Source organism: Vidua chalybeata, chromosome 1, assembly GCF_026979565.1.
Source record: "Vidua chalybeata isolate OUT-0048 chromosome 1, bVidCha1 merged haplotype, whole genome shotgun sequence".
Classification (NCBI taxonomy): Eukaryota; Metazoa; Chordata; class Aves; order Passeriformes; family Viduidae; genus Vidua; species Vidua chalybeata.
In genome coordinates this window covers 92,710,517-92,782,605 of record NC_071530.1, presented here as the reverse complement: position 1 = coordinate 92,782,605, position 72,089 = coordinate 92,710,517, and the positions used below count along the sequence as shown (strand labels likewise).

Below are 72,089 nucleotides of genomic sequence, written 5' to 3'. Positions count from 1 at the left end.
TCATTTTGGCCATGTACTTCTGAAATATGATAAGGACCATTTGCAGACCATACAATCATTTAATGAATACACAAAGTACCAGCTTTTTCCAATGTACCAAAGTAGCAAAGTTGTATGATAAGAATAAGATCATAATGGCAATAGTTCACCCATGGGTCTGGGTTTATACCAGTGTTACCTGCACAGACTGTTTAATGTATTTAGCTTCTATGAAGAATTTGATAACAGTAAATCAACACTGTCATTATTTAATAATATGGCTGCATTCTATCCTGCCAGGTGGAATACTTAGTTCTGACTTTCCAACATCTTAATTTCAGAGGTCACTTTATCAAATGGGCAGCATTAAATAAAAAACACCCAAATCAGAGCAAACCTAAAGGTCTAACATAATTTTGTTTGGTATGAGAAATACACAGTGACATATCTTTGCCATGCAAATTTATCCTGAACACTCAGGGTGAAGAAAGCTGTGTTGTATCATGTTTACCATGTACACAAGGACTCCTATCACAGGGCTATTACAGAGGCAGAGCCACAGTGTGAAAGACTAGTCTCCCAAAATGCGAGTGAGAGCTTCCCTGAGGAGGCATTCCAGTGGTGCAGGGACAACAGTGGCAAAAGCACAGCAGGGATCAGCCAGCACTCCAGGATAGAAGAAGGTCATAGCTAGGCTGAAGGATGCCCTTCTTGGGCAGGCAACACACTCTGTTACTGCAGTCTGGCTGGATCCTGACCCAAGCAAGGGGCATTTCTGAAATGCCTCATGCTTAAGATGCTGTAATTTGTCCCATTAACATACCAGAAAAAGTGTTAACTCCAAAAAATGCAAACAAGATGGTCCTGCATCCAAAACACTTAGGTTCTCAGAACGGTGTCAGACTTAAGACAACAGGAATTTGGATGCACCAAATATTTGGTTCTGCACATGACTACTTTTCACTACTTTTTACAACCTCACAAGCAGAAAAAGGGCCTGAGAAAACACAGATCTTTTGTAGATACCTTGCATTGGCAGCAGAGGCGTTGTTTCTTTTCCCGGCCTGACTGCAGAAATAAAATGAGTATTGTGTCTGTACCAAAACCTCTCTTGGGCTGGTCTAGATCTAGCTAATGCTTCCCTCTTCACTTCTAAGGAAAAGACCCTGTTGCCACCTCTACCTGCCAAGAAAAGGTGAAGAGGATGCTACTGCTTCAGACAGGGAACATGGTTTCCTGGGAGATGCTGGAGCACAAATACCTTCAGCACTCTCTTCTCACCTGAGCCACCTTCTGGGTCAGGGGTCACCTTCTGGGTTTCTATCTCACAATGCTCCCAGGCTTAACAGCATCTTGCAGTTTTGCTGGATAAGGCTCAGATGCTCAGCCCTTTGCAGGATCAAATCCATTACTTAAAAACTGAATCAGGGTTACCAAGAACTAAATGGAAATAGTGTTGTTTCCCAGGACACAGCAGATCTTTCACAATGTACTGGGGTGCATGTTTTTCGTCTCCACTCAGCTATGAACAATAGAAAACTCTCTGCTTTTATTAAAAACTTTGAGGGATTATTATTTTAGTTAAGCCTTTAAGAATTCATACCTATCTGGAAAGGGCAGATTGTGTAATGTACTTCCTGTTTTTATCATAGCTGGATACTGCTTTTTGCTGTTGCCTGTTATTACCCAGTTAATATGAACTGCTAGAAGTTTATTTTTAGCTCACTTGAGCCTATTGTAAGGTCTGTTCAAGAACTTCCAACCAGAAAATGTAGCTCCTGTATCTAATGCTGAGTTTAGGAATATATTCTTAAATCCTTTTAAATAGCCAAGACATAAAGTGAAAATAGATAATGAATAGCTGTTGAATATTAGCAATCTGTTCAACTCAAAGATTACATTTTATTTTCAAATTATACCCTTAATTTCTAAAGTAAGTATTTATTTGATAAAGAAGTCATGCTCCATTCATTTAATTGCCAATTAAAACAGGGGAGATGAATAAATATTTGCCAAAATGAGCAGAGGATTATTTTTATTTGAGGAAAAATATGTAATTATCTACATGTCTTGAGATTACAGAATTAAAAGCTCTGAAGTCTTCTGTGTCAGACACCATTTGTTTCATCTATATCAAATCACATTCAGCACAAATGAAAAGTACTTAAGAGTACTTTTGAAATGAGACTGAATATAAACTCTGGAAAGGACATTCTTTTACAACAGTCTTTCAACTTCTCACAAAAAATAATTTTAAAATATAATCATCATCATCATCATCATCAAAAGTATGTTAAGTAGGAAGAGAGCAATCAGGATCATCAAGTCCAAGTCCTGGCCCTGCACAGGACACCCCAAGAGTCACACCACGTGCCCAAGAGCACTGTCCAAACACTTCTTGAACTCTGTCAGGCTGGTGCTGTGACCATTCCCTGGGGAGCCTGTTCCAGTGTCCAACCCCCCTCTGGGTGAAGAACCTTTTCCTGATATGCAACCTAAACCTCCCCTGACACAACTTCATGCCATTTCATTGGATTCTGTCAATGGTCATCACAGAGAAGAGATCAGTGCCTGCCCCTCCTCTTCCCCTCATGAGGAAGCCATACACTGCAATGAGGTCTCCCCTCAGTCTCCTCTTCTCCTGAAGACCAGGCTGAACAGCCTTGACATCACCTGAAGTGACCTCAGGCACTCCTCATATGGCTTCTCCTCAAGGCCCTTCACCATCTTCATTGCCCTCCTTTGGACACTCTCTAATAGTTTAATATTTTATATTGTGGCACCCAAAACTGCCCCCAGCACTCGAGCTGAGGCTGCCCTGGTGCAGAACAGAGCAGGACAATCCCCTCCCTTGCCCAGTTAGTAATGCTGTGCCTGATGCACCCCAGGACAGGCTTGGCCCTCCTGGCTGCCAGGGCACAGCTCAGATTCAACTTGCCATCAACCAGGACCCCCAGGTCCCTTTCCCCAGTGCTACTTTCCAGCATCTCATTCCTGAATTTGTATATCCAGGTGCAGAATCTGGCACTTTCCCTTGCTGAACTTCATACAGTTGGTGATTGTCCAGCTCCCTAATTTGTCAAAGTCTCTCCTCCAATAATATTATCATCACATAGAGTCACAGGGTAATTCAAGTCAGAGGAGATCTCAAGTCCAATATATTGCTTAAAGCAGGACAAGCCTCATGGGTCCATTCAATCTGACTTCAAGATCCTCAAGAACAGGGAGTAGAAAATGTCCTCTGGAAAACATGTTCCAGTATCTTGAGTTCCTTTGATGTGAAAATGTTTCTCCTCAGCCATATTGTGAACCTCTCTTGTTTCAACTTCTGCTTGTTGACTGTCACTCACTCCCCCACACTGTGCCACTCAGATGTGCCAGGCTCTGTCTTTATGACCTTGTCCCAGGTAGGGGGATGCTGCTATTAGGGACCCCCAACACATTCCCCCCCTTCTTAGGCTAAACAAACCCTACACTTACAGACTCTCTCCCCTGGGCAAGTGCTCCAGCCCCTGATTGTGGTCCTCCACTAAACCCACACCAGTTTACCACTGTCCTTCTTGTTTGCAAGGGCCCCAAACTGAACACAAGATCCAAATGTGGTCTAACAAGTGCTGAGCACATGGGAATAATCACTTCCCTCCAGCTCCTCACTGCACTCCTATTGCTATAGCCTAGGATGCTGTTGGCTTCCCTGCTGCCAGGACACATTGCTGGATCCTGCTCAACCTGATGTCCATGAGCCTTCTAGGCACCTTCCACAGAGCTGCTCACTCTGTCACCAGCTTGTGGTCCTCATGGCAAACCCTGGCACAGGGTTTGGCATTTGTCCTTGATTAATTTCTATTAACTTCATTATGACAGATAATTCCATGAATGATTCTTAAACAGAAGCTCAACATTTTCCTCCATTCTGTTTTACTGTACTACTGCAGACTCATTTTACCACAATTTAGCTGAAAGAGAAGGATCACATAAGTCAGGATAAATGTAAAATCTGTTCAAAAAGGGAGATAAAGAAGTCTGTCCTGTTTTTCATGTAGAATACTTTACATTTGCTGTTGTAGCTACTTTGGCTTTGACAGACCCAGAAGAATGATTACAGAAGCATTATACTAAAAAAAGTCTCAATTTTTTGTTTCTTGAGCTAGTCTGATAAGCCACGAGTCACAGTACTTTCTATGTGAATACACTTTCAACAATTTCAATATTAAACCTTAGCTATGATAATCATTATGTTATTTACTTTAAGCAAATTTTATATTAATAGTAGTAAGTATTCTGCAGGAAAAGTGAACATTAGTTGCAACAGATACTTTGAAAAGGATGTATAGGTGAAGGATGCAAGTTTGACAAGTTAATTAACAGTAGTTTCTTTAAGTTTCAATTAATTGCATGTATCAGTGACACTAAAGGATTTTTTTGTTTTGTTGTAAGAATAATTTATTTCTGGCCATCTGCTGCCTGTGAAGTTTCACAAAGAATAGTGCACTTAAAAAAAAAGCTATAAATTACAAAACTGAATACAGGGTATAAGCCCTATAAGGATGCTTTTCTCCATCCTTTCAAGAAGACTATCAAGTGGCCATATCAATACTAAGTTTAAACTTTTTTAAAAGAAATGCAAAATCTTCAGGGCTGAATTATCAAAGCTAGCTATTACAGACTGTTGAACACAGGACACATTTTCATTTTTTAAACTTTGGGAGTTTGGTTGGGGTTTTTTGCTACATATCACTAGCACTGTGATTTCCTTTTCTTTTTTTTTTTTTTTTTTACTATTTATTGCCTTTTACTTAAGAAAATTCACCCTGGAGATAAAAATAGAATCAAGAAACATTGTCATTACAAATCTTACAAGAAAATTAAGACAATTTTCAGTGAAAGCTACCTGTGTTCGTTTTGCTCTTTGAGTATCTATTCAATATTAGGTCTGCTTCCCTGTTCACCTTTTCTTTACATCTCCCTCGAAAATAATTAAACATCAAAGCCTTCATCATTAGGAATTATACAGCAAGTATTTAGTTTTATTAGAATATTCACAGTCCTCACATATAAGAAAACACATTTATGCTGGGCTGAACTTGCTCTGCTGCTAGATGCCCACCCAGCAGCTCTTTTACTCCCCTTCCTCAGCAGGACAGGGGAAGAAAATTAGAAAGGATAAAGACAAAGAGGTCAGTCATCAATTACTGCCACGGAAAAACAGGCTGGAATAAGATGTCAAGAAACAAAGACTAAAGTAAAACCATCTACTCCTCACTTCTACCTTCTTCCCAGGCTTACTTTTACCCCTGACTCCTTTACCCTTGACTCTTTTACCCTCTCCTCACCAAGCAGTGTAAGGGATGGGGAATGGGGTCTGTGGTCAGTCTCTGCTCCTCTCTGCTGCTCCTTCCTCCTCATGCTGTCTTCTCCTCCAGCCTGGGTCCTCTTCATGGCCTCCAGATCTTCATGGACTGTTCTAGATTGGGCCCTTCACCTGTGCTGCAGTTCCTTCAGGATAAGACTGCTGCAGCATGGAGTCCTCCATGAACTGCAGTGAAGATTTCTGCTCCCCCGTGGGCTGCAGGGGGTCAAGCTCCATCACCATGGTTTTCTCTAAGAACTGAAGAGGAGTCTCTGCTGGGACAACTGGAGCACCTCCCCACCTCCTGCTGCTCTTGCCTCAGGGCTCTCAGGGCTGTTTCTCTCATATTTTTCCTCATCCCTCACTGCCAGGCATCATTTTGCCCTTTCTTACACACATTATTTCTGCAGCACCACCACCTTGGCTGCCAAGGGCTCAGCCAAGGGCTGTGGTGGGGCCATTGGATTCGTCTGGAATGAGCTGTGGCCAGCAAAGGGCAGCCTTGGCTGCTTGTCACAGAGATCACTGCAGCATCCCCTGCCAGCACCTGGGCACCCACACCTGGCACAGCAAGGCCCAGACAGAACCAAACTCTTTGGTCACCCTCTGGTGTCCTATGGTGCATAGGGTGGCTGATTCATCCTGGTCATTCAGAGGGGTCTCCTTTTCCATCTTTCCAGTGTAGCCCACCTCTAGGGGGAAATCTAGAACCATAAAGACATTACCAGTCTTGACATGTCTGTCCTCATGTGTTAGAGCCAGAAACATTCAACACCCTGTTCTTCCACTGTCTCAGGTTCAAACATTGATTCCCTCACTCCAGCAGATTGTGGGAACACACTTGCTCACCTGCAGAAGCTGTCTCCTGGGATTATTTTCCTCTACAGACAAGTTAGGCACATGGAAATTATATGGTTGAAGGCAGAATTTGTCTGTCATGCTGCTGGTAGCAAGCCTTCTTCACAGAAGTATACCTAAGGATAAGAGTTTTGTACAGGAACCATAACACTGATTTAATGTCCTTGAAGAACAACACACTGCAGGTCCATTTACTTATCACATAAAACATTTTTTTAATCTTACTGGGAAACACTTACAAGAAACACTTTAACTACAAGCAATTAACATAGGAAAAGGTAAATTTTGAATTGTCAGAACTCTGTCTATTTTAATTAATGAAATTAAAATGAGAAGTACGGAAATATTTTAACCTTCTAAAGCAGTCTAACCCAGTGAGATCATTTAGGGCAGAGGCTAACCTGCCATGAGAGGTCATATCACTGAAGCACTGTATTTGCAAGATGAGGAGACCAACAATTAAGGAAAACAGTGTGGTAGCCCAGGCAAGTTCTCTTCCAGCAGTGCAGAGGGAATCCCTGGTCATTAAAAGATAATTTTCTTTGATATTCTGATGTGTAATCTGTTATGCCCAAATATTACACCATGTTTCATTAGCCACAGAAAATACATCCCACACTGGAATCAAATGCGATAATGGAACAGCTTTAGATGCTCAGTAAATTGACAACTGTGCACCACAATTCTGGTACGTCAAAACCCAAACTACATAAAACTGCAATATTTATCCCCAAAACCATAACTGTCTAAACATTTACATCAAGTTTCTTCCATAAAACACACATTGAAAGTTTAGAAATGTTGACTGAATCATTTCCTGTGACTCAGTGATTTGCTATTGCATCTGTGCAGAACGCCAGGAGAGCTGGTTTTAGCTTGACAATTTTACAATTCAGTGGAATGTTAATGGCCTCTTAAATTTCATATGAAACAGCTACTTATCATGTCCTTAATGTCTTATCAGATATTATCTAGAGTAAAAAAGCTCAAGGTAGATTATAACCATGGAGAGAAGAAGCAAGAAAGTTCTCCCATGCAACCAAACTCAGATTAAAGATTAGCAAAACTGTGTGCCAGCTATTTCCTGTGATTGATTGGATATCTAGAGAACCCTTACACTGTTCCTCTGTCATATGTTACCCAGCATACATGACAAGAAGGGGGAGGATGCTGCTGCAGCTAAAAGTTGTAAACTTGCTCCTAGTAGCAGCCAAAAGTAGTTTACCATGCCCTGGGGTCACCCTTAGAGCAGTCCATAGACATACAGTCTGTGGCAACCAACTCTGCAAAGCAATTACACCACAGTGAAATCTAACCAATCTAAAGGTGGTTTGAAACAGGGCAAATCCTACATCTGTCCTTAAATTTCCTGGGATATTTTCTGTGGCTTTGTAGTATAGAACCTCTACTTTTTTTTTAACAGGTTTCACATCCCCCACATTCCATAACCATAGAAATTAAAAACTCAGTGCATTTCTGTATAAAACTCTTACAAAAGGAGTGAAACTGAATACCCACACTGTGCTGGCACAAAGACAGAGTAAACAAACTGGAAAGGGAGAAGGAAAGAAAAAAAAAAAAGAAAAGAAAAGAAAAGAAAAGAAAAGAAAAGAAAAGAAAAGAAAAGAAAAGAAAAGAAAAGAAAAGAAAAGAAAAGAAAAGAAAAGAAAAGAAAAGAAAAGAAAAGAAAAGAAAAGAAAAGAAAAGAAAAGAAAAGAAAAGAAAAGAAAAGAAAAGAAAAGAAAAGAAAAGAAAAGAAAAGAAAAGAAAAGAAAAGAAAAGAAAAGAAAAGAAAAGAAAAGAAAAGAAAAGAAAAGAAAAGAAAAGAAAAGAAAAGAAAAGAAAAGAAAAGAAAAGAAAAGAAAAGAAAAGAAAAGAAAAGAAAGAAAGAAAGAAAGAAAGAAGAAAGAAAGAAAGAAAGAAAGAAAGAAAGAAAGAAAGAAAGAAGAAAGAAAGAAAGAAAGAAAGAAAGAAAGAAAGAAAGAAAGAAAGAAAGAAAGAAAGAAAGAAAGAAAGAAGAAAGAAAGAAAGAAAGAAAGAAAGAAAGAAAGAAAGAAAGAAAGAAAGAAAGAAAGAAAGAAAGAAAGAAAAAGAAAAAGAAAAAGAAAGAAATCCTTTCCTGCCCCTCACTCCTTTCCAACCCTTCTACTTACACCAAGTTTAAGCTCAAAGTAAGCTTTAAAAGTAGGTTAAAAATATTGTCAGCTTGATTTCTTCTCATTTACACTTCTCCATCAACACCTTTTCAAAGATACTCAGGTTTCAGAATGCACTGTTTGTTTGTATTAGGAGAAGCTCTTGCTGCGGATTGCTTAAAGCAGATAGGATGGAGCAAACTGCGTGGCTTTTGTTGAGCCTGACTTTTAGAGCAAGTATCTTTGAGGCACAGCCTACTGAGAAGAACAGGTTTTCAGATGAAACAGAAGAAACTACTGTGTGCTCGTGATAAATGGGATTTTCCCCAGGCAAGACAGATGTAATAAACATCTCAATACTAAATTAGTAAAGAAAGATGAAAGTTTGTGGGTTGATCTTTGCTTTTACGAAGACAAAGGATAAAACCATCCATGGCAAAGGACCTACAAATTCCTCTGGAGCAGATTTCAGATATAAATAAAAAATCCAAATGAATTCTCTGATATATGCCTGCAAACCAGCCAATATGACAAGAATGTGTAAGGAACGGCAGAAATGTGGATCCCATTCATTCTGTCACACCACACTGACAGACTAAAGCAGCAGAACTGCTGTAACACATCACATTCACATTCCCCCATTTTTCTCATGCTCCTAACTTTCCATGTGCACCTTATACCCACTTTTCCCATTCTTCATCTTCAGTTAGTGTTCTGTGTGACCCCAAGTTTGTTCCCCTGTTCCTGATATGAGGGTCTTTGACTCTGCAGGGCACACATTCACTGCCTCCACGTCCAAGTATTCTAGACCCTTCCGTCCAGTGGGGCTGCCTGCTCCTCATCCCTTCTTGCTGACAGCTGCTGCAGAGTCCACTGGTAATTATTAGTAACCATTTAAAGACAAAAACTCCAGAGTCTAGTTCCATCCAAAGAGCAAGCACAGTTTTGAGTTGGCGAGTAGGGGGAAAAGGAACCCTGAAATACCTGCATCAAAGTTGTACATAAAACACTACCTAGGGCCAAGGTGAAGGTGCATGCCCAAAGGTCTGAGCTGGCTGCAAAGATATGTTATTCTGAACACTTTTTTATAAATTTCTCTTTTTTTACTTAATGTCATGATAAACAGAACCACTCCCTGACAGATATTCGAAAGTCTAAATGTAGGATCCTTGAACCACTAATGCTTGTACTACTACTGACACTGCCAAAAAAAAGGTCTAATTGTTTCTGCTTTTTATCTTTATTCAACTAACACAATTTTTAAAATAACAAAATACCTAGTGTAGTCTAATACTCCCAAATGTAAAATCTAGTTTTTCCCAAGTTTCTCTTACAGAGAGAAAGATCTTCCTTGGTAAAGAAAATTCTGCAGTCATCAGTGAAATGGACAGGTTTGTTCTGGCCAACTGAGTGTTGAAGTTGACAGTCATTCACGTCAGTTTGTTCACTGAAAATAAGAATTCAGACTTATGAAAATAAATTACTTGACTTTGTTCTTCCTAGTGGGCCTTGAACCACATCAAATTCTCTCCATCCTTAATTATTTTGTCTGAATTTAAGAGAATGATCCTATATTTAGCTGTTAGTGTATAATCCTCAGAAGTCTCAGGCTAAAATTGTTGGTTGATATTTGACCTGTCTTTCCCTATTAGTCCCTATTGCTTCTAAAGACCATTGTATTTATGCCCCATCTCTTCTTGCTCTAATCTGAATGTCCACAGGAACTAAGCACTGGGTAAAGCAGTGAAGCTTACTCCAAATTTTAAATCGGAGTTCCAGATGCTTGACATTCAATATTTTGTTGCTGTTTGACTTCTACTTATCTATTTTACCCCTAGCTGTAGATTTTATTAGATGTTAAGTAATGTGAAAAGAAACCTACAGAAGACAGGGAACATACCTCATGAAACAAGAGAAGACCAACATCTAGGTCATGGAATTCAGCAAGTTCAGAAAAATTCAGGCATGTGAAGAGCTAAAAATGCAGTTTATCTATCAGTTCCTCATGCAAGTGAAAAAAATGGAAAAATGGCATTTACAATTTTTAGTAAGGAAAACTTCAATTTTAATTGGAAAAAATTGTTTTAAGTGGCACAAAGCCACAGCATAAGTTCACTGGGTAGATAAAGCCAATAAATATCTCTTTGCAGCTAAAAATATGAAATCTGTCTGCCCATTTCTTCTTTTCCTCCTTCTCTCTTTCTGTGCCTCTCTCTTTCTTGTCCCCTTCTGAAAGCTGAAAGCCACCATAGTCCACTGTCACATTTTATGGCTGAAATTTCAGAAGATTGCCTACAACATAGATGACACAAATGGGTCTTTCATTTCAGTGAATTAAATAAACTCCTGGAGAAATACAAGTGTCAGAGAAAGCACTAAGCATATGATGGAAAAAGAAAGGGAGAGCAGGATAGAGGATCTAATTTTTTTTCAAAGCGGTGAGCTGGTGTGCCTGCTCATTCTGTCTCATCCCCTACACAGACCCTCTGTGTAGGGGATGTACAGCAGACGTATCTGTGTCTTTGTCCCACACATTCCACACCTGGTCTAGATCCATAATTTATCTCAGTGGTGCACTAGCTATCCTGGAATTCCATCAAAAGTAGTTTATTTACTCAGGAATCAAACTTCCTCCTATGGCTTCAGAGCACTCCATTTTGCTTTTCTAGGTGTTTTGGCATTTACTCCATAATTCAGTGGATCTGTTTTCAGTAACAAAGACAGAAGGTGTCTAGGGTTCAGGAGCTCTTTTTCTGATTTTAGAGTAACAAGAACCATCTGCACTTAGACAGTCCCAAAACATCACCCTCTAAAGAAGCTTCTGTCCAACATTCATCCTTCATGACTTCATGGTTGAGCAGATACACAAAATTCTTCAGCTACCTCTCAGCTCAGAAAGGGTTCTACACTCAGCTCCATGTTTGCAAGAGAGATCTGGAAAAAATGTTCTTTGTCTGAAAGTTATTGTTCCTTGGGGGTGGTAGAGCATGCTCCTTCTGCAAGACAGAATAGACTCCAAGGCCCCCCATGGCACATAGCAGCTTCCAGGGAATCTGTGATAGGCCAATACCCCCCAAAAGCCTCTAAACCATCCACAATCCCCAACAGCCACCATGTCAAATGACAATAGTGCAGAATCCCCAAAAGAGTTTCAGTCTTCTGACAATGAATTAAGAACTTTATTACAATAAATAGACTAGAATTTCCCTTAAGAAGGCATTCCCAAAGTATGGTGCAGCAGGCCAGGCTAAATAGTCTAAGGCTGGCCGGCAAAAGTCTATGAAAACACTGTTTTCAAGAGTGTCTCTTTTAAAGGTTTGATGAGACAGCCCAGTGGTGGTACCAGAGAAAGAATGAGGCCAACAAGCATCCATCCTTCAGAAACCTTGGCATCTACCAACCTAAACCACATTTCCACATAGGATGGCTCCTACTCCTGGCAGTTTTCTCAGACCCCTTCTGCCTGCTACACCTCTACAGATTTAAAGCTCCAGCATGTGCACATGCCTACCAGGATTCCCCTTCACCATCAAGGCTCTGGCTCTTCCGAGGAACAGCAGGTTCCAGAGCCACACCAATGCTCAGCTTGATGACCACCCTGCAGATGTGGGTGTCCCTGTCTAGAGAAAAATTCTGCCTTTTCAATACTTTGGGTATCAAAAGTCACCAAAGTGGGCTTCCTTCAAGAGACCTTTTGCTACGGCTCCAGCATGAGTAACGTTAGCCTTGGCAGCACACCACAGCTGAGTGAAGTTTACATACTTCAGCTGACGGCAGTCACATACAGGCTGTCTAGAGATACTGATGTAAACAGGTATTGCCCAACATTTTCCCTACTTAGTTTTATTGGCTGATTGCTAGATTGCCTGATTTCATCTTGTGTAAGATTTCTGTGGTTAAGAAAAAGAATGATGGATTTTTGACACCTACAAGTCTCCTGTCGTTTACAAGAGGGCACTTGAAATTAAAGTGGTGGTGTTCCCTGCTGCTGACTATGCAGCATGCTGGACCATGTTACTGTCCTCTAACCAAGAGGAGCTCACACCAAACAATGTTGCTACAGATGTCTGTCCTCCCCTCTCTTACCAGTCTGCTCCCTCATGGAAGGAGTGACCAGGATATTCTGTGCTTGAAACCACACTGTGGTTTCCACAATGCCTGGATCATTATCTAAGAAACTGCCCTAAATCACGGCTATTCCTTCCAAGTACCAAGAGAAAAGATGCCTTTCCAAGACACATTCATTGTGGTTTTAAGATAGAAGAAGTGTTTCTACAAATTTGAATCAGCCAGTAATTGTGACATAGGTAGGTCACAGAAATGCAGTATCACTCAGCAGATGGTGCTCAGGCTTGAGGGTACATCTCACAGTTGGTATTATTCTGACCTCTGCTCTCAACCCAGCCTTCACTTATGGACAAGCCCAAAAACTACTCCCAATAAAGGTTCTATTTCTTCCTACCACGTGCTGCTGTATTTTCTACCCATTTCTGTACTGCAACCAATATGGGGAATCTTTACATAGTTGATTCACTCATCAAAAGGAAAAATGTGATTATGGAATTACAAACACCATGTGAGTTGTCTGACAGGATATACAGAATCTTTGATGATCATTTTGGGTATTTTTTGAGATGGAGATACCATAGGTTATCTTTTTCATGCAACAGCTACCGTCAAATTTAGATGTAAGCCTGTCTCATGGCTTTACAAATTCCGTACTACATGGCAGTAACATCTCTAAAAGAAGTAACTTTCTAAAACTCCCTCCTGGATGTGCATATGGAGAACATACCACCTTCCAATATCTTCTTGGTCAATACAACACTTGAATTTGACCTTGACCATATCTCCAAGTATATGCTGTTTAGAAGCAGAACAAAGCAAATTTGCTCCTCAAGTTAGTATTAGAATTTGTTCTGCTACTTCTCTAAGAATTACCATCATACCCGAGATTAGACTTGCTGTCTACTACACTTCCTCACTTACTAGAAATTTTGCCCTGGTACTCTTAAATATGATCAGTGACATGTTGGAAACTTAACAAACTAGGAAAACTAGGGACAGATCATGCATTGAGAAGATAAATCATTGAATGGGGTTTGAAACACCAAAAGGTTTTCGCTTTTCTTAACAGTTAGAGTCTTCTTTTCCTGTGCTTGGCACTACTATATTCACCTTTCTGCCTTTTCCTGTACTCACCAGGACATTTCTTTGCAGACACAGGCAGGAAAACTGTCATCAAGAAGCAAGAACAATGTGAAGTACTTGCCCTATATTCTGTGAATTGTCAATAATTTCAAAGAATGTCACTGTTGAAAACTACTCCATTGGAGGTCCTGAACACCCTTTGAAACAGCTGCTTTCCCTAGCACAGCACAGGGAGTCCTGTCACTACTATTTTGGAGATATTAGTCACATTAGAAGTGTTCATCAGTGTAGAAAACAGTAGAGAGCAGAGAAGTAGAAGCAGTTGCATCTGTGATAAAACTGGGGAGAAATGTATACATAATTTTTTTTTATCTGGATGGTATGATAGCTGTAACCAAAAGTGCAGGACAATCTCTAGCTTCAAGCAAGCAGAGCATGGTCAATATCATCAATATATGCCATATGTGTATTTTTCTTCACTTAACCAGACCCATCATCACAAATCAAAACTACACCTGCTGGTAACTCCTCATTGCTTCAAAATCCCCTTCAACTTGCACAGCACATGATACTATAAACCCTATCCACTGATCTCCTCATCGGAGTATTTGTCCTTTTTCCTTACCTGATAAATATTAAAATACAGTTTCTTCTTTGTTTTGTTGTTTGCTACCTTAATAGCCTTTCACTTATGGCTGCGGAGTTAATTTAAATATGTGACACAAAGATAATGACAGTTTTTATTGTACTAATACATTTGTCTTTGAAGCAAGATGTTGTGATTCAAAATAGTCTCTTTATATTAAAATTATTCTGAAATCCCTTTCTATCCCCAATGAGGTATAATCTTTTCAGTATGTGTTATGTAATATATACATTTATATATATCTCATTATGATTTTGCAATGTATTTTGAAAAGAAAAAATATATAAATATTACTGAATCCAACAGTATGCAAAAGTAAGATAAATAGTCTGTAAACTACATTCATTCTGAAGTACACCATTTTCCTAGTCAAGAGCCTTGAAGTGCCAGGGCCACTCTATTTGCTGACGCTAAACAAGCAAATAAACAATTGTCTTTAAGTAGGTATAAAGCTTTCCTTTTCAGAATATTCATGCTCCCCATAGGCTCCTGCCACAGATGTTGCAAAAAGTCTGTTGGAAGTTACAATTAATTCAAGTTGTAAAATACTTCTCACTTCCTTCTCTGAGTCTTTACTAACTGCAAAACGAAACCAATACACTGTCAACCAAGGATTAAGACACCTTTTGAATATTTGTACTCATCAAGTAAAAACAAATACCTGTCATGTTTATTCTAATATATTTATTATGAGCAGTCCACACTATTAAAAATCCCTCTGACTTAACATTTTAAATTATTTACCTATCCAGAGCAACATTACTGAGAAACCACAAAAATACTCAACTATATAACTTTTTTTGTTGTTTTTGTAGACACCTGAAGATTTCAGTAAAGGGTGTGATGTCTTAAGCAAAACTGTTAGGAGGAACAGAGATACCATTCTGGCATTACACTGGCACAGCTTATAGCTAAAACACAACATTGTACTAGTAATAACTGCATTTGGAGAAGGGGAATTCTCCCTTCTTGGAGAAGTATTCATTCTCCTATATCAACATGAATTGAAGCTGTAGCACTCTGAGTAAGAACGAGCTCTTCTGCATGCATACATCCTCTTTCAGATCTAGTTGTGTGGTAGGAAATTGCCACCCCTCCTGGCTGCTCCTCATAGCCCATCAACTGCAGGTTACCATTTGCAAAGCCTCACTATCAAAAGAGCCCTACCTCACTCACATCAGTCCAGTCTGCAGATTATGAGCTGTTCTAATCAAATCTTCTAGATAGGCCTGTAGTGGATAACATAAGCATGCTTATTTCCATTACAGGATTTACCAGGGTGATACTCTTCAGCAGCAAGATGGGTATTGAATGAAGAGATGGTATTTTAACATCTCTAGCAAGTCCAGCTATTTGTAAAGTCAGCAGCTGCCTGACTTGAGAAGAACACGTTGAGAAGTGACTGTGACTCAGAAGAAAACAATGCCTGGCAGAATCCAGCATTTAGCCCTGTACAGCCTTCAAGGCTTCCCCCTAGGGTGAACCTTTAAGGTCTGAAGATAGTGACTGATAACCTCATACCTACATACTTTCTCAAGGACAGGTAATATCCCCTGCCATAAATATACAGATATATATATATATCACTGTTTGCATCACCAATGGAAATCTGGCTTCTGACTCCAACAGTGGTTCCATCTTAGAAGGACTGAAACACACCTTCATGTCCTCAGGTAATGGTCTGAAATATAAGAGGGTGCCAGTGAAAGCTTGACTATTCCATTATTGTGCAATTTGATTATGGCAACCCAGGAGGAAAGTGACGTCATTATGCCAACTGGTAAGAAATCATTCAGTTACATCAGTGATGTCTTAACCTAAAGGCAAAACTTCCATCATCTTCAGTTTTCAAGGTTTCCAAAAAATATAGTCAAACTTCTTCTCCAGTCCAATGTACAGCCCTGTTGTTTGGTTTGAAATGTTAGCAGCTTATGTCATGTCATTTAAATTCTCTGCTGTGTGTCTAGAGAAATAGAAAATCACTAACACTGAAGTGTCAGCTCCAGAAGTGGAAAAGTTCATTAAGTGAAATATTTTTTTCATAAGTTGTTCTGATACACTGATTTAACATCTTTGCCATTGTGTTTTAAAACTAATAACTCTCCCCCTAGGCACGTAATATCATGGCACTCATTACTATTGATAGCCAATCTTACTGAGTGCTTTTGAGAGTGTTTCAGAGTATAGTGAAACACTAAACCGCAAGGCCTCATACTTTGAGTTAAAAAGAAATACTTTTTACCAAGTTCTGTAGTAAAAAAGCAAGTGATTGAAACAAGGTAAATTTCGACAGGAAGTAAGGAAGAAATATTTTCATGATGAGGGTAGTGAGGCACTGGGACAAATTGCCCAGAGAAGCTGTGAATGCCACATCCCTGGTAGTGTTCATAGTCAGGTGGGAGATGGCTTAAAGCAACCTGATCTAGTGAAGGATATACTGCCCATGGGAGAGGCAGTTGGACTAGATGGTCTTTGAAAGTCCTTTCCAACTCATATTATTCTAGAGTTCTGTAATTCCATGATTCCATGAGAAGTAGAACACTTGCACTGACATATTCTAGTGACTCTGCCCAGAGCACGAAATCTTTTTCCACAGCTCTGCTTAAGAAGTCAATATTTTTTTTATTTTAAGTAATAATCCTGATATTGAATGAACTGCTCTAACCAAAACTTATGGTACTTACATAAATCCTTAGTTACTGATGCAAGTAATCTTTGAATGCTTGCCTTGAACCAACAGTCAATGAACATCAGGTCACTCCTTAGCTCAAAATGATGAGATGAAAGACTGCACTTAGGTTGCAGCAAAGATTGAATCTGTTCCTCGAAACCAAGGCCCCACACCCTCATCTTCCTCCAAAATTTAAATGTGCTCATAGCCACAAGACAAAGTCATCATTGCACAGCTTAGGTCTACACTGTGATGAAAAGGCACATAACGCACAGAATACATGACATCATTCCACACACTATGTTAAAAAGTCTTCAGTTAAAAAGTAATTGGAATTGCAATTGTAAATAAATCCACATGCTGCTAAGTTTCAACAACTGCATATGCTTTAGGGTCAACAGTTTTTCCAATGTTATGGAATGACAAATATGTAAAAATAGATTTTGGTTTCATAATAATTCTGTATTTATAAAATTAAATTAGCATTGCATTTAAATATCCTTCTTTCCACAACTTCATAAATGTAGTTACCATTCCAAATCAGGCATGTGAAAATGACTTGCTGAAATTTTCTCCAAATTCCTGCCTTCTCCTTCTGGTGTTTCGTCTTCCATGTTATACCTAAAATGTGTTAATGTGCCACCATTACTGATTAAAACATGAGACATTAACTAATAGAAGGTTGCTACTCCCCAGAGCATTGTTTTTCAGAAATGAGTCAGCAGACATCTCAGAGACTGCCTTCATCTGAACTAAAGGGATTCTTCAAACTCTTTAAACTTTTCCTACACAATGCGGGTGGAATTAAAGTAATTTCAGCATTACACTAATGTATGCATATCCTCAGGAAAAAGACAAAAGGACTTGCCATTTTTAATGCTACATGATACTGTTTTTCTCCTTTTAATTGGTTATTTGGTGAATTGAAACAATGACTGCAAGTGGTTCAATATATTTCATACATATCAAACACAAGGCTACAATCTACTGTCATATATCAGTAGAAACATATATACACCAATTTCTGTTGGAGAAATTTGGTTTCAAACAAATGTCTTTGATTATTGGCACAGAGAGTTATTTGTTCATTATTTCATCTTTTCCCCAAAAAGCTTTATTTAATTATACTTCAACATGGTCCTTAAAACTTCAAACGTACTATGAAAAGTAGCTCTGTGGAAAAAGAAATTAGCTTCTTACCAGCTCTATTTTATTACATTTCAAATTCAGAACCATAACTTTTTACTCCACCATATGGTTATCACAGCAAACAACAAACATATTACTGGAATATAACAATTACTGCTCCACAGTTGAGCAGCAGTAACTGACCCCACACATGCTTTTAACAAAACCAGATCCATTATTCTGAACACTGGTAGGATATACACTATGGTCTTCTCACATCCCCAGCAATACAGTTATCTTTTTCCAAAATAAAAATTTACTCTAAGACAGCAGTCCAGATTTTATGCATTTCTTCCTGAACTATCAGCAAAACCATGTACTGAGCTTCACTTCATTTATTTACTGAAAATTCCTGAAGACTAAGTGTCTTCAGCACCACTAAAGGCCAATAGAAAAATTATGTGGTTCAATGTAGATCAATGCCTAAAATGTGCTGCAATTTTTTTTACTGTGGAGACAGAATAGAAACATGTGGTGAATTTCATCTGATCCTCAGATCTCAGGCTGAAGTAGGAAGTCTCATCCTTGTCACACATAGACAGAGATCCCCTGATTTGGTGCTCTCTAGAGACCCAGCAAGTATGGAAACAAAAGATGCCTAGCTTACAGAATCCCTTTTTGATTGCAGGGGAAAGAATAAGTTTTGCTATGAGCAGGTGTTTGGTACAGCTAAGTGTTAAGTTTATCTTACAGCAAACTACAGACTATGTTTTAGTAATTGAAAAGTATTTTAAAAATTCTGTTACCCACAAAGAAAAGTGTCATAAGCACTTCCAGGACTGCACTGAATGAAAACACCACTGAAAGATAGAGGCCCAATAACAATGCAGATCCATACATCCCTGGATTACTATGTGCTCACCTCCACCTGCAGCAAAGAGAGAGCTTGTCGCACATTTTGATTTTAGTCTGTGTAAACTGGCCATCTTTTAAATGAACTCTCAGATTCAGCAATAGTGATTAAGGTTGTACAAACCAAGACAGGAAGAAACTTAGTGGGGGAGCTCCACCTAGCTGGCAAAATTTCTCAATTTGGCCCAGTTTAGTTTCACACATGATGAATCTACTTCACCGAGCAAGCTGTTACCACACAAAAGCTCCCTGCAGAAACCAGAAAGCCAGACGGGTACTCTCTATATGCAGAGTCAGAGCATCACACTAATAATGCATGGAAGTCCTGAAGCAGAAGGCCTCTTTTCCAGAGATCCTGCTTAGGAGAGTATCAGGGGAAAACAATTCTGCTGAACACACTCCTCCTCCACTTCCTGTTGTCTTGGTTCCCACTCAGACTGGAGGGAAAAAGCAATGGAGCAAGCAGACCAAAGAGAGAGAAGGTGTTAGAGACATGGATGCTAAGTGCCTACATCCAAGTGCACATCACAGCTTTGATCCTCTGCCCCTGTAGAAAGGACACAGAAACTTCATCATCCCTTGTGATTCAGATTAAAAAAAAAAAAAAAAAAAAAAAAACAGTGGAAGAATTGCATAAAATGGATGACCAAAAACAACTTTTACTACAAAAAAAAACATTTTACAGAGAAGTTCAAAATTCTGTGAGGTTAATAAGCATTCTCCTTCTTCAACAGGCTGACTACCAGAATGAACTCTGGGAAAAGGAGTCTGGGTCTTTTCTCATGACCTCCCTACCTTTTGGATTTATTGGTTGGTTTAAGCTGTGGGGGTTTTACACTATGGGGGGTTTTACACTGTGGAGGTTTATTTTAATTACAGTCTAATGCAGTTACATTGTCAGAAGTCACTGCTATCAGGGATGAATGAGGTTCTTTATAAGGCCAGTGGAGTTTGAACACTAGGCCAAATTACAGGTTAGGACAAAACCAAAGACGTAAAGGTACTTTTCCCCAAATCATAAACTATCATGTCTATCACACAACTTCAGTCTGTTTCAGCCTCGAAATGACAGATACTGAACATGAAAGATTTTTAATGACTTGAAGAAGGATCCAAGAAACCAAAGACCAGTATATCTGATCTACTGACCAAACCAGTAAAGGCATCTAGTAACTGACTAAATTCTGAAAAAGAGAAAGGGAAAGGAACATACAGGAATAGGTAATTTGTTTTAACTATAAAGAATTAATGGAGTAATATTTGAACAGAACAGCAGATTTCTAACCAGCTCATAACTTCCTTAGTATTGCAGAAAGGAAAACTTAAACAGATTCTATTGGTCCAGAATAATTAAATTTGATTTAATATATTGTAACAGAGTACTAGAAGAGAACTAAGTCAGTCAGGCACCAGAATTGCATAGATGATTGTGATTAGATTTATTGCTAAAACAATATCTAAACATTGACAATGAAATATAAAATATAATAAGCAGGTTTAGAAAGTTACAATATAAGCAGGCTGAGCTAAAAATTTACAGGTTTGCAGTCTTTGGTTTTGCAGGACACACAATCACAAAGCAACTATAGAACTACTTTATGATTTTATCTCCACATGTGACCACATCTTAGCAGTTTTACTCACTTGTCTAAAAGTGAATATATTCCTCATGAGAGCATCCAGAGAGTTCCTCCTGGTATCTTGTCTTAGGACAAAACATATTGCCCACCAGAGACAATCACACAAGAGAAGAGGTATGTCTGTGGGGTGAAGACCCACACATGGCCAGACCATCTTTCATCACCAGTCACATATATGCCAGCAAGTTACTTGAAAGGAAAGCTTTAGTTAATACATGAATAAATGTGCCAAGCACACTACTGGCAAAGTCAGCAATGTACCTGGGATAAATTGTTAGTATCCATGCACAGAAGGGGTTTGGAAGTTTCATTTATTTATCTTATAAGTATTAAGAATCTAAGTAAGTTGTTTCAAATTCCAGAGACCCTCAAAGCACTGGTGGATTAAAGTACCACAAAATCACCAAGAGAATGCTCACAGGTTTAAATTTGCTCTTCCTTCTACCACTGCACATTTTTCTGAGTCTTCCAACTGAAAAATCAAAAATCAGTTGTCTGACAAAAATGGACATGTAAAGGCCTCAGCAAAGACCCACCTACAGGAGATAAGTGTGACATTATGTTTAAAGAAAAAATAAATTCAGTCCAGTAACTCGAAGAAAGAAATTACTCAAACCAGTACACAAATACCAGATATTTTTTATTATTATTTTAAGAGTTAAAAACCACTTAGCATTGTCTATTAACTGTGAAAAGTACTTGCATGAAGCATCTTTGTTGCTTGTATATGGACTAATTTCCTTGTTATCTAATTATTGTGCTTTTTTTGAAGATGGGAGTCACGACACCAATTCTCAGAACTTGGTTGTAGGCAGAAGTTTTAACTCCAGACTCTCTCTTACTGCCTTCGTTCTGATTCAGGAGACACTTTCCATGGGGCCAACTTCTTGGTATTTTCTAAGAGGTGCTGAGCAGGTAGGCACTAGAAAACACATATTTCAGCATTATCTCACTTGCTTCATAACAGTGTTCTTAAAAAAAAGAAGAAAAAGAAGACATTGGTAAGAGTAAAGTTACTTCCAGTGTGAGTGATTAAATCCTGCAGTAAATAAACAGTAACTTTATAAGTTTTATTTTCTCTTTTTATTATTAGCCTGGTGGTCCAGCAAATGCATCTGACAAACTATACAGACATGTATCCACAAGACTGTCTTTGTTGCTAGGTCCCCCCTGAGTCCATGAAGTTAACATACCCAGAAGATCAGCAAAAAAAACCTTTTTCATTCCTGTCTTGCATTTTAAAGGCTTAGGGATGAAAATGGGTACACTGACAATAAGATGCGCCTGAGACTAATGCGGCTTTGGACCATCCCACTGATCATCTTCCACAGCCTACAGAAAGCTTACAAACATTTTGATATAATCACCCATCAAACCAAGATGTGGCAGGTAACAAACCAGGCCATGGTCTTCTGTATGATTTTAAATTGAATTTGATTCATTTTCATTTCCTTATATTCAGAAACAAAGCATTCCTTTTCTCAACTGTTGCAGGCACACACCACATCCTGTGCACAAGATGCTTCCTCCACTACAGGTCACACTGGGGAGCATCACAGCACCTTCTCCTGATGTCAGGGCTGAGTTCCCCACAACAGGCTGCAATTTCACCAACTCTGCCACCCCTGACAGTGGCCAACACTGGCTACTTTGAGGAAAGCACAGTACCATTCCTGGCCAGAGCCAGTTCAAGGTCTTTCTGAACCAGAAGTGACAACACCACATTTGTTTGTGGGTTTTTTTTTTTTTTTTTCCTTTAGAAGTACCTCCTCTTACTCATTTTTAAGCTTTCATCCTGAAGACTTAAATTTAATTTGTGGTTTATTAGAGAGAAAGAAATTATTTTATATATGTCCTCCGTCCACTATTTATCTCTCTGTAAAGAGCTATCAACTCCTCTCCCCTGAAATCTATTATTTAAGGGGAAAAATGTTTCTGTCCTTATATGAAAACTATTCCAATGATTCTTGTTTCTTTGCTGAGGTTGGATTTTTTTTTAAATTCTACTCTACCTCCCTTTTGATAAGGTGGCTGAAAATGCATGCAGTGTTGAAGATCTCCACTGATTCATATACCAATTTGATGGAATTTTCTCTTTTTTTCTACTTTTTTTTTTTAATTTTGCTTTTTCTACCTTTTCCTAAAATGGTTCTGCTTGCCTTTTTGACCCCTATTGAGTATCGAGCTAACATTTTCACGTAACTATTCACAGTGAGTCCAGGATAATTCCTGAGTGTTAACAGACAAAATAGAGCACATCACTGAGTACATATCATTAGTGCACATGCACTATTTTAAATGTATCTGTTCTGATTTTCCTCTGCCATTCTCTCACTCAGCTGTACAAGAACTGCAAGATTTTCTGCACTAAAGCTGCTTTACAGCCAGCTTTAGGTTTGATGCCTCTGTAAGCTTCGTCATTCCCCTCGGTCTCCTCTTAAAAGAAGTTTAAAAGACTTCTTTTAAACATAAAAATACAGACGACTGCATTGTGCCAGGTCAGTGATCCCCTAAGCATTCTGTGCAATACTGGCTACAACCAAAGATGCTTAGGCAATAGCATTAGAACACAACCCTGGAACACCTACCACTCCTGACTTTGCATGCTATGTTTATAGTTCTGGCTTGGTTTTCTGCACTGCTGTCTCCCTGGACCCAGAGAAACTTGTAGTGTTTGTCATGTAATCGGGTGTAGAATGTCAGAGCTTAGCCACACACTGTGCAAAGAACCACCTCCTCTTGTTCTGAACTTGACACCCACCAGCTTCCTTTGGCAATGCAGACACTTGGGCTCTAGTCACCCTCTAATGACACCCATTATCTGGTGGACTTCTGTTTTTGAAGACTAAGCCATTTTTTAGCTATTTCTGAACTGATTCAGAGTTCCTTTAGGCTCAGGCTCAAAACTGAGCTTTCGAGCAAAAGGAGAACAACAGTCAAATGGGCTATCAACATTGTCCAATGCTTTTATGGAATAAATTGTAGCAAGTATTTTCTTGTTGATATTTGATCTACAATTTAAATGCAAGCTGCAACAGATCAGTGAGGTTTTTGTCCCAAGAGCAGCTGCAACACTCCTGCAAACAGTTAATAAATTAGACTCTTGTGTTTCAACAATATAACATATCTGTAAATTTTAAGTATATTAAGAATAGATGTGCAGAGGAAAGAGGGAAGCAGAAAAAAAAAAGCCAAAATTTTTAGAAACATTCTTCTGAGTTGTCTTTCTGCTTGACTTTCTATTGTCTCCTCTTTGATTGGGATTTTTCCTCACCCAAAAAAACCAAGCCTAAGTAACACTTTTACTGCTGGCCAGCTAAGTGAAAGTTGTGAGGGCAGGAGTTATGAGGTAGACTAACAAAACTGCACAGGAGAGCAGACAAAATTTACCCTATTCTTACCCTATACTTTCATATACATTGTTATTTGGGCTTTTAAAAAAGAAACAGAAATCATCCTTGTCTATGCTCTAGGGATTTTTTTTCCCCTGGTCATTGTGGAAAGTCGAGGTTGAAGCAAGTGAATTTTCGCTTAATTCCGAGGACAGGGAGGTTTATAGTTGCTCTGATGTGTTCCAGGAATCAATCCCTCAGTTGTGGGCTAGCTGCAGAAGCAATTTGTCTCTCCCATTCATTCTCCATTTCACCAACAATGCCATTGTTCCAGAGGAATGCAGCTGTCATAAGCGGCCGTGACTGCAGAAGGTGCTCCCTCGGGCAGCCTGGGCTGCTGCCACCAAGCATTGTAAAGTGTAATACCAAAACTAAAACCTTGAACTTGTCTTGGTGCTCAGCGGGGTTGCAGTGCAATGAGCAGAACTTCAGGGCAATATGCTTTCAGCAGCCTGTAATAGGGAGGAGATGAACGGCTCCATTTTGCGTCAGCTTTGCAAATCTATACCATATGACTGGCTACTAAAAGTCGGTGGCCAACCCGAGCACAAGGATTTGTAGCTTCTAAAGTTATAGTGAAATTATGGGGGGAGGGAGTGATTCAGTACTTATACAAGCGAGAGGCACAATCTGAATGCAGGAAACTGCTTAAATATAAATAATCCATACTGTGTGGAAAATCACGCTGCCAAAGGCCTGTGTCCACAAAGGAGACAGAGAAGCCCTGCAGAAACCAACTTTATTCAAATAATGAGCGAGTCCACTAGGCCATACCCCTGTGGAGTCTCTTGAGTTGTTGGAGGACACAGCCTCCTTTTATCTTAAACTCCTGTTGCCTGTTGCCCTCCTCCTCTCCCCATTGGCTGAGGTACTGGGAAGGTACAGCCTTCCCAATCCTATTACTACATATCTCCCCAACCCTATTACTACATATCTCCCCTACAACATCTAGCCCCACACCCATTCTTTCAGTCCTTGTTCTCAAGTCATTTGTAAAGACATACACACCCATTCCTCCTATGAGTACAATTATGCATCCATTAATCTACTGAATCCCACACGCTGTTCAGCCAAGAACTTACTTTAGCTTAGCATTTAACTCCTTTCTTCAGTTTTAAAAAACAAATAGGAGAGTTTTCAAAAAGAAAACATTTTCTGTTCACGTGACAGTGTATGTCGAAGCTCAAATCTTGTCACCTATACAATTATTATACCAGGATGCACAAACTGATTTTACGAGGGCAATTCAGGCATCATTCCGAAGTAGTGGTTAACTATCAGGTTTTGTCTACATTATAAAATTTTGCAAAAAACAAGCTCTAAATCAACCAAAATCTTTATTGGAGTTGCAGAACTTCAGTGCGACATTTCCCATATTTTTCTTTAGGGTCTCCCAATGCACTTATTACAGTCCTTACAACCTTTAAAAGATCTTGCCCAGTATTACCAAGACTTATTTCCTTCTATTCTTCCTGTTTGATCACTCCTACCAAGTTCTAGCAATGATTTCCAAACAATTTCTCTTGTACATCCACCCTTCCCCTACCCAACCATGTCCACCAATAATCAGCCCAATGTCCAAATGATCACAGCCAAGACCAATCACTTATATCCTCAATCACCCATTTTCTAGCTTTTCCCTCACCATTGACTGAGGTAATTCAAATGAAATTAGAACAACCTGCAAATGACTGCACTGGTTACCTTCCATTATTTTTGTAGAACTCCTTCCACAGCTAAGTGGAAGCAGTTAATTAAGAGCATCACACACTTTTTAAGCATCAAACTGATTCCAAGCAAGCAATAAACCAACCCAAGCATATTTCTGTAAATAAATTACTTAGAATACATACAATATCAAATCACTTTGACACACAGATTTAAAAGGGCCAGCATGATAGTAACCAGTGCCCTTCACACAAAGAAAGACCACACTGCCTCTCCTCACATAGAGGGGATTAGTCCTTCTCTAAATCATCTTGGAGGAATGGGAGATGGAAAGCAGTCACCAGTCTTCTGTGACTACTTGCTGCTCTTTGGCTCTAAAAGCCTTAAGAATATCACATCTCAGGCTTGAGTCTTCCTCCCAGCACAAAAGTCTTGGCTTTGCCATGGAAGAGTAAGCTAGATGCAGACCAAATAAGTGGGGAAGAGCTACTCCCTCATAGAAAAGGCCATGATACATAAAGGCATGTGCAGATCCCATCATACATAAGTATGTATGATGTCTCCCCCACATGCCAGATCCCAGAGCAGAACTCCTTACTAGTTTCAATTCATGACTGAAGTCAGTTCTGAACAACAAAGTCAGTAGAAGAGTGCATAATGAAAGACAAATGTCAAAAAATGTTTAGGAAAATGTTGAATGTAGAAAAGAAAAAGCCACACATGCTTTAGACATTAGCAGGTTTCATTAGCACTTCTCCCACAAGGAGACCAGCTTGGAAAAAAAAAAAAGGTAAATAAGAGTTATTAAAACCCTAGAAAGTTAACATGAAATCACTTCTTAATTTTACTACATAAATGAAAAAAATCAGTCAATTAGGGATATGTGCAGCAGGAAAGTCCAGAACTGGTTTACTGTGGAAGCAAGGAGACCCAAAACAGAGACTGGAAACTCTAGAGGTAGAAGGCAGAAGACAGATTAGAGTGAAAAGAAGAACAGAAAGCATAGAAACCGAGAAGGGCATTTTAACATGTGACCACAGACATAAGCTGAAAGCTGACATTAACAAACCACATTATCTTGTGCTTCTCTGCTTACGACTTCCCACTCTATCCCATTTTTGCTTCTCATTAAATGCAAAACAAGGGAAGAAAGAAAACAATGCCACTTAAATCTTTTTTAGAACATGGAACCCTTGCATACAGTATTGTTACAATCATATTCAAGAAACATACCAAGCCACAGTTGCTTGTAATTCAGATACCAAACTGGATTTTAATACAATCATGCATGCTGTTATATTCCATCCAAACATGTTCTTCTAAATTAATTTTCTTCACTTCAACAAATGAAACATTTCTGGAAAAAAATCAACAGGAATTTGCTCAAAATAAAACTTTGCAAATCTGCTCCTAGACATACATCACAGAAGGAATAGAATTTCTTTTTTGTATTTAGAAAATGTATCTGACACATTGAATTCTGTAAAACAGACTGGAGTGGCTTCACTGACAAGTATTGCAGTCTACCTGAAGTTAGAGATCAAACCTTTAGAAAGAATAGATATTAAAAAAAAAAAAAAAAACCAAACACCAAAAAGACCAAACCAAACTAGAACAAAAAACCCAACCAATAATTTCATTTGAAGTACTCAAAGAATGTACAATATTGTCACATTAATATCTGATTTTCTTATTTTAATATCTGACCAGTTGTTGCAATATATTTTTACTGTTTACCATTTGCAATGACAGAAACACTTCTCATTAGCCTGATCACAGACAGCATCACCGTAGGGGATTGTTTACTCTCAACACTGAGCATTAAGAAGCATCCCAGCCAGAGGAGATAGCTATAAAGGAGACGAGCTTTTTGCTTTATTACCCTACAGAGTATGACTTTGTGTCAAACTCATCTTTCTTTGCTTTTCCTTAAGCTCTATCTTTGTCCTGGTTAAATTTCTATTCAAATGAGTCACTACACTGGTAGAATTCTTGTCCGTGCACATGAACTGAGAGAGTTGTTGGTTTTTTTTGTTTTGCGCTGAGCCCCACCAAGATCACCTCTGACTTCCCACTTTTTTCTTTCTCCTTAATTCAAGGCCTTGGGTACCACCATCAAGAAGTGACATGATGTTAAAGCTAGCTTTTCTCGACCCACTCTCAACTGTCTCAACTCTAGACTTTCCTCAGGAAGAGAGTTTACTGCACACCTAAGTGCTTTTGCTATCAAAAACCCTTACATCACCCATCAGTAAAACACTTGAACCTCAAACAAAAAGATCAAGTTGAGTTTAATGGAAGAGTGTTTTTAGTCAAATACATCTAAAGATCATATTTCTCCCACCAGTGGTACATTGTACGACAGCTCTCAGCAAAGTTCTCTTTGAAATTTTACAGGAAATAGATCCTAAACCAACATTTCCTGCAAAGACAGTGCTGTGACTCGACTCCACCATGTTCAGAAAGGTTGGTTGAGAGCTTGTTCATAAGTAGATCATTTCATCTTTTTCCCTTGCCTCTAAACAGCTGTCAGTGGCTTGGAATTCATAACTTGGGGATGACTAGGTAATGGCAATGACACCATCTATTCCACTGATGATGTCACAGGTAATCTCTCCTGTTGCAATGCTGGAATATGCCAAAAGAAATCTGCCACAGATAACTGAGCTGTTCCTAGTTTCAGCTCACCTGTGCAGTCATCTCGGTGTAGGAAAATTCTCCTCCTTACAGAGAAAGTAACTGCAGAACCACTGAGTTTCTCTCCATGAATGCATTTACTGAAGTAAACCATTTGCTTGAGAACTGAAGTTGGTATTAGCATCAAAGATGATGGTAGAAGGCTGACGTAGTCTCTGCATGATGTTCCAACAGACTATGTACCTCAGAGGAGGACATACATCCAAAACACTGCGAGATTTAAAAATGTTCACACTTGTCCAAGAAATTACTGTCAAATATGCCCTAAAAAGCTGACTAGCAATTAGAAATTACAAGTATCACTATTCAACACACTACTAGTTGTAAAATTTTTACTTTATCTGCAGACAGAAATGAATTTGTCTACTCTACCAGGGTCAGAAAACACATACAAAACTCCCCAAATGCACAAAACTTGGTGGAAGCCCTAAATCACCAAAGTGGCTAATTCTGCAAGTGAGAGAAGTTGCTTGCTGAACTCCACTGATATAAAAGCACAAGACAAGAAAAATGTAACATCAAGTACTTTTAATTAAAGCAAACCAATCAAGTTTTAGATGTTAATCTACAAAATGAAGCACAAAGAAGGCCAACAAACCACACACTAGAAAGCCATTAAAATGGTTGGATTTCCTGAAACTCCAAGCACTAGAAGAGTTCTATTAAGTAAATATGCTATTTAAATTTTGTTACTGCTTTGCAATGTCACTCTGGAAGAAACGCACACCTTCGTGCTAACAGTAAGGGGTATGAGAGACAACTGTGATGTTCCTGTACTCAGAAACCTTACAATCAAAACCATGTAATGATTTATTTTAACACCATTTAGCAATAATCTAAGCATTAGAATTGAATTTCTTTTTACAGAACTGTTTTCCATTAGATTCTTCAGACAGGCCTATCTTTGAACCTAACCCTATACACTTAGGATGCAAGTGAGACGGCCAGACAGGAAAGCCAAACGCGCTGTCCATGCCTACACTCTCACCCAAAGAGGTTACCTGGCATAAAGCCCTGCTGTGAACAGACCCGGAGTGTTACCAACCAGGCTGACCTGAGGATTTGTGTACCCACTCTGAACCCCAGGTACCCCATGTACTCATGGGAAAGTTGTCCCATGCCTAAAGTGACAGGCAGGCATCTCCTTTTGAGTGTCACTGCAATAGGTGTTATTGCCATGCAGCGCTGCCATCACAGACAGCCACAGACAGCCAAGTCCAAACCTCTGTCAGCAAGAGGGATTGCAGGAATCCTCCTTAGGGCGCCTCAGGCAGTATTAGTACAGTTCATCCAGCTGCTTGCTTATCCAACATCAACTCAAGAGCTGTGGGGGCGGTAACTCTGGCAGAGGAACGGCAGCAAATCGCTGGGGGAGAGTTGCATCTTCAGCCAGCACAGCTGCTTGCAAAATGAGTTATCTTGCTACATACACTCCTAGCCCCAGGGGGCCCAGTGCCTGCTGACACAAAAAGACCAGCCATCACAGCCACTTCTACACAGCAGACCACCAGCTAAAGAACTTGCCTAGGCTATAAGAACATTCACTTCTCTCCAGGACCTAAAAGGATCCAAAAAATAGAATATTTCTATTTTCTTGGGAGATGGCTGCAGCTAAGTCTATTGAGGAGACACCCACTGTATAGCTGGGAATACATTGCCTATGTTTGTAATAACCAGCCGAAATACACACAGATTACTGTAACCCTGCCTGGGGTCTCAGACTAGAGAGAGAACAGCAGCACTGAAGTTAGAGCTTCTGCTATGTACTCCCATCTCGGCTGCACATGGACTCAGGCCACCTGCAGAGTGACTCCTGAATTACTGACAGCCAACACTTGGGCACATAATGATTTGTATGTCTGCAAAGACATGCTAAGAATATTGAGGCTGTTCAGCCTGGAGGTGAGAAGAACATTGCGTGGAGATCTCATTGCAACTTTCCAGTAAGTGTAGTGGGCCTACATGGAAACCAGAGGAATTTTTATCAGGAGCTGTAGTGATAGGACAAGGAGTAATGGGTTCAAACTGAAAAAAGGGGAACTATGAGTTAAACATGTGAAACAAAATCTTTACTGCGAGGTTGTGAGAAAGTGAAACACACTGCCCAGGGCAGACATGGATGCCGCAGGCCAGGCTGGATGTGGCATTGAGTGGCCCGGTCTGGTGGGAGATGCGCCTGCCCATGGCAGGGGGGGTTGGAGCTGGTTGACCTTTAAGGTCCTTTCCAAGCCCTTTAACATTTCGTGATGCAGAACTCCGAACAGGCTGAGAACTGCCACCGCTCAGGGCCCGTCACGCCGCCGGGCGAAAGGCGGAGGCAGAGACAGCAGTACCTGCTGCCCGAGCGCAGTACGGCCCTCACAGAGGAGTGAGCTGCCTGCCCGGGCTGGGCCTGCCCGCACGCAGCCCACAGCCCCTCAGGGGAGCTGGGCCGCCGGGGCCGCTGGCTCCCGCGGGAAGCGGCACCGGGAGCAGCAGCGGCAGCGCCCGCCCGCCACTGGCACCGGCCGCCGGAAGGTTATTTATAGCTTGGCCCGGATACGCGCTGGCGTCACGGAGCGCACCGCCCCCGTGCGTCAGCGTACGGCGCACGTAATGGGAACGTGACACACGCACGGCGCGCAGGAGCTATTTATAGTCGGGAGAAGGCGGAGAGGGGAAAGGGGAAAAAAATAAAAAAAAAAAAAAATAAAAAAAGGAAAGAAAGGAAAGGGCCGTTTGTTCGCCGTCCGCACGCGCTGGTGGGGGGAGGGCGGGCGTGGGCGCCGTCAGGTGACAGGGCCAGGAGCGGGGGGAACCGCGCGTGGCGGGGGCGGGGAGGCGGCGGTCGCGAGCTGGCGGGGGGATTCCCCCTCCTCGCTCTCCCCCCCACCCATGGGGAAACCCCCCCCCCCCCCATGGAAAATAAAAAAGTGTAAAAGTGGCGGTGCTCGGGTTTCCGGGAAGCGGAGCTGCGCCCGCCCGGATCTGGCGGTGCCGCTCCGGAGCCGCCGCTCCTCCCGCCGCCTGCGTGGGACGAGCAGCCCCACAGCAGCTTCCAAACACCTTCCTCCCACCGCCGTGTCCCAGCGTGGCGGGAGCGGGGCTCCCCCGCGGGGTCAGCGAGCCCCCCGTGGGAAGGGACCCGAGCAGATCCCGTGCTGGGGACGCGCCGTTCCCCGGAGCCGGAGCTGCTCTCGGTGACAGTCCCGTCCCCTTCCCAGCTCCCGAAAGTTGCAAAGAGGCTTTTCGGAGTTTTTCCCCGCGCCAAGAACAGGCCCGAGAGGGATCTGGCGTTTCTCTTACGAGGAGGGCCTGCGGGAGCTGGAGCTGTTTAGTCTGGAGAAGACTGAAGAGGGGCTCTCGTTAATGCACGTAAATATCTCCAGGGCGGGTGACACGAGCGTGGGGCCAGACTTTTTTTCAGCGGTGCCCATCAGCAGGACAAGAAGCAGTGGCCACAAACTAAACCACAGGGAGTCTCACATCAACGTGAGGAACAACTTCTTTGCGCTGGGGGTGGCAGAGCACTGAGCAGGCTGTCCGGGGAGGTCGTGGAGTCTCCTTCTCTGGAGACATTCCACACCCACCTGGACGCGTTCCCGTGTAACCTCCTCTAGGTGACCCTGCCTTGGCGGGGCCTTTGGACTAGATGATCTCCAGCGGTCCCGTCCAGCGCGGGGGCGCCCCGGCTGTCCCGGGAAGCGGCGCGGGGACACCTGCTGGCGCCGCCGCCGCCGTCACGCGGCGCTCAGCCGGGCGCGCGCGTCACGGGACCGGGCGCGCGTGCCACCGCTGTCACCTGCCCGCGCGCCGCGGGGGACAGGGCGGGCGAGAGGGAGAGCCCCGAGGAAACGGGGAAATGGAAGGTCCCCCCACCCCCGCGTCCGAGGCGGGCCCCGGCGAGCGGTGGAGAAAAGAGGTTAAAGCAAATAGTCCCAGCTGGCGTCCTGCGGCTGCTTTGCCCGGGAACAACCGCTTAGCGTAATCCTGGCTGGGTTCCACCCCACGGCACGGCAAATGGCAGCAAACTCTTCGGGAAGGTGGGGAAGGGGCAGCGGCTCCGCCGGTGAAGGTTTAAAAACAAACCCGAAAGCAGCGCGTGAGCGGAAATGGGGGATTAAGGGAGTTTAGTGGAGTGTGCCGGTGTGACACAAATCCTGCAGGTAACGTGGAGCCCACCAGAAATGTTTGTAATACAGCAAAGCGACCAAAGAGCCAACTGGACAGCTAGAAAGAAAGGAATTGTGAAATGGTACCATTTTAAATAAAAGCCTGTTTATGAACGGCAGAGTAATCAGGGTTGGAAACGACCTCCGGGATCATCCAGTCCGACCTTCGACCAAGAAGGACTTTCTCGGGCATCAAGAGATCCAGACAGAAGAAGATCCATTAATGCCTAGGTGGAAAAGTAGTAAATAGTCAAGGAGTTTGTTGGTGAGGCAATCTGGTTACTAGGTTGATGGCGCTATAGGAGATGGAAAAAAGGAAATCCAAAGGCCTCCAGTGCTAGAAAGGGGGTTTCATGTTCTTGTCATTTAAATACCATGCTAGGAAAAAGTATAATGAATGATAAAATTGTAAAACTTAGTGATGTTACCTCTCTGTTGAAAGCATGATACTATGGCTTAATATAAGAGCAGCACCATAGAAAATAAAGGGAATTGCCTAAACTCTGAAGGGTAGAAATACTGAAAATTTAACTTACTACTTCATCAGCAACAAAAACAATAAAACAGGGAAATATAATAGGAAAAGATATCTAATTTAGAACAGATGGCAGGAAGCTTTTTTCCCTCTTGCATGGAACCACAACTGCGCAGAATGATCAGTGGGGAATTTTGGTAGGGTGAAAACACCACAGTTATTCTTGCACTCAGCACATGAAAGCTTTGGTGAAGGGAAGAGAAAATGGGAATGAAATTTGCTTTTTAAATTGCCCAGAACTTCTAATTAGTTTCTATTGCCAATTTTTACTGCAACATGACAAAGCTTTTGCCTCATCATCCACAATATAAAAATACAAAACATATCCTAGTACAAAATAGGAAAATAATCATCTTCATTAATTCTCTTGCTATGCAACATTCTGCTCTCTTCGTGTAAGGCAGAGTATTGAGATTGGCCCAAACTATGCAGAACAAGTCTTTGCAAAGACATTTGCTGGTCTTCTTGCTTTGGAAAATGCACAGGACCTTTTACTAGAGAAACACATAGAATCATAGAATGGTTTGGGTTGGAAGGACCTTAAAGATTATCTAGTTTCAAGCCCCTGCCATGATCAGGGACACCTTCTAGTAGATCAGGTTGATCAGGGCCCCATCCAACCCAGCTTTGAACACTGCTCAGGGATGGCGCATCTGTGCTGAGTGAGCACCTCCACTGATTTTTCAGTTCCACTTGCTGTTTCCCATTTGCCTTTGTGAAGCTCAAACACTCAGAGGATTTCTTAAGCAAGCAGAAGACAAGGTATGGAATCTCTTCGCTGCCATTCTCCCCCTCATCTCTGTCATTGAGACACATAGGCTTTCTGTAACTGGATCTCTGCTCTAAGTGTCCCAGAAGTAGTGATGATTGTTCTCTAAAATTATATTACATGTGTTTGACTTTCACTTCTTGTTACGATATTTCAAATTTTTTGCTATTTGAACCACACCATCATCTCATACAGCACTCCACCTGTAAGTTTTTCTGTAGTTTTTGGTAATACACACTGATGTTTTGCTTGTTGCTGAGCAGAGCTTACACTAAGTTAAGGACTTTTCAGTTTCTCAAATCAACCCACCAGTGATTGGACTGGGCATGCAGAAGTTTTGAGGGGACACAGCCAGGACAGCTGATCCCAGCTGACCCAAGGGACATTCCATACCATATGGCATCATGCTGAGCACGTAAAGCTGCAGGAAAGCTTGGGAACAGGCTGGGCATTGGTCAGCAGGTGCTGAGCAGTTGCACTGTGCACTGCTTATTTTGTATATTCTAACTAGTGGTGGCAGTAGTAGTAGGAATAAGACTTTCCATTTCTGTTGTATGAAACTGTCTTTATGCCAACCCATTAATTTTAGGGTTTTTTTTTTTCCCTAATTCTCTCCTCCATCCTGCTGTGGGGGGCTTGTAAAGCGACTGGCTGTGTGGTGCTTAGCTACCCGCCGGGTTAAACCACAACATCTACACAGCACACCTGCACTCAGTGCACTTTGCTCCTTTTGTTCCTAAGTTTGTTTTGGCACACCTCATTCCCACTGTCTCCAGAGGGCTGCACAGAGAGGCACGCGTAACACAGCTCCAGGCATGGCATTGCCAGCCCACTCTGAGCTGCAGCAGCCCCAGCTAGCCAGTTTCATTCAAGTTTGGATTTCATGATTTTCACAACCCCAAAGACTGGACTCTGAGCTCATCACCCTCCTTCTGGAGTTTGAGCTGTAAGTTTGGGTGCATACACCATGATTTGGTCTTTCGTATATAGTGCAGGGGGGTGGAAATGGAACTGATTTCATCAGCTCATTCTAGCAGCGTATTTCAGCTGATTCAGAGATGCCAGAAGGTTTAGACATGATTGAAGAAAGCTGATGCTTAAACTCTCTTAACCTGTGACGTGATACTAGTGCCCACTTCTGATCTTTAAGATATGATAAGCTTGAAAGAAATAGTCCAGTTTCTCTCAGGTAAATTATTCATTTCTTTATATAAGAGGAAAAAAAAAAAAAAAAAAGAAGGAATTACTGCCATTGAGGTGTTTGAGGCCTTGTGCATTAGTAAGAAATAAACAATAATAGTAATTAGTTCTCATTTCTGTGCCTTTATTTCCTAAACACTCTGTTGTAATTTAACAGATGGGGAAACAGGAGCAGGTAAAGGTAAGTGAAATTGTGCAAATGCACAAGCCAGGATAGAGATGAAGCAAAAAGCAAACTTGGATAGGCAGTTGCCCTGGCAGCTGTGGTCTCTCACTTCTCTCCTCAAACCCCTCATCCTACTACAGCTGAAGAAATGCTACCCCTTGGGTCTTGGGAATGGGCAGTTCAGACAGCACAGTAGTGAGAAGACAAAGAAACAGATAGGGAAATAGTAGAAAACAGAGAAAATGTGGTCCAAGAAGAAGAGAGTAAATGAAATGCAATGCTCAATAACATAGGAAGATCCACTGGTTTGGAAATCATTAGGAGCAAATCAAACAGGGTAACCAGAAAGTTAGTGCAGTAGAAAGCAGATGAAATTCAAAAGATCTTAGAAAAAGTAAATAAGTTACAAGTTGTTCCTTTTGAGGAGCTATCCTTTATCAACACAAGTAGAAAGTCTGCCAAAAAGGCAGTGCCTGCTGAACAAGCCTAAATGATTATCTGGTATAAACTATTTTTTTTACAACAATACAGTTGATTTGTTTAGTACTTCATGTGGTAAGTAAATAGACTCCTTCTTAGGAATAAAGATTGACAATCCAGTCAAGAATTAAATGTAGAAATGAGCCGCCCAAAAGGAACCCAGAAAAATAACTTAAAAAATAATAATTATAATTGCTATAATTTTATTAATTATGAGATAGAGGGGAAAATATTACATTTGGGGGGTTTTAAACCATTCCCATGGCCTTGATCTTTTATTAAAATCCATCTCTTTGTAATAAACATTACAGTCTGTGAGATCTTTGCCTAGGATAAGATGAGCTTGAGCCTTTTTCTTTTCCCCCACTCTCATTTTTCTTCAAGTGAGCACAATCAAGTAAGATTGTCCTTTTGAAAGTATCAAGGCCAATGCAAAATGTAGTTCTTTTGTATCCATTATAAGTCCAGTTTAAAGCTGCTTCATTATTACATAATTAATGCACTTAATTTACGATCCCTTTGAATGCTCCTTCATCTCCTTATTTAATAATCTGCTGTGCTTGCATGTCTGAACCTTGTCTGGTCCTGGCTTCTCCCATTCCTAATCAGCTCTTACGTTGGCAGTAGGAATTAAACTCTCAACAGCCCCTCTGCTTAATATGATCACAGTTCAGTCTGTGGGCTTGTCTAAAAGGCAGTCGTTCCATTTGTTAGTATGTGACCTCCTTTTCTTTTAATTTTGGATCTCCACAACCAAGGAAGAATCGTCTATTGTCTTACAAGCCAGGCAAAGTGAACAGGCTGAGTCAGTCCAGGAATATTCAAGCCTCCCCATCTGTGGTATTGCAGAATTCCAGGGCAATTCCACCAGTTGGTGGAGCTTCTGTCTGGGAAAACAGAGCTATTGTGAACAAAGCATACTGTGCATATTTCTAACATGCATAAAAGACTGGGTTTGAATCATTTGAATCTTTCTCAAAATTTCTTCCTTTGGGGCAAAAATTTCCAATGCATGGCCATGATCCAATTATAGTCATTTGGAAAATCTGAGCATAAACCATGCAACCATGTCTTTAACTAGTTGTGAAAAGAAAAGATAAATGTTTGACTGTAAAAGTATGACAGCAGGCTGGATTATATTGGGACTTCATTTACTGAAGACTAGGACTCGGTTTTAGCAGGGCACAGCCTGCCAAATACACCACCAAAGACTAAGATAAGCCTTCCCCTCTTCCTCATCATGACCTCTCTATGACAAAGGCTTCTTTCAAGCAAAAGAGGCAGAATGAGTTCCTTTTTCATATTGGAAACACAGCAGTGATAAAATGGGTGTCCTGATAACCTTTTGTAGTGTGCTACCTCTCATCTAGAAATATGCTGGCCTAATGTTATAAGGCAGCTGAGACAGAGCTGCTGTTCTAGGCTATCAAACTCTGCTAAGTGTCATTTTAACCAGGGTCACACCCTATTTTCAAGACTTTAGTCACCTTGATCAGCACCAGAAGGGGTTATATTTATTTTCTGAATGACAGAATACCTCTGAAGGGCAGGATTCTGACTCAGACCTAAACCCAACGTTTTAGATTACGAGATTAAAAACTGCAGTGTTTTTTCTAGTACCCCATGCCCACAAATTCAGAAATCCAAATTAATCATTTAACCCTTCACATGATTGCAGGGTGAGGAAAGGGTACAAAACAAGACCAAGTTCAACACAATGATAAGGGCCGTATCCCAAATCCCACCCCTCCGGAGCGAGGAGATGTAGCTTAGGACAGCAGGAAGTCTTAGGCTAGTAGAACCCTATCTCATCTATGAGATTTTTCAAAGACACAGCTGGAAGGAGATAGGTACAACTTCTGTAGCTCTGACAATTACAGCACTCCCTAGAAACAGAAGATCTGTGATTCAGCTCTTAAGAAGACTCAAATCCACACTGACCTTTATCTGAAAGAATGGCCTCATCACCAGGTTATTGGTTGTCTAGGAAGATATGGAGGGGATAAAGGAACTTTAACATAGAAATCATGCTCAATCAGGTAAGAAAGTTCTCTTAAGGCCATGGCAGTATTTTTATACTATAGGTGTGTAATGTAAAATAACACAAGCCATCCTTGGAGCAGGAATGGATAGGATAGGCAGATCTCCTCCATCCTAGCAGACAGCCTGAAGCACTAGACTACAGTGCTTGTACACAAACCTGAAAGTGGTTTCACCACTTCAAACAAGTGGTTGAGATACCACCCAGAATGATGCAGAGATTACAGCAATCTCCTGGGAGGTGGGGAATGTAGGTTAAGTTTCCCCATTCCCACCCTTGCCTCCTTGCCCCAGACAAACTCAGTGAATCTGAATGTCCTGTTTTCTGTGCAAGTGCTGGAACTACTGAGCTGTTGTGTAATTTAGGTGCATTAACCAACTCCTCTTTGGGGTTTCCCTAGAATGGCATTTAGGCAGATGAACAGTTGTTGTCTACATCCTGGAGGAAGACAGGAAATTTTATTGAAAAAAATGCCAGGGGATACTCTCTGCATAGGAGGTTAGACTAGATGCCATTTCTATGGCACTACCATCTATCATAGAATGCCCTGGGTTGGAATGGATCCTAAAGATCGTCTAGTTCCAACCCCCCTGTCATAGGCAGGGAACCTTCCATTAGACCATGTTGCTCAAAGCCCCATCCAGCCTAGTCTTAAACACCTCCAGGGATGTGGAATTCATAACACCTCTGGGCAACCTATTCCAGTGCCTCAGCATCCTCGCAGTAAAGAATGTTCCTAATATCTATCTGAACCTGCCCTCCTTCAGTTTAAGGCCATTCTCCCTTGTCTCATCATTGTCCGATTTAGGTGCCTCTGGATAGATGGCAGCCAGTCAGGATTTCAGAAGTTCGACTTGGGTATCCTAACCCTAAAAACAGTGACATTTCATTGCCTTGGCCCCAGAAATCTGCAGTCTAAAGACTGGCTCTGGTCTTGGGGAAGCCAAGCAAAGTCTGATAACAAGTTGTCATCAAGTCATTTGGCCATAAATGCAAACATGCGTGGGTACTGGAAGTGAACCCCTCAGCCTCTCCACACTGTCTGCTCTCAGTGTAACCTTCAGTCTCCCCATTTCTGGCAGCACCCAGCAAACACCCCTCAACAACCTTCCCCATTTCCTTGAACTTTATTTCACCCAAGGTCTCCTTCATACTGCTGCAGGTTTCCTCCCGTTGTTGCAGTGCCTGGTTTTATTATTCCGAGTTATCCAATAAGCCCTGGGAATGACATCCTTCTGGCCCTCTCTCCTGCACGGCCGCCTCCAGCAAATCAAGCTGTGTACACACCAGTTAGACAATTTGCCTACTGTTGTTCCTGTCCCCTTATCTCTCCCCCCACCCCCACCTCGGTGTTTATGCTTAATGGATTGGGAGTTCCTTGCATAAGAACTTCCTTTTCGCCTCACGGGAAGCACACAGAGTAATGTGAGTGACCTCTCATGTCATAAATAACTGCAGGACAGCAGACCGTGCTCTCCCTAAAGGGAAGCACTGCCTTGGGTCGGTCGGTGAGCAAGTGCCCGGCTCCCTGCACAACACCCGCATCTGCCCGAAGTACATAGAGCACTCAATGCCACTTTCTAATCGTTTTCTCCAAACATCCCATTTCCTGTTCTTTAAATAGCACCTCAAAGATTATTTTAAAGGCTTTCAAAACACTCTTGCCGCCGGTTTTGGGTTTGGAGTGGGTTTTGTTGGTTGGGGTTTTTTTTTAGCCTTCTTGCATGACGATATTTTCACGTCGTGGGAGACAGGAACAGCTCGAGGAAGCTGCGAAGTTGCACGGAGTACCCGGGGGAGGAAAGGCGGGGGGAGCAATACGGTTTCTAGGACAGTCCACCTGGCACCGACGTTTTGTTCTTGCACACACTTTCAGTGCGGAGCTGCAAGTTTCGGCATGACTCTAGAACTTTATACCCCTCTCGGGGGTAGCCCGCCCGGAGCGGGGCGAGGGGCCCGGAGGAGGGCGGCGTCGCTCCCCAGAGTCCCTTTCCCAGCAGAGAGGCCGAGATGCAAAGGAGAAATGACAGCATGGAAAACTGAGTATTTTTATCGGGCCCAGTGCCCGGGGTGAGGGGTGGGCGGAAAGTGCCACCCTCTCTCTGTCTCTCCTCCCTTGCCCTCAGCCGCCCACGCCGGCAGCGGCATCAAAGGGAATCTCCCTTGTCGCGCCGTGTCAGCACCGGGGATGAGCGCACCGGCCCGTCATGGCATTTTCGCTTCTCCCGGCGCTTACTCAACAGGCGGGAGGGGAGGGAGGGCTGGTTTGGAGGGGGGGGGGGGGGGGACGGGGGGAGGACTCCCAACCAGCGCCGCTTCTGCCATGAGGTCACCGCGGCGCTATGCGCCGTGCCCGCCGCCGCCCCTGCTCCGCTCCGTTGCGTCAGGCAGGGGGTATCCCCGCCGCGGCCGACCGAGCGGGGCATCCCCGCCGCGGAAACACCCCGCGCTGCTACGCGTGTCCCTCGCCGGCGGGGCGGGGGGGTGATCCTGCCTACATCCCCTCCGCCGCCTCCGCACCACCACCCCCCCGCGCCGCGGGCGCTCGGCCGTCGCTCGGGAATGTCAGCAGTGGTTCGCCGGGGGACCGTGCAGGGATGGCATGCGATGCGATAGGGAGGGAAGGCAGCGCCCTGCACCGAGGGAATCGCACCGAGCCGGCCACGCGGAGGGGAACTCCAGCCACAGCCACCAAGAGACTTTTTTTTTTAGGAGGAAGCAGGGTCTGGCACCCCCCGCCCCGCCACCATGGGGGCTACCGGGAGGATGGGTGTGCGCGCCGGGGTCCCCGTGCGCTGCCCCGCACTCCACCCCCTGCGCAGAGGAAGCCGGGCGGGGGCGTGGCCCCACGACAATGGGACTCGCCGGCACTATAAATACCCGCCCGCATCTATATTTGGTTTGGCCGGATCACAACCGGGGGGGGCGGGAGGGGGGTGTCCCAAAAATAGCCCCGCGCTCCCGCCCGCCGCCGCCGCTCAATGGGCTCCGGCCCCGGCCCCGCCCCCTCCCTCGCGCGCGATCCCGAGCGCCTCGCGCGGGGCCCGGCGGGGCTAAATTTAGCAACGCCGCTTGCGTCAATGACGCGGCCGCCGTGCGTCAGCCCCGCCGCGCCCCGCCCCTCCGAACGGGGCCCGCCGCGTCCTGTGCGTGGATTGGCCGCGGCGGCGGCACGAGGGCGGTGACGTGGGGGCGCGGGCTGGCCCCCGCCGGGGGCCGGCGGCGTCCGGAGGGGAAGCGCGGCCGCGCGGGGAGCCCGGCGGGTTCCCCCGGGGGGGGGAGCGGGGTCTGGCAGCGCCGCGGCCCCGGAGGGAGGGAGGGAACGAGGGAGGGAGGGAGCGAGGGACGCCCCGGCGCCCGGGGGAAAACGGCGCGCACCGCCTCGGGATGGGGATCCCGGGTTCGGACGTGGCCGTCGCGCCGCCGGTCCGCGGCTTCCGCCGAGCCCTGCGCCAGCCCCGGCTTTGTCTCCCCGGGAGTGAGCACGCTCCGCGGCGGTGCCGGCAGCTGATGGTGGAGCGAGAGGCAAAGCGAAAGTGCCGCCGCTGCCGCCGGTCCCTCCTCCTCGGGGCGGCAGGCGCCTCGTCCGCTCCGGCTCCCGTCCGTCGGGAGAACTCGCTTGGCGGAGCGCTTCTGTGCGAAGCACAAGCGCAGCACCGGCCGTCACGGCTGCGGTGACAGTCGCGAACATCCCGGCCGCCGGCGGTGGATGTAAACACGGCGGCGGGCGGCTGCTGCCAGCGGAGACAGCGGGGGAGCCGTCCGCCGGCAGCCCGGTGTCCCAGGCAGACACACGGACACCGAAAGACACACGGACACAGTCACAAGCAGGAGACAGCGCGGACGCTTCTCAGGGCCGCTCGCACTTGTGCCCGCTCTGTGAGCGGCACCTCCCGCAACCTGCTCCTTGCTCCTGCGCACTGGAAAGTTTCGAAAGAAAAGAAAAAGAGAGTGAAAAAAAAGTTGGAGAAGAGAAAATAATTCGGAAAAAAAATAAAAGGCAAAAAGAAAAAACATTTTAAAAAATGAAAAAAGTGAAAGAAACCTTTATTAATTAATCCTAAAAGTTCCACTAAGTAACTAAGCAAAACTCTTTTCATTTGAGCCACTCCAGTAAAGATATAATAATTTTGTTATTATCACTATCTTAATAATAATAATTATTAATAATATTCTTATCAGATTTGGGAACGACTCGCCAGGTCGTGGCGGGCAGGAGGCCCGAGGCGGCCGGCCGGCCGTGCCGTCCCGCTGCCGGCGGCTCAGCACGGCTCTGCCGGAGCTCCGCACCGCTCCGCACCTCTCGGCTGTGTACGGCTGTGCACAGCTCGGCGCGGCGCGGTGCGGCGGGAGCGCGGCGCACACACTGGGGCGGGGGGGGGGGTCAGTAGCGTCAGGCTCCCATGGCGTCACTATTGACGTTTCGCATTCCAGCCGCTCTATGGAGAGGCCGCTAGGGCTCCTCTCACATAAATGACGTTCAGAGAGAGGGAGCGGGAGAGCAGCGCAGAGAGGCGCCTCCGTCCCCTCTCTCCGGCGCAGGCACACGCGCACCCCGGGGCACTCGCACCGGGACGCGGGCACAGGTCCCGGCCCGGCTCCCGCCGCACACACACAAAGGCACATCGCGGCGGCGGCCGCCGCTCGGCATCCCTCGCCCGCCCGCCTGCTCACTCCCTCCCTTCGCCCGGGGACGGGCTCCTGGCTCCTCAAGCTTTTTCAATCCTTTTCCATGCCTCGGGATAACTCACCCTCTGGACCTGCCGCTACCCGGAGTCTGAGGGATTTTGTGTCTCGGGTCCTGCCGCTGGACAGCGCCTACACACGCCTTTAAGGAAGCGGGCACCTACAAACTAGATGTAAAGACGGAACCTCCACAGCAACCGAGTACGTATGCGAGTGAACGGGAGCGGCTGAGGGAGAGGGACAGCGCGGCATCCCCACTCCGTGAAAGTTACGCCGCCGGGGTAGAGATGCTGGGGAGATGCCGGCGGCGAGCGATGCGGCTCAGCCGACGCACTGCCGTGCCGGGCTCTCGCTGAAACTTTTCCCTCACCTTTCCCCCCTCCTCCCCCATCCTCCCCGTGGATGTTCCATTGCCGCTCGTCTTCCGAGCGTCCCTGCCGTCTCGGCAACTCCTGCCGTGCGCGGGGCACTGCTGCTCCTCGCAAATTGGGAGGGTTGTGGTTGAGCGGAGCGGGAGCCGGAGCCGGTGGTACTAAGGTATTTCTGCTAGTTGTTGTCATGGAAATGATGCTGCCGGCGGCGGCGGGGAGTTTACAGCGCCGGTGATGAATGGCAGCGATTTGTCTCCCTCCTTTAGCCGCGCTTGGGAAATAGGTGGCTCTGTTTGCACAAGTTCAGCTGTCTAATAGGGACGGCGAGGCAGGTTGAGCTCATCTCACTTTGGGAGAGAGCAGCCCCCCTCGGCAGCCCAAAGAGCTCGCCCAAGAGGTAATTGCTGGAATGTGACATATTGTATTGAAATGAGACGGGATGTTTGCACGGCACGTCTGCCCGGCATCTGCTCCTCGGAAATGTGCACTTTTCCCTTCGGAGGTCAGAAGTAGTAACGAGGGGCCGCGGTGCCCCGGCACGGGCGGTACCGTGCGGGGAGGCTGGGCTGCGCCGCCGCTGCCCCGCTCCCTTCCCCCGCGGCGCCTCTCGCCTTTGCCTTCTCGCTTTAATAGCTGCGAAAGAAGTTTCAGTCTTGGAAAGAGGCGAGAAAGCGCGGGCGTTGGGTTGTGATATTATGTAGAGGGACAGTTGTCGGGGCAGCATTATCGCGATAGCCTGTCCCGAGCGGAGATGTCGGTCACCTTAGAGCAGCTAGTTAAGAACGCTGTTACTTAACTTGCAATTCTTGGATACGATGGAATCCATGCGAAGATATTTCCCAGGGAAAGGGCGTAAAACACTGTTTTATGTAGGGGGATTGGTGTGTTGGGATAGGATTTTTTTTCTCCAGGAAAAAAAAAAAGTTTTTGGGAATGAATCGCTAACTTTTATCCAAGCCGCTTCACTTGATTACATTCTTCGCCCTATTTTTCTCTCCTCCGTGGAGACCGTTCTATGCTGGAGTCAAGCCCCGGTAAAAAACAATGGACTAAACCAGACCAGACGGTTTCTTCAGAGGTGAATCTCACGCGATCTTGTGGATATTTGCTGGAGTGACCGTGCGGCTCGGGGCGATCCCTCCCACCCCCCCGCAAAAAAAAATCGCCAGCTAACCGGCGGTGGAAATCCAGCACGAAACTTTTTAATTGAATGGAGCTTCCCCCTCCGCAGTCCCTCCCGGGTAAATGAAGGTTTCGAAACTCGCCTGAAGAAGTCACAATCACAATGGAGTGTTTCACGGTTTCCTCCTCGTATTACAGGGTGGGGAGGGGTGTCACTCGGGGCTGAATGTAAAGTGCACGGAGGAAGAAAAGAGCTTTGACAAGGGTAGTTATTTCCTCCTAATTTACAGCCCTTACGGCCCTGCGCTCCTGGCTCGGGCGGCGGCAGCCCGGAGGGGTGCTGCGTGGTTAAAAGCGCAGCGAGTGTCTCTAGGTAACCGGCGGCTCGGGGGGGGGGGGCAGAGAGGAACCCTAGGGCGCTCCGCGCCGAGCGGGAAACCGCCTCGTAAGAGCTCGTAAGGGAACAAAACCCTCGGGAGAGAAAGGGATGAGCTGACAGGCACTTAACACCCCAGGAGCTGGCGGGGGTTCAAAGGCGAGGGGCGCGGGGAAGGCAAAAGAAAGACGAGGAGCGGGAGAAAGAGTCGCCGGGGACCGGCTTCCGTGGGCAGGGGCCGGCGCGGCCGAGCATCCCCCGCGCTGCCGCGGAGCGCGGCTAGCAGCGCCCAGAGGGTCGGGGGGAGGCGGCTGGGCTGCGCTTCCTCCTCCACACCGGCGATGATGCGCCCAGAGACACCGCACAGGGTTAGCCGGGTCGGCAGGACACCCCTCAAGTCTGGCCGGTGCCTTGCATAAACACTCCCAGCCTGCTTTTCCCCGGTCTCTGCATCCCAAAAAAAGAAAGTTCTCACGGAGAAGTGGACGCTCGGGGATGCTGTCCCGCTTATTGTAGTCACCCCGCCCGGGGTTATCCTCTTGCCTTTCCCAGACTCCTCTCCCGGAGAACAAACCGGCGGCTCCGTTGTCCCAGCCCGGTGCTCTCTTGCCTTTTGTGTGATGAGGGAGCGGGAGCCGGCAGGAATGCGCTCCCCGGCCGGCTCCCGCTTCCCACCCGCGGGGCGAGGCGGGGGATTGGCGTGCGAGTGCGGGGGACGGTGCCCCCACGTCCCCCTGAGGCGCCGCGCCGGGGGGAGGCGGGGGGCTCCCCTCTGCTCCGCCGGGCACCGCCGCCCCTGACTGTGCCTTGTCTCCCGCTGCCGGCGGACAGAGCCCGGGTCGGAAGAGCGCCCCCCGCCCAGGCCAGGCCCCGGGCCCGCCTCCGCAGAGAGGTCCCAGCCGGCACCCACCCCGCCGCCGCCGCCGCCGCCCGCCGCCGCCTCCGTCCGCACCTCCAGCCCCACCATTCAGCGCGCAAGATACCCACCAGGTAAGCTGCCGCTCCGGGAGAAGGGCAGGAGGAGGAGGAAAGGGGTGCGGGAGCTCCTATCGCGGCCCCTACCCTTCCCAAATCCCTTTGGCATCATCGGCCCCCGACGTCCCGGGGAGTTTAAATCCCAAAAGGATCAGAGCAGCGCGTGCCTTTCGCAGCGCTTCTGGCGATGCCGTGCCTGGGCACACGGGGTTGCGAGCCCCTCGCCAAAGACATGCCAGACTTAAGGGGAAGCTGGTTGGGGGTGCTAGTGTCCCTGTGAGGAGCCCAGCTTGCCTGGCGTTAAACTGGGCGTCCTTTACCTCACGTTCTCGCAAAGAAAGCAGAACACCATGGTAATAGCTCCTAATGTCCCTGCCCTGATACTTTTACCCATTCATTTGGGTTTTGATGGCAGGTTGCTCTTCAATGCATATCCTGTGGGGCCTTTTCTTTTCTTGTTTTAATATTGTTGGATAAAGAAAAAGTCCCAGGTTATTTACTTCGCAGGGGAATTAATACTGGTGCCCTAAGTGGAAAAGTAGAGGTTAGACTTAGACAAGTGCGCTGGCAAAAGGCGAGGTAGGAGGAGTCCCACAGAGCCAGGAGAGACCAGACCTTTAGGTTAGGGATATTTTTTCAGTCCTCCAGTCAGAGTTATTTTAGACTTCTGTTTTTCTGCTCCACTTTGCGCAGAATTCAGTGGCATAACTCTGTTATGCTCAGAAAAATGCAGAAAAAAAAAAGGGCATAATAATCTGTTCCCTTGAACTCCTGCTTATTTTCTGAGCTAGCAAAAAAGCGTTTTTCCTTCATAGAGCTGTGTATCAACACGTCCAGTTGTGACATTAGCTGTGAACTCACTCTGTTGTATTCCTCCGTCAGTTCTCAGTGGAGGTGTGTGGAAAGAATTTCTTTCCCTTTTTATCTGATTAAGCACTGATCACTATGTTTTAACAGCCAGTCCTTAAACTAACAAATGATAATGATACGACTTGCCAGGAAATGTGTGTGTGTGGAATGGCATGGACAGAAATTGACAGGAAAAAAAAGAGAACAGTAGGATAATACATAAATAACATTGGGAGGCAAGGCTTAGAGGGGAGGGTTGTCCTGCTTCCTTCTTCAAGCTGCTGGATTTAAAGCAAAAAAGGTCTTAATTTCAGGAAACAGCACTAATTTTTTTTCCCTCAGATTTTAGTGTTTTCTCGAGAAGAAGAAAGATGTGAATGGTTTGTGACAGCGTGATAATTCAAATTTGGTGCTTAGTTTAAATATATTTATCTGCAAAGCGGGCAGGAAAGAATTAAAAGTTGATTTAACACAAATTATTTGGATTCCTGCATGCCAGGAGTGAATATTTTAAAATTGTAAGTGAAAAGAATTCTTAAAATAATGAGGAAAACCTCATTATTTCCAAGGCATGTTTTTTTTTTTTTTTTTTTTTTTAACATGAATTATTTCTCAAGTGCTTCTGGAATATAAATTACCATGATTAAGAAGAGATGAACTGCACTTAATTTTGATATACATTTTATTCATATTTACTTTTCTCTTTATGAGAAAATTTATACTAATTGATGCATTTTATTCCTCTGCTGTGGAACCAAAATATACCACACACTTTTAGTTCAAGTTGCAAATATTGGTCTAGAATCTCACAGTGTTTAGTCAGGCAAACCTCAGTTTGCCTGCAAACCAATTGCAGAATTGGGTCTATTACTTCCTGTGACCAGCAAATTACATGACAGACTAGTGGGAAATGTAAAAGAAAATAACAGTCAGATCTTTTTAGCCAGGCACTGTGTCGCTTTGACCATCCCAGCTATCAGTGAACCGCATTAAGTTTCATGACTAATGAATAAAACCAACTGTATTACTGGCCTCAAACTTGCTTTCCCATGAAAAAGGAATACCACATACCTTTTATCCAACATTTTTGCAAATTGAAGGGGATGTTGTACCCTCCACTTTTAAAAGGAGAGCATTCTACCAAAGATAAGCCATAAAATTAATAATGAGACAGCAACCTTAAATTATTAGCTGACCAGAAATATTCTTCAAAGGTCCAGAGCTGAGTAAGCAAAATTTATGTTTGCAAGTCCTGAGTAGCAAACCTTGTGATTTGAGTAATTCCTCTGACATGCGCTGCAGATGCCGCTTTTTAAAAAATAAATATAATGCTTAATATTATGCATTTGATAATCTCATTTACCCTTCATGAAAGTTTTACGACACGATTGCATGCATACAGGGGTAGATCCAGAGTCATAAACGGTTCTCATTGTGCTTATCTAATTCTCATTGACACCTATGTATATTAAACAGCAGATGTAGGGCAGCTTGAGATGGATTCTTCTCTCACTGACACTGGTATAAATGTGAGTTTCTCCCTTGACTAGATGAGAGCAGACTCCTAGTACTGAATGCTTAGTTGGTCCCTGGTGCATATTTCTTGTTGAAAGGAAAAGGCTTGAGGCTAATTTAAATGTCCGAATGGGAGCTGGGTGCCTATCTGAGCTCTGGGAAAGCTTCTGGAAAGAAGTTAGTGAGGGCCTGGGCCGCAGCTGGGTGCACTGGGCTTGTTTGTTAACGTGCCCCTTTGCCCTTGCAGATATGCCCTGTGTGCAAGCGCAGTATAGTCCTTCACCGCCCGGTTCGAATTATGCATCCCAGACCTACGCGTATGGCTCGGAGTACAGCTCAGACATCATGAACCCTGACTATGCCAAGCTGACCATGGACCTGAGCAGCACCGAAATCACTGCCACTGCCACCACCTCCCTTCCCAGCTTCAGCACCTTTATGGAGGGTTACTCTGGCAGCTATGAGCTCAAGCCTTCCTGCCTCTACCAAATGCAAACTGCCTCCTCTGGCCAGAGGCCCCTCATAAAGATGGAAGACACCCGGCTGTCCCCATACCAGCCCTCACTGCCCCCATCTACAGATGAGGGGATGCCCAGCACTTCCATGTACTTCAAGCAATCCCCACCCTCCACGCCCACCACGCCTGGCTTCCCTGCTCACCAGGGCCTGTGGGACGAGCCCCCGCTGCAGCCCACGCAGACCTGCCTGCCCCCCGGCCACCTGATGGACGCCGCCCCCATGAAGACCGTGCCTCCACGCTTCCCTCTCTTCCACTTCAAGCACTCGCCTCCGCACACGCCGTCCGCGGCCGCCCACATGTGCTACGACCCTGCCTCGCTGAGCCTGCCCCTGGGCTCCGACAGGCCGGCCGCCAGCCAGGCTCCCATGGAGGGCCATTCCTACGGGCTCCACCTGGCCAAACGACCAGCCACCTTAGCCTTCTCACCGCTCGGCCTCAACGCAGCCACCTCCAGCCTGATGGGGGAGAGCAGCGGGAGCGGCAGCAGTGGCCTCCCGTCTCCTCCCAGCAGGAGCTCTTCGTCCGGGGAAGGCACCTGCGCTGTCTGTGGAGATAATGCCGCCTGCCAGCACTACGGGGTGCGGACATGTGAGGGCTGCAAGGGCTTTTTCAAGGTGAGAGATCCGCGCTTTGCTCCCCTCCCTGCTTGCTCCCACCTCACTTCCCACCCCCTCTGTCCCCACGTGCTCCTGGCCCTGACCTGGGGCTCCAGGGACATCGTGTGTTAAAACTCAGCCCCCCAGCAGGGTGGGAGGGATGCCCAAAGTTTTTGGAGGTCAAGGAAAACCCTCTGCGGGATCAAAGGCTCAGCCATTCTCTGCTGAGAAGAGGCCATGGCAGTGGTCTGGGGGAACCACATGTCTGGTCTGCCAGCATTCCTGAATGAAATACAGGTCACCCCAGTTTAAGCTATAAACTACATTTATTCTGTAGTGAAACTCATCTGGAGTACATTCAACCTGGGTTTTACTCAGTCACCAATTCCAATTATACTTGTTTTTTTTTAGATGAGAAAAGAAACCCTGAAATCATGAAGTCCACTTAATATTTTAGGGGGTGGCAGCGGTGCCATTTGTTGTCCAGGGAAAGTTGGTGTGAGGAAGAATGCAGGATGGTCAGCATTAGATGAGAAAAGAAACCCTGAAATCATGAAGTCCACTTAATATTTTAGGTGGTGGCAGCGGTGCCATTTGTTGTCCAGGGAAAGTTGGCGTGAGGAAGAATGCAGGGTGGTCAGCACCAGGAAGAAACTGGTTTCACTCATGGGACAAACCCAAGTACTTCTAGTTGCTTTTGATTGCTGCCTTGTCATTACCCTTCAGCTCAGGAGCCCGGGGAGTCCTTACCAGGGGAAAGCTGCCTGCAGAGCAGTGACTAAGCACTGCACAGGGTCCCCGTGCCTGCTCTGCAGTGAAGGCAGCTTTGCAGCTGAGTAGCAACACAAATAACTTAGACACAGCAGTTTCTCAGTGGGAACTTTGCACTTACATTTTCAAGAGTTGAATATACTCTTTAGATCTTAGGTTTGGGTGCTTTGTAATTTCCTTTCAGCAGAGTCTGAAGGTCCAGATTCCAGTATTAATTTCAGAAATAGCCTGTTTAAGAGAAGAGCTTGTGATTGGCTTTTGGTCGGTTGGTTCTGCACAGCAAGTTTAAGATTTGAAATATTTGGGGTTGATTTTGTATATTTCTTCTTGCTAAGAAAGCAGTTATGCCCCTATTCTGGTAGAAGATACAATGGGAACAAAAACAGTCCCAAAATATTTGGGGGGAGGTCTTACAACATTTTTTTATTGTAGGTGGAGTTTTCAGTGTTACTTAATAATCTTTTGACCACGTGGTAACACACACGTCTCCTATAAAACTAATTTGTTATTTAAATATAACTAGAAAAGGGACCACAAATAACATGGAAATAGCAGCTCTTTTTATCCTAAATTTGCCTCTGTGGAAATCAATAGCATACCCTTGAGTTGCAACAGTACCTTATTCTGCAAAAATAAACTGTTTTCAGCTCCAAATCACAATGAACAATATTTGCTGTATCTCTTATATTTAGTACATCGAGGCTGTTATTTGATAACAAACACAAATTATGGAATAAAATTTATCCATTAATTTAATTGCAGTTAAAGATTTAATATTGAATGTTGAGTTGATAAATTTGTTCCTGGTGTCTTTTCTGGTAATACCTTTTGGAATGTTATTTATTGATGTAACTTTGATTTTAAGTATGGCAGCATGATATGTTTTTGCATTGATATTTGTTACATTCTTGCAAAGCTTACCAGGTTTCTACACATTTTAATTTTGTTTGAGTTTTTTCAACATGACTAAAGAGTTAATTAAATTTGCGTAACTATGTCATCATTCTGTCCTTTTTCCTCAGGTCAGGTTAACTTTCCCAGAGTATTTAGCCAAACATATTTTGTAGGGGTTACTGGTATTTTTATTTTTCTCCCTGATGATTTTAATGGCTAACCAAACCAGTTATTGTGGTATTTGACAAACAATAGTGATAGCAAGAGAAGTACATTGCAGATCATTTTGATTTTATTTTAATAAGGTCAGCAATAATCAAGGGAATGAACCAAGTAGAAAATTGTTCCCAAAGGGATATTAAAAGCGGAGATAATCTAATCCCCAAAGGTAGATGTGATGACCTGGTAATTTCAGATATGATTTTATCATTCAAAGTTGCCTGTCTCCAGAGACTTGCTTCAGAAAAATCCTAGATGATTTTCATTGTCAGCAGCTAGCACTAATAAAATTGTTTTTCCTGCAGGCTAGTGTGTTAGGAAATTAATTTTATCTAATTATATGAATTGCACTGTCACTTTTCATGTTGTAATTAAAACACATTTTGTCAGGTTCTAAGCTGCTCAAGAAACAATCGGTTTACTATTTTTACTGTGTTGCATTTTTGCAGAGAACAGTTCAGAAAAATGCAAAATATGTTTGTCTGGCAAATAAAAACTGCCCAGTGGACAAGAGACGTCGTAACAGATGCCAATACTGCCGGTTCCAGAAGTGTCTCAGTGTTGGCATGGTTAAAGAAGGTAAGGACTCTGGCTATTCATGATCCCAGAAAACTAAAAGATTATGTTTTATGAATCTCTTTTATGTTTTATGAATCTGTGTGTGTGTGTATGTCAGCATGGATGTCTCTACAATAAATTTGACAGTGATGAGATTCATAACTTACCCCAAAATATGTGCATTTATGTAGTAATGTATTGATTTTGTGCTTTTCACCCCTATTATCATATTTAGACCATAGACCCCAGAGTTCAAGAACAGCAAGGTCACAAGAGGATAATTTGACAGTGGCCAAAATGTCTCCTTTATTAACTTTGAACATTGCTCGATAATGCTGTTGGCTTCCCCTTGTTATCTCACTGAGGGGCTGCACTGGGTTGTGCGCATTTTGACATAGGATCTTGTTTCATTCCCATAAGCTGATTGTAAATTTGCAATTAATTTAAATGGAAACAGGATCAACTCATTAGTCCCAATTCTGCAAATATTTAAGCATGTGAGTAATATTGTGTGAGCAGTCCCATTGCAAATACTGACATGGAAAATATAACCTATATAGTTGTGGCCGTATTTTTTCAAATGTTTCAAGAAAGCTAAAATTACTTTGATGAATGCCTCTGCCATTTAAAAGGGACACTGCTAGTAGAAACACTAAAATCTGTGTTTCACATTCCGCTTGTTTTCAACAGTGGGGTGTCATGGGCACACTGACACGCTGCAAACAAAGCGTGGACACAAGGAACACAGCTGGGCTCTCACTAAGCAGCTACATTGCTGCTTACAATCCAAAGTCTGACACAGTTCTGGTGCCATTTGTGTTCCTTTGCAATCAAAGGCATCAAGAGCACGTGCTGAAACTAGAGAACGCTCTTATTTTTGCTGGTCTGGCCACCGTAAGGAAAGCAGGGTGTTCATTCTGATCCATCATTTGCTGGTACCTTCACAACTGATTCCCTTGGGATTTTTTTTTCACCTAGTTGTCCGTACCGACAGCTTGAAAGGGAGAAGAGGTCGACTGCCTTCCAAACCAAAGAGCCCCTTACAGCAAGAACCCTCTCAGCCCTCCCCGCCCTCTCCTCCCATCAGCATGATGAATGCCCTCGTTCGAGCTTTAACCGACTCCACGCCCAGGGAGCTGGACTATTCAAGAGTATGTCTCACTTTTCTTTCCCTGTTTGCTTTCCACACAGAAATGATTTGCGAGCTGCATTTCTCCTTACCAGCTGGTTTGACGAAATGAAATTAAGTGTGAAATTTGGATGAGGGTAGAAATCAGTCCAGCCAGCCGTTGTCTTTTTGTGATAGGTGGACAATGAGAGGAAAGGAAGTGCAGTAGATATTAATATTAGTAACTATTCATTGTGAGGATCTCAATCACAAAATAATTTAATAATCTGCAGTATATTCAGTGGCTGAGTTAAAGCAAAAATGCATGGATAAATACAGCATTCTTCTTGCAAACAGGCTGTGCTGAAGCATGATCAGTTATGATGTCATTGATTAACCAGGAGCAGTACTTGTATGTCCAATATCTTAACTTCCATTTTCCGAAGGCTAAAATTTAATAGCGCTTCCCTAATATTCAGATAGAAGGGTTGCAGAGCGTGACACTGAATGGAAAGGACCATTCCTGTTGAAATCAATAGGAATTTTGCCATTATTTAAATGGGAACAGGGTATGCTTTGGATACTTTGGATACCCCAGCATAAATATTCCTTCAGTAAAATTCACATTTTTAAAACAAACCTTTTAAAATTAAAATTCTGAAAAATCAGCAAAGCTTTACCAAAGATTATATATTTTTGTAACCTTGTTCTTTAATGTAGTACAGTAACAATTTAAATATTCATGGAATATTCTGAAAGCTGAAAAAATGTCCTGTAGTTATTAAAATACAGCATTGAAATGGCTTGTTAAATACAATTTTTAGGCAGGTTGATATAGGATAAGAAAAAAACTACAGCTATGGAAAAACAAGATCAAATTCTTCCTCCTTAAAGAAATATGACTATATTTGAGACTGTTAAAAATAGCAGCTGTACTCAGACAATAACTCCATTGGCCATTTATCACTTGTTGCTAAGTAATATTTAATCCTAAAGCATATTTACTGCAATTATATAAAAATTACATTATGCTATTTTAGACTATACTTATATATATATTTTAGCAATTTAAAGTATGCTGTAATGTATTTTCTTCAAACTAATCTGGAAGTATTAAATCATATTATTTTTCAAGTCATTATCAAGAATCTAGCTGTTCAGTGTCTGACAACCTACTATGGGGAGAATGCATTAGCCATATCTACACGTACCTTAACTTACCCAGATTGTCTCAGGGATCATTCTGCAAATACCAAGGTGTGTGACGAGCTGTGCTCTTTGATAGAAATCTTCTGGGTTCCACAGAATTACAGGAGTCCAGAGGCCGTAGTTTGTTCTTTATTGATATAAAGTTCTTTTTCATTTACAGAAACCTGAACAAAAATTAGGTACTTTTATGTGACTTCTTTATTTGTCCTACAGCAATTATTTCTCTTTTAATGAAAACAACCCACAGATTTAATTGTTGAACAATTCTGTTGGACGTTACAGGGAGCATATGATTGACAGTAAATTAATTTAGTCTTGGTAGCTAAAAGATTAAGTATGATTATCTGTTAGAACATATTAATATCTAAGTTTTTCTTTACAATAAAATATATTATAGTCTGTTATGCCCAGTGGTATTGAAATAACAAAAATATTCTACAAGAAATTAGTAGATTCTTATGTTTTTCATAGACCCTTATACTTATTTTGAGAAGTTATAGGAGGTCAAAAAACAAATGCTGTGTAAAGAGCAAGATTAACTGAATTTAATGAATTTAATGAAACATGCCATAAACACACTGCAATGCTAAAATATTCCTATGAAGAATAATCCCGTGCCTGTAAAGACTAACTTATGGCACATTCAGCTAGGCTGTGACCCTGCTGAGCACCACAAATGGGCAGATCTGGAAACCTGGCTTTGGAGTCAGCCCTGACACTTCTGCAGATACGACCTTAATGTTTAGCACGGTCTTTGTGTTTACAAGCTGTAATACCTTGAACCGTCTTAAAACTACTGATAAAAGTTTTGGAGAAAAGTGTGTATCCCTTCCCTCCAGAAAACCTTGTAGACACACACACACACACACAGAGCAACCCAGGAAAAAACAAAACCAAAAATAAATTACATAAGCTGCAAACTTTACACCAAAACATTGGAAACAGTTCTGTTCAGAACATGGCTGCTTTTCATCTAGCACTGGTTTTAACTTACCAGTCCACAGCAGTGGTATATTTAGGTACTTGGTTTCAAAAGGCAATTGCCAAGGGCTGTAGTCTGGTCTCACACCTGTTTACTGGTACAATTCCCTGAGTTTACGCTTTTAAGGAAGTGAGATGAGAAACAGACCCTTGCCATTCTTATTCACGCAGAGTAGGCACCAATGTAAATAGAAATGTTGCCTTTTCAGAGGGAGAGTGCAGCATTTAGGCAATAATCCCCCCCTTCCTGGGCCACAAAATTAAGCACATATTGTGGCTTTTGGAAAAATGAGTGTAGGCTTTTGTCTGTGCAGAGAAGTAATTGTTAGGCTTTTGCAGCTGTAGCCATCGATGAAGGACTGATGAAAGCAGGCAAAGGGCAGAGCTAAGTTGTGCTATCGGGCTTCCCAACCTCAGGCTTTCCAAATCTCTTCAGATATAACATACAAGTTAATGTTGCTCGCTACACATGCAACCCCCTCCTTTAGTAGCAGTCATATTTCATTTAATTCCCAAAGGCGCTCCAAGGAATAGAGGGGGGCAGAGCTTTGTCTTTTGTCTTTCTCCTGGTTTGCCTCCGGTTTGCATAGGGCAGGTTTAGAAATGCAGATCGGCCACCGTCCTGTGGCCTCCTGACCAAGGGCAGGATTGCCAGCTGTCTTGGTCACAAGTTAGGTCAAATATCACTTCTTCTCTATGAAATGAACATGGTAAAACCCCACAACTGCACTGCATGAAACAGAAACATACATATTGTTTATGGTTACTTGTATGCTCCTAAGTCTGTTACAAGTAAATAATATTTTATTTTAACAACTCTTTGTAAGTGCTAGTACTTTATAGTGAGCAGTGATGATGTATTACAGCAGCTGAAAGTTACACAATTCCATGTAATCTTTTACCTTTCTTCTAAAATTGCTCTTGTGGGAAAGACTATGCTAAAAAATACAGGTTATAATTTTTTTAGATGCATTTAATTTGATTCAGTGCCCAGCGTGGGGTATACCACACTGTAGCATTCATAGTTACACGACATAATGCAGCATTCAGCTTCATTAGAAAATGTGAAAACTTTGCCTTACTTTTGCCAAAGGAATGTTTTATAAATATTGGGAACAAATTAACACCTGGCATAATTACTGAGTTGTGATGAGTTGTATTTAGAATTAACCCATTCAGAATGGGTAGTACCTTTTTTCTTTTCCTTTTGTTTTCCTTCTTCTTTACTGCTCAAAGGATCAAGAATATATCTTGGCTTAGCAGTACCTGTTGTGAGGCAGGAGTTTCCATCAGCCTGTTTAGTTTCCCTGTGTAGTAAGGAGCATAGGTCAGCCCCTGTGTGCAGCAAAGCACATCTCCCAGAGCCAAAATGCACACTTGTTGTGGCTTGCTCTGCATGGTCACTTCTAGAGGGTCCAGAACATGCTTGGTCTCTGAAAAAGTAAATTGTCTTTTTCTATCCATTAATTACCTGTGTGCATCTTGCTGCAGTCCAACGCCAGGGGTAGTTGATTCTTGCTGCTTGAGTATCCTCAACTGCTCCATTCAAGTGGGGGTCTGAACACATAAATATGATACAGCAAAGAGATTTTTCTACTGCTGCTCCCTATCTTCTCTGTATTGTGGCCTCCACCTGTCTCAATGTCACAGGATTCTCTGGAGCAGCTGAGGCAAAATTTATCTCTGTATGAACTTTATAAGAAGGATTGCACCTGTTTCACTAGCTGATTAGGGATGTGAGCTGGAACTCACCGTGAGAAACTCACGTTGGGTAAGCAGAACAGAGTCACTAAGGGCTAGCACCAGGACCCAGACACAGACAGAGGTCTCTAGGATTGCTGTAGTTCTCCCACCAGTCAGCAACTCTGGCATTGTGATCTTCATCCCTTACCTGCCAATAGCAACCAGCTCCAGCCAGGAGAGGCAGAGTACAGGACAGCTACCTGAGAAGTTCTGCTTACTGCCCCATCTCTCTGTGCTGTACAGAGGTAACTTTTGGGTTGCAGTTTGCAACTTGGGTGGTATCTGCAGCCCATGGTTGTAATATGGTCCTCCCAGGCTGCCAGACCACTATTACTGATGGGAAAAGAGTTTTTTCTTGCTTCCACTCTGGCTTGGAAGGTTGTTAGAGTGGCCTTTGGGCTGATGGACTCAAGCCTAAGTGCATGTGGGAAGTTGTTTCCAAAGGGTATGCAGGCTTCTTTTAGCTGTGGAGACTACCACAGCCTTTCTTTGGCTGAACACATAAGAGAGAGTGGATATGAAGCCTCTCCCAGAAATAACCCAGCAGGTGTCTGATGATGAGGATGTTACTACAATAAATGCCACATTATTCAGTACCTGCTCAAAAAACCAGCAGCACTTTCCAAGCACAGAATTGGACTAAGCCACAAAAGCTCCTGTTTTATATTCTGCCAAGAGACAGAGAGCAGTGTCAAAGGAGTGACAGGGATCCACTGGTGATGAAGTAGGAGATAGTGGGGAGGGAGCTGTCAGAGGGTTACAGCGAAGCTGAGCAAGCTGAGACTGTCAAATGTTTGCCTGGAAGAGTTATGGCCACATAAGCAGGATAATAGGTTCTGCTGAACCTCAAATGCTTCAATTTGAAGGATAAGAGGTGATATGGGGCAGCTGGTTTACTTTGAACCAATTCTGTATTCAAATGAAGCAATGCTGCATGTGTCAGATAAAATGTGATTTATCTTATGTGTCTCTATCACTGTCAGATAAAATGCACTTTGTGAGGTTTTGGAAGAAATCTGCATTTCCGACATACTGAGACAAATTCATCAGTGGGAAAAGAGTTTCATTGTAGTAAGCCAAATAATGTTCCTCTTCTAGTGTGATGCAAATTATCCTACCCACCAGCTTTCTATTTCTGTTTACTAATAGCATATAGGTACTTGTAAAATGTGATATTATATTTTAGTTATAAATTTGAAATTACTTCTACACATATGGAAATATTTTTGTAATATCTATCTGAATAGCAAAATGCCTGTAGGTAACCAAATAAGTAGGTAGATGTAGAACTATTTTTTATGTCTTTGTAAATAATACCAGCTTTGCCACAGAAGGAAATGTTGTCGGGCAAATAATGCTGTATGTTTCACAGAATGCCCTTAAATGCATATAACCTTGCTTTCTGTGGCTTTCATTTTAGTACTGTTCCACTGATCAGGCTGCTGCAGGCACAGATGCAGAACATGTACAACAGTTCTATAATCTTCTGACTGCCTCAATTGACATAACTAGAGGCTGGGCAGAAAAAATCCCAGGATTTACTGACCTCCCAAAAGAAGATCAGACATTACTCATAGAATCAGCTTTTTTGGAGCTGTTTGTACTAAGACTCTCCATCAGGTAACTATTTATTTAATTTCCTCTTAAGATGATGTGAAAAATCATCCATCTGAATATTTTTAAGGAATAAATATGGTGCTGTCTTTGAACATTGTCATTTGTACCAAGAAAAAAGCAGAAAAAAACCAGCAATGTTTGCATACAAAGGATATGGTGTTTAATTTGTTTTACACTGCAAGAAAAATCAAGAAGGTGATTTAAAAAGAGATCATAGGTGTCACTAATGTGCTTCTTTTATTTGATCTGTCCCATTTTCTTCCTACATAGTAATCAAAATTGATCCTCAGGTACTATTTGAGCAAGTCTGTTTTGTACTCATAAGTATGAAATATAGAAATGCACTCCAAGTGTGAAAGTTTTTTCTTTTCCCTTTGTCATCTGTTTTTGAAAGGCATGAACAAGATTTAAAATCTTGTTCAGATTGGTTTTCTTCTTAATACCGAGTCACTTAATAGAGTGAGATGCTTTGTCAGTCTAGCACTAGCTAAGACACTACCAAATACACTTTCAGGAACTGGCAAAATTGCAGACTGGTGATTTCAGTTATGCCATGTTTATTTAAGTTGAAAATGACCTTTTCCTGTGGTTTTTTGACAAAAATATTAGTAATGGAGAGGGAAGAAGAGGAGAGCTTTGCTGTAATTTCTCTCTTGCACACAGGTTTTCATATAGAAGAGTTTATGCAGTTATGCATATTGTCCTGCATTACTGTGTGTGTTCTCCATTATTTTCTCCCTGCCAATTTTTACAATCTGAAAAATGCAGATGATACTAAGTAAATGCTGAGAGTTGCAGAACCTATCTTTTTATTAGTTCTGTATGACAAAATGCACTCACTTAGTATTCCTTTGGTTCAAACATACAGTATTTAATGCAAAATGTCTCCTCTGTTTATGCCTTTGGGCAGGACCAAAATCTTAACTAATTAGACAGTCTACACCACATGCTGCAGCTAACCTCAGGCTTATAACTCTACCAAGTAAGCAATCACAGAAGCTTGTTTGTTGTACTTTGGCCCCAAGGGAGAGACATATTGTCAAACGTGAATGCCCACATATGTCTCAGGATAATATGCCTTGGATTTTAAATGACAGACGCTTCAATACTGGTTATGCATTTTTCTGTAACGTAGAAGATGCATTTATAATTTTTTCAATTGTTTTTATTTGAGGTCTGATACTGCTGAGGATAAGTTTGTATTCTGCAATGGACTCGTGCTTCATAGACTTCAGTGCCTTCGTGGATTTGGGGAGTGGCTCGACTCTATTAAAGACTTTTCCTTAAACTTAAAGAGCCTTAACCTTGATATCCCAGCCTTAGCAAGTCTATCAGCTCTAACTATGATTACAGGTAAGTGCTTCTTTGTTAACAGAAAGCTTCAGACTCTAGTGCTTTGCTTTATTGTAGATTCAAGCAATTTCAGTTAATTTAGCTATATTCAGGGTGAAGTAATTATGAGTTTTAAGCACTAGCATGACCATATTGAAATTGTGGATTTAACATTAGGCTGTCAGACACCCCTCTTAAAATGTAATCTAACTATTTCTTTGCAGTTTCATTGTTTTCTTGGAGTAGTCTCTAAAAAGCAAACTGCTTCCAAGCAAATTGTGTAGCTCCTACAAAAATATTCAAGATACTTGCTGAAATCCTAGAAAAAAATCTTAATGAAATTACTAGAGCTAGGTCTTCAGTGTAGGAATAGTAATATCAAGGCAGCTTGAGACCCAGAAGCTGTACAGCTAGCATAACTCATCTCTCAGCAAGATAGCTAGACCAGAAAGAATGCTCCATGAGGGCAGGCAGGCTGCATTTGGTAGCCAAGCTAGCCTAGGTATTCCATGTACTGCTTTTCTGAGAGAGAAAAATCAGAGAATTATGAGGAAAAAGTCACATTCTGCAGTTGTACAAAAGCTTTTGGGTGTGCATATGACTGTATGACCCTTTCTGCCTGCTGGGGTGAACAGTAGGAAACTAATGTCAGAATCAGCCAAATCTGTCCAGTAAGTACAAAACAGGGAAAGATAACCTTTTAAGGTGTAATTTTTGCATTCCTGAAACAATAAAGCCCAGAATACCTTGGGCATCTTGCAATAGAAGAGTCACGGCTGATGCAGCAGAAGGAGTTGGGAGAAAGTGTGTCTGACAACCACACAGCAGAATTTGGAGCAGGAGTCATCTCCTCAAAGAGCCTCACACTCATACCAGAAAAAGTGGTAGTTTAACAGTGCAACTGTGTCATCAGTGTGAGACAGGGCATCAGTGTGCCCTGAGCTGGATCTTCCCAGGGATGCTTATAAGCTCCACTGGGATAGAGATTGATTTCCTTCTGCGTTTCAGGCATGCACTACATTGCAGGCAGTGGCCCCAACAGTACCAGCTGTAGTCTTCATTTTACCTGGGATAAGAATGATGTCAGGGCAACCCTGAGATAAAACACTCAATGACATAAAAAAATAAAATATAAAAAAAAAAAAAAAAAATTGGCCAATTCCTGCTAACATTTGTGGGGCCAAGATTTTGGGTTCAGAGTTTGCACGGTACACTGCCTTTCTGCATTTTGGTGAAGGGTTATTGTATGTATGTATATAGCTCTTTGTTTCTTAAATATTTTCAGTTTTTTTATTAATTTCTGTTAATTCCTTGTGCAGTTGGAAAGGGTACTTTAAGATCCAGGTTCTGGTTTCTTTGATAAAACATTTAAGACCAGAATGTATCATTGGAGCTGCTTTACTCTGTAAAAAAATTTATTGAAATGAGTGGTATGTTAAAGTCAGAAAGAACATTCCCAATTCATTTTTTTTCTCCTGCATATATACATTCACTGGCATATGTTCACATCTACTTACATATATGTACTATAAACGCCTACATATATGTGTACGTGTGTGCATACTTATATACATACATAATGTATTTATGTATGTATATGCATTTAGATAACTAAATCAAGGACAGGCGCTGTCCCTCTATATATTTACATACAGGCATATATGCTCATATATATCTATAGCACATATGAGTGGTAGCCATAGGTAGTATGTTCTTGATTATCCTCCTGGAGACCGAGAGTCTGCAGGCTGAACAGATTCCCAGCAAGCTACGTGAATGTAGCAAAAGCAAATGTATAGGAGGAAACCTTACTGCCCTTACAAACCCATTTTCTGTTTTAACACGGTAATTTGTTCAGTTAAGCACTGCTTGCTTGCCCTTACATAAGGAGATAGTGTCGTCCAGTGGCTGGCTCAGTTCACCCTAGGATAATTAGAAATAGGTTTTAATTGGATACATCCCACATTTCTTCCTTTCCATGATCACAACACTTCCAGGAGTTCGCTATATTGTGCTGGTCTTCTCGAAGTTTCTAAACAAATGGAAGCAATTGTTGCCTTTAAAAGGAGACAATTTCTGTTCATAGAAGCTTTAAGATTTTCTCTGTTTGTCAAGCTTCTCTTGATTTTTTTTCTCCTGTGTGAGATGGTGTTTAAAATTAATGTTGTTTTCTGCTTATTCTTTTATTTCGTGAGGCTGGTATTTCTCTGCTGATTTGGTCTAAGGACAGCATGTATTTTCATGTGATCTAAATTAGACCAAAGCTCTAGTGACTTATATTCACAGGTTTCAGATATCCAAGGGCAGTTAGCTAACTCAGGGACTCAGCCAGAAATTTTGTCACCTGAAAATGGATAGCATTGTATAATGATGAGCAATATTAAAAATAAAACATGTAAGAGGAAATCAGGTGATTCTAGCTAGTGTATTGAAATTTTTTTATTCAGGAAAACCTTGAGATTTAGCTCTGATGTGGCATCCCACAAGAAACGGCTTCTTGTCTCCTCTCTGCAGTTTGAGTATTACAAGCCATGTGATGGTTTTCAGCTAGTCACACCAAAAGAGAAAAAATAGCAAAGAGAAAATTTGCAAAGATGAAACCTGAAGAAGTCTGAAACGTTGAACATTTTTAAACATTGTTTTGAGGCTTGGCTTAGATTTAGATGGGTGGTTTAGGTGCCCTGCTTTATCTCTGGGGAAGGCACCCTTTTCTCCTGTAATGGACTGTTGGAAGCAATGGTAGTTGGCAAACTCTGCTTCAAGCCCTTTCTGTGAGTCAGACCAAGGAAGAGCAACCTTTCTGAGGAGCATAGGATATCAAACTATTGAGTACCACTTAAGACAACTTGATATATTTTACAGGCCAAAGAATGGCTGTTGTTTCTGATGATCTGTGGACAAGCTGGTGGTCAGAGGGACACCCAAGTCACTATCTCTGGTCTGATTCCAACAGGAAGGGAATCTGACCATGGTTCTCCCTTGTTCCAGGTGGATATCTATTTCATTAGGCTTCAAAATAAGGAGTGAGAAAGCTTTCTTTTGTGAATCCAGTTGTTTGCTTTTAGAAAAAACATTGCAAAACCAGAATTTTCTTGATTATCACATAAATTGCTTATGACTTGATGGCTTAACAGAAAAAAAAAAAGGAAAAAAAAAAGTCAAGACAACAGCCCTGTGATCTGTAGTAGTGTAGTCATAGCCTGTTTCAATACTGTACAGCAACTTAGGTAGCATTAAATTCAAGAATTGTCTTTCCAGATAAAGAAAAATTTCTTCTGAGAATAATGACCTGTTAATTCTTGATTTCACGAGCACTGTCCTTAGCCCAAACAAAGACGTGCTCTTAGAAAGCAAACAAAAGACTACCAATCTTTGGCAGTTTTGCTGAGGGAGAAGAGTAAGAGGAGTCACTTCTCTTTTACATATTCTGAATGTGTTCTTAAAGAATGATAGGGAGAACTAATGTCTGTCTCCCAGTGAAGGAAGAGGGAATAAGTGTAAAATTCAGCGTTGGAGACTAAAAGATTTTCCACTGGTCCCAGTATCTTAAAATATACTGAAGGCTGTTCCTTCATTTTGGGATGTCACATAGTCTCCCCAGTAACAGCTCCAGTAGTTCCAGTGACCTTCAGTTAACCCTGCTGACTTGTTTGGAGCCACAAAGCTCCATGTTCTATCCCAACCACAGCTGCAGATGATAGCACAGGATGCATGGTTATAGGCATGTAGGGTCATTCTTTGCTTTTCAGAGTAGTTCCCTACATTGCTTGCTTTGGATAAAACTAATTTTTGTACAATATTTTCCATTATATATTCCATTAGAAAGTCCATATATTTTTGCTTTTTCCATCTCTTTTATGTGTCCTGGAAATCTGTGGTATGTTGCCTAGAAGGAAAAGCATTATGTCAGATTGCTGATGAATTTTCAGGTCCTCTCAGATAAGACATCAGCTTAAAAGAGCACCCAGAATGAAGGAATTCGCAATTTACTGTGGAGGCTTGCAAACCGTTAACTTAGAACTCTGTCATGCCAAAACACATCTTTTTACTGTAAGGTGCTCCTTTAGGATCTTCCTCTCTCTGTCTCTCTTCTCTTTTTTTACTTCCTTTAGTTGGTTTAGAAAGGCTGGACACAACTTCCTCCACAGCATATGAGTGTTGCTCTAAGCATCACCCAGAAGAAAGTAGGTGGGAAACAACACATGACACTCACCTCACATGCCTGTGAAAGTAAAAAAATTAGGTCTGTCATGTTCTTCTTCTCCTTTGGATCACTTATTCTGTTGATATGTAGCATCTAATGAGCTAAAGAAGAGCGCCAACATGGAAAGGAAATGCTGGTCATCTTGGGTCAAGCTCTGTTGTTAATTCCACACAGAGGATTTCTATGAGTTTAGTGTGTTCATGGATCATAAGTGTTCCTGCACAGTCACTCTGTGATGGACTGGGCAGTGTTGAGGATGCAGCTTTGCAGAGTAGACTAGATACTAACTCAGCCTATGCTTGAAAATGCTTCCTAAACTTCCCAAATGACCATTTATTAGTTTTTTTTTCAATCAGTGTGAAAATAGAAAGACTGAGAATCCAGTACAGATCATCTGAAGAGCACATTCTAATTCAGCCTCAAATTTTTGCCTGCTCTAGAACTGCTAGTGTTTCTCTCTCTCATTCTCCTTGTTGATTATGTTTTCCTCTCTGCCCCTTCCTTTCTCTATCCACATCAAACCATTATTATTTTGCCCACTTGACACTCTCAGTGGGATGCTGCTGGGTACAGAATATGCTAGCCCTCATTCAGCCAAGCTCTTTCACCATATGTTTTATTTTAAGTGTGTTACAGACCAGCTCAGGCCACTGTATATATTGGGCTTATTCACACTCCTAATTCTTTGTTAGACTGGCACCAGACCACTGAAGAATACTGTGAGGTTTCAGTTAATTAGGAGTTTGTGTTTGTCTTCCTGCTGTTGGGCTTTCTGTTCCAGTTTACAAACACAATTTTTAGCACCATCAGTCATACCAAGAAACAGTGATGAGACCAGTGTGGCTAAAACGAGCATGAGTATGCTGCAGTTCCTTCTGAACCTGACTTTGTCCAACCTCCCAATGGAATCGAGACTTACCTACTCTTCAGCAGCAGATATCCTTCAGTCCTCTTGCCAGGATATCCTCTGGAGTGGGTGCTTCATGTGCTGGGTCTACATACAAGCAGGTGGCAGACTGGAGGAGTGTAGGAGAGCTAGTTATAAAAAAAACCCCTCCAGATTGCATTGTCTGCCTTCCCCCTGCCACTTAGCTGAGGGGAAATACTGTCAGCGTCAAAGTAAAGTACTCACTCCTCCTTTTTCACTCCCACCTCTTTGTTGAGGCAAGAACTCTTTGCTTCTACAGCAACCAGCAGTCTCTGTGTTATATTGTGGTTTTCTTAAAAGAGGGAGCAAACTATGGTGTTCTGTGTGGCCACCCATCTCACCTGACTTCAGGTACTTTGCACACCTGATGGAGAATACAGGGCACCTCCAGAAGATGATTCATGCACCTAAAATTGTAATAATCTTCTAAAAATGCCACTGATGTTAGGAGGAGTTTGGGAGGTCTGTGCACCAATGTTGGGGACCCTTGTGAAGTGTCTGAGAGCTAGGCAGGATAAATATGGGCCAGACTGCAACAGGAAAGAAGACTTTTGGATCTGACCAGTTGCAATATTCCTGTGTAACAGTGTGTGCACAAGAAAGCTGTAGGCAACTGAGTCTTGTGCTTATTTGAGTTATAGAAGGGGAAGAGAAATGTGAAGGGGGAAGAGAAAATCACATAACTACATTGAAACCAAGAAAATCAAGAGGCCTATTTTAAGTCTGCAGTGTTCATCCGTTGCATTTCTGGACACCTCAGAATTAATTGAGACTAAAAATGATACCCTGTGACACAGAGTGCAGAGCCCAAGGTCTTTGAGGCACTCACACTCTCTGAGAGGCATTTTCTGTAAAGATATTGCTCAGTCTGCCTGACCTTGGCATGATCTACCTCAGGTCAGAGGTTAGGGTCTTTGCTTTCTTCCTGTTGAGTTTTTGCTGATCAGTGTAATGATAGCACAAAACCACATTCAGCTTCCCGGGAAAAGGAAAAAGGTATAAAATACTTGCTGTGTTCTGTTTACCAGGATAAGCTAAGTTTGCAGAGCTCTAGAGGTAAGACTTTTGATGACTCATTTTGACAGCATTTTTGCCATAAATCACCATTTTTTTCTTGCAAAAATCAATGATATCCTAAGACACAATCTTGGGTCGTTACAGGCTGAGAAATCCTGTATTCACTTTACACGTGCCTTTGTCATTATAAGAAAGTCTGACTACCATAATATTTACACATCTCCTCAATCAGTTAAAGAAAACCTATCTATTTTGACCAGCTGTACTTCTTGGGAAAAATCTTGGCCTTATCATTCCCATGTGGATAAGACCATCCTGTGGAAGACAGAGAATGATTAGAGGCCGTTGGCTTCAGTGCCACTGTACACCCTTAGCACAGGGGCCTCATGCTGCTCCCTTTAGGTTGTATGAGAAAGACTGTGCACTTTCTTTGTGCAAACAGAACAGGGCGTGTGAAAAAGGCAAGAAAATGTGTTTCCTGTTATTTGAACCCTGTTCAATCTAAATCTTTGAGTTAATTAGGCCCTAGATGCCTCAAGTCTACCAAGGAGAGGAGCCTATTCTTAGATGAGTGTGTTCTTCAGAAAGTAGTTGTGTTCTACCACCAGAGACTGCAGTGGCAGTGCCGGTGCAAGCGCTCTCCTTCCCTCGCAGAAGGGCTTCCACATAGATGACTTTGTCTTTCTGGCTTTTGACTTTATGGATGCCTTAGGAGTTTAAGACTAAAACCCCTAGAGGCAGTTCCAGGCATGAGGAATTAACCCTTTTGGAGATGGACGTGTAGAGAAGGCCATTGTATGGCAATTCACTCAGGGGAGGACAATATGGTTTATCAGGGACTGTTTTAATATTGTAGCCTCACACTTTAAGGACAGAGTATCTCTTAATTCTGAATTTCCATGATTTTGTTATGTAAAGTAAGGCTACTAATGTGATAATCTTTGCACACATAGTGTTTTGCCATGTACATTTAATGGCTATTCACGAAAGACATGATTTTTTCATGAAACCTTCTGAACTTGTCAGTGAGAGGCAAGCTGTTTAGTTCTAACTGGAAATGCTAACAAAGTTGCTGCGTGCTCCAGAGACAGAGATATTTTTCCATACTCTGCAGCAAAGTATACACCTACTGAGGCAGTGGTTTGAAAATGTGCTCTGCTAATTTGTAGTCAGGTTTTGGATCCATTCTAGTATTCCAGCTCCCTACATCTATAAAAATATCTTCACTGACACAGCTAGGAAACAAAACAGATTAAAAGATGGGCACTCTTCAAAGATTGCAAGATTAATTTAATGTCCTGCAGATTCTCTCAGTAGGCTAGTGGTAAAAAAAAAAAAAAAAAAGCCCTACAGCTTTTCCAACCTGTATAAAATATTTATCTGCCAAGATTTTTAATGGCAGAATCTGCCTAAGTATTTACTCTCAGTGACCTGTATAGTTAAGGCTTACATAATTACACTATACACCATTTACTGGAAAGGCTTTAAATATTCATTGACTTCTCATGTTTTAATGTAAACAAGGCACTTAGAATACCTAGAGTTTTTAATTCCTGCAAGGTGGAAACGATGTCTGAAGCAGATGTCACTGGCTGGATAAGTGTTGCTTTGAAACAACAGGGCAAATTGATGGTACTTAAGTGACTGAGCATGGTAGCTTCTGGACAGAGATGTCCATGTCTACACATCTCTGATTCTGATCCCAAACCAGTATATTCAGGAGCTAACTCTGCTTAAGTAAATACAGTTGGAAAAAAAAAAAGTGTAAAATGGGTGAATATCAGTGGAAAACCAGACCTTTGCATTTTCTGACTGCCCTCATTGAATCCTGCCTGTTTTATTGGTTTTTAAAGGGTATCTAAGCCAAAACAGGTGGTGAGCAAGGAGTTTATATACACAGGACTGGGCAGGGCACCACTGCGCCTGGTGCAGGCATTACTCCTGCTTCTGGAAGTCAAGAGAACTGTACTCTTTTCACTGTTCATTAGGGGACAAACAGGGGACATGTCTATTGCTTGCTCCTCCTGGCATGGAGGAACAAGACTTGGGGACAATGGGCACAGTGTGGCTGCTGGCTGCCTGGGATGGGAGAGAGGCCCAGGGAAGGAGATGACTTCAAAAGCATCAAACACAAGAACTGCCACATTTCTCCTTATCCACTGCTGTCATTGTTTTATATATCTAATTGACTTCATATAATCTGCATTTTCTTTGATTGCCATATCTGGCACAATTCTATTTCATGTGTAAATTATTATGACTTTTCTATGAAGTCATTTCTTACTTACCTGTGTATTTCAGTCAGAGGCAAATGAATACACCACAAATTTGAGATTTTTTTTTCTGATTTTTTTTGTTCTGTTACTATAGTTCATCCACTAAGCAAACGACATAGAATTCTTTCCCCTGTAAAAAGTCTGCTTTTAACAAACCACAAATCTGAATCATTCTAATTATGCTTAAAGAACTGTGAATGCATTTAACATCATTATAGTATTTTAAAAAGATATTTGAAGGGGAATAAACCCCAGCTCTCCTTCCTTTTAGAAGTGCTGAGGTTTTTGTGTTGGATAACATAGCAGCTGCTCAGGCATTGCTCACTCAAAGCAAAATAGTTAACTTCCAGGCATCTTTTATCTTAGAGCTTTTAAAGATGAATAAACTAAAAAGCAGCAGCTGATCAAAATAACAAAGGGTAGTAAGGTGCCTTTAGTTTCTTATAAGAGTGTCTGCAAATTCCTGGTGGAATTCTAGGCCGGGCGCTGATGGAGCTAGCTAAGGATATTGATCGCCACTTGAATTCACTGAATAAATAATGGTTGCCATAGTTATTGAGCATTCACAACTGGTGGGGAAGCACGGAAATCTCCAAAACACCTCCTGTGATGGTTTTGCTGCAAAATCACCCAATTAATTCTGCCTCATATCATGAAAATTATATCAGATACGCAGGATGCTTGGATTCCTTGTACCAGAATTTCAATCATAACTGAGCATCTCTATCGCCTGTTTTAGTAGATAAAGAGAAAGGAGCACTTGCCCTCTCTTATTTTGTGTGGCAAAAAGGTTAACTAACTCCATGTAAACCCAGCTGTTCTGAGAAATCTACACTCTCAGAGCACTTTTTGCTCTGAGTTCCAGAGTATGCACCTGGGTTACTCCCAAGAAAATGCATTCTCTCCATTTGTGATAGGGATGCTGATGTGTTTTTTTCCTCTGGCTTTGCAGAACGACATGGATTAAAAGAACCAAAGAAAGTGGAAGAGCTATGCAACAAGATCACAAGCAGTTTGAAAGATCACTTAACTTTCAGTTGCCAAAACAAAGGACAACCACTTGAGTCTGCGGAGCCGAAGGTACTGGGTGTTCTGGCTGACTTGCGTTCTCTCTGCACACTGGGACTGCAGCGCATCTTTTACCTGAAACTGGAAGATTTGGTGCCAGCCCCTTCCATCATCGACAGGCTGTTTCTGGACACCTTACCCTTCTGAGTCAAACCACCCTCCTGAGAGGCAAACGCCCGCCAGAGCAGGCAAACGGATTGTGACTTACAGCTAACATTTCTGCCCTCACTTAACAGAAAAGCCGCTCCGAGTCTAACATGAGGTCTTTTCTGGCGCTTTGTCCTTACAACCTGAGGCCTGAAACTTACTGGCTTACTGGTTTGGGGTTGTGTTCTTTGTTTTCTTTTGTGTGAGTTGGGTTTTTTAAATGGCTAATATGGCACTTTTGGACAATGCTATCCCAGCAGCAGTAAAAGGTTAACATGACTGTTTTAAATCTGTTGTTTAACACCTCATGGTCTATGAGGAGTAAAATTGTAGAAGCTGTGTTTGAAAGAACAGCAAATTGTTGTTTGCCAGGGTAGTATGTGTTTTGTGAGGATACCTTTAGCATACTTCCTGCATCAAGGGCACATACATCAGCACAATCTAAACAAAAATTCACTTTTTTAGCAAAGTACATTCAATTAAACATTTCATACGAATCAAATATAGCAAAATGACAATGGCTGTTAGCTCCCATGTTCAAGTGCAATTTTTTAAAGTGCTGTCTTACTAAGTCTCGTTTATTAACTAATTTATTTTATTAGGAAAACAAACAGAAGAAATCAAGGGAGAAAATTACATGCACTAACTTACCTGACAGAGTTTTCCAAACTTGATTCCATGTAGCGTGACTTATTGACAAATGTATGTGGAAGACACGGGAGCAATTGTGGCTCAGTTGTTCCTTAGCTAAGGAAACCCGAGTAAGTAGTGATTGGAGCATACAGGGTCAGTATCAGGGATAGTTCAGTTCTAGACTTCTAACACAAGCGACTTGTTAGTAAACAGACAGAGGATGGTTTTCAAGAACAAGCAAGTCTTGTAAAATAGTATGAATGTAAGTGCTAGGAAGGATATAGTGGGCTGCGTTTAAACATTCCGTGTTCGTACTCCTTTTTGTATGTTTATACTGTTGATGCCATATTAATATGAGATAATTTGTTGCATAGTGTCTTTATTTGTATAAATGTTTGTATGCATGGTATATTGTAATGGCTTTGCCTGTATTTATTGCAATGACTGCCAGCTCATGGGAACCCTGTTACACATGATAACTAAATGGGGTGTTCACACTGACTCAGATACACCAGTTGGAAAACTATATACATATATATAATGTGTATGTATATATATGTATATACCTATATTTGTGTGCGTGTGTGTGTGCGCGTGTCTTTTTATTAACCATTTGTATATAAAATATCTGTCAAATCACAAGCAGAGTTATTTTACAGTTTATTTGCAGTGACTTCTAAGGCAGTACTGTTTAGCACTTTGATATTAAAATCTTGCTCATGTTTTGGTAAATTCAAATAATATTTAAAAAATTCAGTTCTGAAAAACTTTATATGCACTGTATTAAGTCAAAATTTTGTTGGTCATTTTGCTAAAGAAATTTTTGAATGTCAACCTGATGTCACTGTATCTTTTGTTAGCTTTAAACATTCTAGCTTTTGTCTTTTTTTAAACTATGCTGTTTATATGGAAATTAAATTATACAATCAAACAGATGCCAAATGAATTGCCTAATTGCTGCAAAGGATAACCCAGATATCGAGTCACTGTATGGTTTTCAAAAAGTAATCTGGTATTTTATCACTTACTATGTTTGGATGTGCTTTTATGAAAAAATTATTCTTATATCAAGATTTATAGTAGTGTCAATAGGGAAACAGACTTCTAATCACTATAGTTAATATTTCTGGTTTACCTGCAGATAATATTTGGAGAAGTATTGCTTTTTGTATTGACTTTTAAGCTTATGTGCAAACATAATAGCATAATTAAATATCAGAGAAGCTAATGTTTCTTGTAGGTTGCTGTAACAAGCCTGACCAGCAAGACAAATATATTTTGACTGAATTTGCTTTTGTATATACTAAATATATATATATACATATATATATATATACACTCACAACATGTGCGCATACAAAAACATACAGACATAAAATCCAAAAAAAAGAATGTTTGCTTTCGTCTCCTTGTGTAAGACACAAGGTCCCTTGAGAAATTACTTTTATCTAAGGACAAATCCTGCCAGGTGCTGAGCACCAGCCAGACAAGGGCTTGCAGGAGCTTTTTTGCGAGCGTGCCCGTATCAAGGATTTTGAAGCAAATCAGCATAGTACAGTAAAATTGCTTTTTTGTTGAGCAAGGTTTATTTATTAAGTGGAATGTGAGTGGGAGGAAGCAGGTTGAGAGCCCCGTGTGAGATTTCACGTAGTCTGTGTCCTCCAGTCTTCCATAGATAGTCTTAGCTGTGATACTCTCCCAAATCCCATCATCTGTGGAATTGTCCTTCATGTCAACTTCAATACACTGATTCATCCTAGAGTACAACCGGTGACCTGTCACAGTGGTAAAAGAAAGAGTTAATGCAGAATAAATCTACTACTATTCTTAGAGCTCTCTCAGTGTGAACATGCCTTTGTCTAGGCAGAATTCAGGAATATATCAGGTGTTAAGGGAGAGTGCCTTGCTTTTATTTCAGACAACAGTGTCTCAAGAGTTTCTTCACTCAGCTAACCACAGTACTTTCTTTCTTTTTTATTTCTTTTTTTTTTTTTTTGTGGTGTTAACCTGTGGGTTGAAAGAAATGCTCATGTACATATACAATGTAAATTAAAATTATTAAATTGAATAACATTTTTTTCAGAGGCCCCATGTGTTTTGAATAAGTATGCTTAATTCTGTTAAAATCTGATGTGAATTTTTTATCATTTATAAAACATTAAAAAAATTGTCTACTTGAGTCTTAAAAGTGGAAAAATTGGTGAAGCATGCTTAAGAACACTGGCAATTTAATGGCTAGTCTTTTGATTAAAATAGCTTTTATATAAATACATGCCTGCAGTATCTGGTTATGCAATCTCAATTAGGTATTGAGAGCTGGACCATGGTTTTCCCAGAGGTTGAACCACATATAGACCAGAGCAGAGAGGCTATTCACCCCTCACTTATTTCTCCTCCGCGACAAAAAGGGACTATAGCTGTTAATCCAGAGCTGATGAGGCTGCAGACACAGGAGTGGATGGCTACAGGGCTCATAGCAACTATGTCTGGCCAGAAAGAGGACAGAGCTCCCATCCCATATTCAGCCCCTTTGCATCAGTAAATCCTGCTAAGGCATCGCTCCAGCAGGCACCTGCAAAATTTTCTTCAAATGTGCATCCATCTCCTTTCCTTACTGTGCCATTGCTTTGCAGGAGGGATCGCTTATCCCCTGCCAGGCAAAACTGTTTGGCTACAAATGCATTTCCAACAAATGCAGTTTCTAGAGGCATCTGCCACTATTCCGGGCATTGCCATGAGTACTGATGGCTCCAGCACACCTCCACAAGGGCTGTTCTGCAGGAGTTGCTCGGCTGGAGGTTACAT

The 72,089-nt window shown here is 42.6% G+C and overlaps 1 protein-coding gene and 1 long non-coding RNA gene across 3 annotated transcripts; one reads left to right on the top strand and one right to left on the bottom strand.

Moving 5' to 3' along the window:
- Window positions 1–21,096: 21,096 nt before the first annotated feature.
- On the bottom strand, window positions 21,097–30,862 carry LOC128798979 (uncharacterized). Of its 2 annotated transcripts, XR_008434618.1 has the most exons (4): window positions 30,561–30,862; window positions 28,219–29,686; window positions 26,764–26,887; window positions 21,097–21,392 (listed from the first exon to the last, which is right to left on the bottom strand). It is a non-coding gene; the product is annotated as an uncharacterized LOC128798979 (long non-coding RNA). The 2 variants fall into 2 exon arrangements; XR_008434617.1 differs by having other exon boundaries at window positions 28,219–30,862.
- A 14,143-nt stretch (window positions 30,863–45,005) lies between these two features.
- On the top strand, window positions 45,006–71,369 carry NR4A3 (nuclear receptor subfamily 4 group A member 3). The gene is made up of 7 exons (XM_053955700.1): window positions 45,006–45,114; window positions 47,711–48,597; window positions 50,913–51,042; window positions 52,000–52,172; window positions 57,483–57,682; window positions 58,854–59,032; window positions 68,389–71,369. The coding sequence occupies exons 2-7, from the start codon at window positions 47,713–47,715 to the stop codon at window positions 68,649–68,651; spliced, it is 1,830 nt and encodes a 609-aa protein (XP_053811675.1). The 5' UTR covers window positions 45,006–45,114; window positions 47,711–47,712; the 3' UTR covers window positions 68,652–71,369.
- Window positions 71,370–72,089: the final 720 nt, after the last annotated feature.

Excerpts from the sequence above, each read along its gene's own strand:
- NR4A3 (XM_053955700.1), top strand. The coding sequence starts at position 47,713 with ATGCCCTGTGTGCAAGCGCAGTATAGTCCTTCACCGCCCGGTTCGAAT. Across the intron at positions 52,173-57,482 it reads GGGAGCTGGACTATTCAAGA|TACTGTTCCACTGATCAGGC; the intron begins GTATGTCTCACT and ends CTTTCATTTTAG. Across the intron at positions 57,683-58,853 it reads GTACTAAGACTCTCCATCAG|GTCTGATACTGCTGAGGATA; the intron begins GTAACTATTTAT and ends TTTTTATTTGAG.